At 40.6% G+C, this 72,089-nt stretch overlaps 3 protein-coding genes across 9 annotated transcripts in view; 1 reads left to right on the top strand and 2 right to left on the bottom strand.

The window, feature by feature from the left end:
* The window catches only part of lipg (lipase, endothelial), a 5,689-nt gene extending 3,352 nt beyond the window's left edge, over nt 1-2,337 (bottom strand). The window contains exons 1-3 of the mRNA XM_026187759.1: nt 1,698-2,337; nt 589-779; nt 197-376 (exon numbers count right to left, since the gene is read on the bottom strand). Coding sequence (XP_026043544.1) covers nt 197-376; nt 589-779; nt 1,698-1,788 — 462 coding nt within the window. The 5' untranslated portion in view covers nt 1,789-2,337. The remainder of the gene's footprint in view (nt 1-196; nt 377-588; nt 780-1,697) is intronic.
* Nucleotides 2,338-5,942: 3,605 nt separating this feature from the next.
* LOC113033508 (E3 ubiquitin-protein ligase KCMF1-like) lies at nt 5,943-17,801 on the top strand. Its single transcript, XM_026187363.1, has 7 exons — nt 5,943-6,088; nt 7,860-8,027; nt 10,555-10,694; nt 12,119-12,220; nt 13,923-14,103; nt 15,326-15,644; nt 16,049-17,801. The coding sequence occupies exons 1-7, from the start codon at nt 6,073-6,075 to the stop codon at nt 16,374-16,376; spliced, it is 1,254 nt and encodes a 417-aa protein (XP_026043148.1). The 5' UTR covers nt 5,943-6,072; the 3' UTR covers nt 16,377-17,801.
* Nucleotides 17,802-24,891: 7,090 nt separating this feature from the next.
* On the bottom strand, nt 24,892-66,136 carry slc20a2 (solute carrier family 20 member 2). Of its 7 annotated transcripts, none has more exons than XM_026187362.1 (11): nt 65,779-66,136; nt 40,102-40,684; nt 36,766-36,906; nt 36,124-36,209; nt 35,326-35,422; nt 35,028-35,147; nt 33,641-33,874; nt 32,847-33,465; nt 32,506-32,691; nt 28,009-28,093; nt 24,892-25,122 (listed from the first exon to the last, which is right to left on the bottom strand). In XM_026187362.1, the coding sequence occupies exons 2-11, from the start codon at nt 40,388-40,390 to the stop codon at nt 24,958-24,960; spliced, it is 2,022 nt and encodes a 673-aa protein (XP_026043147.1). In that variant the 5' UTR covers nt 40,391-40,684; nt 65,779-66,136; the 3' UTR covers nt 24,892-24,957. The 7 variants fall into 7 exon arrangements, with proteins under 7 accessions (XP_026043147.1, XP_026043141.1, XP_026043142.1 ...); XM_026187356.1 differs by lacking the exon at nt 28,009-28,093 and adding an exon at nt 29,408-29,492 and having other exon boundaries at nt 65,779-66,135; XM_026187357.1 differs by lacking the exons at nt 28,009-28,093; nt 65,779-66,136 and adding exons at nt 29,408-29,492; nt 65,634-65,770.
* Nucleotides 66,137-72,089: the final 5,953 nt, after the last annotated feature.

Raw genomic sequence — 72,089 nt, 5'->3', positions numbered from 1 at the left:
TGCCTTTGATAAAGTTATGCACGAGTGCACCTTGGTGTCCACTGGGATGTTACAATTTAGTTGCACATCAGTTTTCACTTTCTATAGTTTAAAAAAGAAAAGGCTGAATAGAAACCCACTGAAGCATTACTAATATTTGAATGTTTAGTTTTGGTACTCTGGGTGGGTGGGAGCTTCTTTAAATTACTGTACATACCTGAAGCCAGTTGAGCAGCGCTGCAATATCAAGGCCAACACCATAAGTGTGGTTGACTGCATCAGGGTATAGCTGCTGGGCCCTTGATATCCAATCAACAATCACCACGTTGGCTTCACTTTCACGTTGCATTAATGCAGAGACGAGCTTGTGCATCCAGTGTTCAAACATCCCGCTCATCTAAGAGGAAAGGACAGCAGAAGTCAGTCATTGGTCAGACTGTTAACTATGTAAGCATCTTTCTGCTACCCCCAACAATCAAAAATAAATAGTTAAAACATTTAAGCTTGATTCACTCTGAAGTCAAGAAAGTGACCTAGGAAGCCAAAGAAATAACCTAAACTACACAGATGCTTATTAACAGATAGATATAAATTATCATTCATATGTACCGTCCAGCCATGGATGATGAAGATAGTCTTGGCTGTAGCATTGAAGCCACATTTCTCTAGACAGTCATTCTTGCCAGTTTTCAGGTAGCAGCCCTCCTGCTCCAGATCTAAGCTCTTTCTCATGTTGTACTTGATGATGCCAGCAACAGAGTGGCTGTCTGTTGACAAGTCATTCTGCCCACTGTCTTCACCTGAGGAGAAAAATGCACAATAATAAATATAAAAATTGACTGTTTATATTGTCTTTATTTTCAGCCTTTAGGGGCTGAAAAACAAAATAAACCTGCTTTTGCTGCCAAGATTTGCTCTTGAACAACGGTTAGGTGCAAGCTGGACTCAAGAAGCAGTAAAGTCATCGCTATGCTTCTTCAGTTCATCTTTTTCACAAATCTGCAGCTACAGCTCATAATTATGCCACAACTTAGCATACCTGTCTCAAGCCTGAGATTAAAACGCCTGGTGAAAGAAGCCGACTGTTTCCAAGTTTAAAAATAATTGCAGCCGTGCTTGATTTTAAAGCTGTACAGTCCGAATTGGTTTTGAATAGGACTTTTAATTTAGTCTCATTGTGTTACGCTCTTAATGAACCGAATGAAGTCTGGTTTACCCTCGCAGCAAGTAAAGATCAGTTTTAGTTATAGCCAACATCGCACATTGTGTCAAGGAACTTCACAGTGTGCTCAACATGAACTCAACGCCCCAATGGGCCACACAGACCAAAATGATTTCAGCTGAGCTGGGTAATAAAAACGATCTCGTGAAGTCTGCAGTAAAACGCGGATTCAGCAGGACATCTTTCCAAGGGCAGCGCACAGACGTGGCGTTGTGTCCTGGCTCTACTTGAAGACTCCTTCCAAAAAGGACACGTCGCCCTCGTGTCCTTTAAATCCATTCCAGTTTTTCTGCTTTGCTCTGCCCGCCACACTTGTTCAAATGTGTAATTTAGTCTAAAAATGACGCGCATTAATCAAGCGAGACGTGGGAGAATTTTAGGATTTTCTCAGGCGTATGATATATACCCCGCTGTATGCTAGACGTGAGGTTTTCACCCTCTCCCTTTATTTTAGAGAGCAATTAGCGAATGAATAGACAAAAAAGCCATTTCTTACCTTTAAGAACGGCGTTTTCCTCAGTTGCTGATGAAAAAAGCGGATAAGCACATAGTAGGAAAATCCTGATTAAAACGCTTTTATGATTCATTTCTCAGCCACAGATGAGTGTGGACGAAATGAAAGCTTTCTTAGGATATAAAATGTTTTTTGGTAGTACTGCCGGCAACGAGGTGCGCTGGTGAGCGATTGAAATTCAGTGGTAACAAAAGAGCCGGTGATGCGTTTTCGTGTGCGCCTGTTAAGAACCGGCTCCAGAAATGTGTAAGCTGTGAATGAAGCGTGTCATTACAGTTTTAAATAGTTTCTCCTTTCGGTCATCTGATCATCGGCTGATCTATGGCGGATCTTATTGGTCAAGCCCCCATTTGTTTACGTTGAGGGCGTGGAAAGGTTGAATGAATCGTAGTAGCCTATCTCACTTTAACCCTTAAAGGGTGTATAGGCGTCAGACGCAATTAATTGTTTTGTATTGGTCTGAAGATCATACAATTCCCGTCTTTGTTTTCTTACCGGACAGATGAGGGTAAAAATAGGCAACATATGACAAAAGACGCGAAAGGAATATGCAGACAAAAATTCAAGAAAACTCCGAGACACCCAAAGAGAATGCGAAAATACGCTTTCTTTCTTTTTTAAATTATTTTTTATGTTTTGCTCATCCAGAGAGCACTTCAAATAGAAATGTTCCAGGAATCCAGGAGGCGCTCCTTCTCAAAAAAGAAACAAGCAAACAAAAACCAAAAAACAGTTGAACGCTGAAAGACGCACTGAAACGAGACGGCGTTTTTACAATACCAACATTAAAAAAAAATCCAGTCATACAAAGAATATCCAATGGGAGCTCATATAGGAATATTTAAAAGGCTGCTGGTTGTATGGAGAAGGAAGGGGTCTCTCTCCCCCTGCCTGGCATGCTGCCAAATCATCAGCTTAGCTCGCAAACCAGTTTCAGTTGATGAGACGAAGAATGGGTGCACTCACGCAAAGGTCCCTGTTAAAGTGACACCACTGTTTTTTGTGTGCACACATCACCAGCTGGAAGTGTCATCTGCTACCCCAACAGCGCCTGATACCTGACATCTAAAAAAGTTTTTACGCATCTCTGCAAATAGTTACAGCGCAATTTCTTATGTTTTATTTTGCTTTTTTCACTACCTTAAGGCACTATAACTACACAGATCCTATCTGTCTGTCTGTCTGTCTGTCTAAGATGTCACTGCGTGTGTAATCTATCACATCGTGCAATCAAATGAGGGTACACACAGTACAGCTTTACGTTAATGAAAAACTAACAATGAGCCATCAGTGCACTGAAACAAGCAGTGATGGAAATGCCAATAACCCATATCCTTCATAGTGCTTCACTGCACAAATTGACCAAGAAATTATGTCCTTTTTGAATTTTTTTTTTACAATTTTGAAAAAAATCAGAAGACATACTAAAATGTATTCTTGAATGGAGGAGCGTGACACTGTGTGACAAAGGGCAGTCCAAAGTAACTTTTCGTATTTTTAACACCCATTTATATAAAAATGTATAGGAAAGTATATGTTTTGATTTCAGTAGGGCACTAAAGTTCAAGTGATAAGATGAGACAATGCACCTGACTGACTCAATACTACATTACTTGATCCCCTGAGGGTTCCAGGTGCCTTTCAAAACATTCAAGGTTGCCTTATAACAAAAAAAATTCACTGTCTTTGTGAGTCGTAAATTGAGGAGTAAACCTGGAGGTGGCAAAGCTGAAGATGCTAAGATTTCACCTGAAAATGACCAGAATGTACAGGATCAGAAATGATTATATCAGAGGGCTATAGCTTAAGTTGAGCGCTTTGATGACAAAGTTAAAAAGACAAGGCCAAAATGGTCTGAAGTTTAGGAGCAGAATCTTGTATTGGACGGTTCGGGAATGGGGAGCCAGCAATGCTGGATGTGAATAGATATAATATGATTGGTGGACTTCAGGTGCATGTGATGAGTCTGGCTGGAATTATGTTGTTAAGTTGTTTGGTAAGACTGGAGACATAGATATGCAGATCTGCAAAGTATTTATTTACTTTCCAAGCCCATATACTGTGCTAATATAGGTATCACACTGTGCTGTGTGAGATCTATGTGGAAAAAAAGGCGTGGGTCAGATGATTACCTCTGTGACGTCTGTGCATGTTTGGAAACTTTCCAGTAGTAGAGCATTGCCCTGTGTTCTTTCACCTCTGGCAAATAAGTAAATATGAGATACAATTTCATGGGGTATTATAGAGTTCCCCAAGGTGTTTGAGGTCTAAAACTAAACATTTCTCTGTATGCTGTGGAAATAATAAAATTAGAAAGATTGTAGTTTAGAGGTCAACATATGTTTTACCAGATAAACTTATTTTTTTCTGCTTCTTATTAAAAATTAAAAAAAAAGAAAAGAAAAGCTTGTGGACTTCCCAGAATCAAGCTGATGTTGGACATTTGCGTCAAATTTAAAATAGCTTTGCATGCACAATTAAAGTTATTCTTTCCATCCACATACCTCAGCAAGCTGCCAAATGTGTGAGCCAGTTTGATTCTGCACTTTGCTGACCTGTCTTGATTTCGCTCTACAAGGTCTGCCTGGCAAGAAGCAACAATGAGGCACTGTGAAATACAAAAATAATCAGCAGTTCTCCAGTATAATTTAAACATCTTCATCTAGTGCAGCCGTTACTCCTTCCTTAAATTACTGTCAAAAACTTCAATTTTGAGCCATGAAGTTAGAACAAAGCTTGCAGTGTTGGCAGACCACTGAGATGACATCCTGGCAGCAGCAGCTTCTCAGCAGAACTCACACACAAAGCTTTTAGATGTCTCAGTCTTGGTGTGTTGAATAAAAATAAATGACTAAATAACAAACTTCCAAGATTAAATACCTTTTGACGTTATGTGTGGTCATCCTTGGTTTGGTCTGGGGAGTAGATCCCTTTAGAGTTGCATCAGGAACAACACCTGGTGCATAAACGTCTGCCAAATCATCATGCTGAGCAACCTGCTGTGGTGACCATTTGTGAATAAGGGAGCATCTGACAGTAGCTGACATGATCAAATCAAGCCTCCCAACTAATATTGTATGGGCACCCACCAAACAAGCTTTGGCACCAGGACAGGGATGTATGATCTCAATTCAATTCTTTATTTATTTGTCACATGTAGTTATAACTAGTACAACACACAGTGAAATGTTTTTTCCGGCTAAAAAGTACTCCCCCCCCCGACTGTGCATCTTACTAAACTTATAATAAAAAATATCTATATAAAAGTATAAAAATGTATAATATCGTGCAAAATATTACGCTGTAATAGTTAAGAGCTATAGTGTACGTATTTACATAAATACAGATGTATATGATAAAGTACAAATAAAAATAAGGATAAAACTCAAAGGAAAATTATATACTGTGTATGGAATTGTCCATCATGTTGTCCGATTTGTGTTTTGATTGAGGAGTCTCACTGTTTGTGGGTAAAAACTCCTCCTGAACCTTTCAGTTCTTGTTTTCAGGCTACAGAGGCGTTTCCCTGACCTCAGTGGCCTGAACAGTTTGTAAGCAGGATGGCTGGAGTCGTTAGTGATCCTGATGGCCCGGGATCTGGGGGCGTTGGAAGAGGATCCTTTGAGATTTGGATCTGGTTTGGTGGGAGCAGATTATTCCACCTGATATCCTGACCCAGCATAACATTTCATTGTAAGGCAATGATGAAAATTCACCTAATCTGTCAGTTATTCTAATGCTGTGGCTGTTTGATGATGCTAAAAATTAAATAAAGTGGGTAGAACTGGAATGAGCAATAATTAGAGGTCACGACACCTCATCTGCATCCATCTCAAACTATCCCTAACACCCAGTCATCTGTCACACCAACCCGCTCAATGTTGTCCTTTACTACATTCATGAACCTGCTCAACCGGAGCTCTTCCTCACTTTAATCCCGTCCTTCCTGGTCACACAATGAAAATCTCATTATCTTCAACTGTTCCAACTCCAGTTGCACCTCCTGTTTAATGATTTAAAAAACACTTGTGAGAATTTTCAATGCTGAAATTCACGGTAAATTAAAAAAGTGAGAACTAAGGTCACTATAGTTCATCCACAAGCGACCCAAAGCAGCATTTGTGGTAAAAAAAATAAAATGGAACAACAGCGCCACCGTGTGCATGGAGTGACAATGCACTGGACAGTGACACAGCAGGAGGCGGAGGGAGAAGGAGAGGGAGGGGGCAGCGAGCCAGACCGGATCCTTCATGAGGGAAGAGGCCAGGGAGAGCCAGCCAGCCCCGGCTTCTCTTCTCTTCACTCATATTATTTTGCATTGCAAGGCGAAGGAGCCCGAGCAAGGGGCTGCGCTAGGATGTCCCGTCATGAAGGTAAGAAGGTGCTTTAGCACGGAGGTGGAAGCAGAGACGGGATTTGCGATTAAAAACGATGACAGCTCACCGCTAGCTAATGTTAGCTAGCCGAGAATTCCTTAGTTTGCAGCTCATCCTAGCTAACGTAGGCTAGTGTTAGCAGCGAGGTTGCAGTGAAATTTCGTGGGGGCACATTATGGCTGCCGGGAGAATTGGTGTCTAATCATAACGGACTCTTGGAGTTGGTCTTCTCTCTTCAGAACATATGCACTACTCTGTTTTAACTGACCAAAACAACGCTGACATATAAGCGGAAGGAGCTCCGTATCTTTAGCTAAGTGTGCTAGCTAGCCTGGGAGATGGGTAATGTAGGTTAACCTTAACGAGCCGGGGAGCGAGGGGAGTGTCGAGAATAGGAAACAGAAGCGTGGAACGCGACCCAGATGGCGTTATGGGTTTGAAACTTGTATGTCGTAAACGTTAGCTAGTTTCAGCCTCCTTCCTGGTCATTGCTGGCCTGCTGAATCAAGTTTCGCAAGCTAACATTTAGCAAACTAACATTCACGTCGTCCTTGTGGCCAACCTTGTTAGTTATTAGTGTTGAGTAGATGTCTTGCAGTGTTGTTAGAAGACGTTTCTGATCACAAACCGGCAAAAAATTGACTTGGGTAAAGTCTACCATTGATGACTTGCCTGTGAGCTAAGAGTTAAGTTGTTAAATTGTTAGCCGGTTGCGAAGGTTAGGCCGGGCGGCCTTTACATGCCATGCCTGTGTTGTTGTTGTTGTTGTTTTTAACTTTGCTGTCAGTCAAGGTGTTTGTGCCTGAGTTATATCATGAAGGGGTTACCGTTATCACACTCGTTTATATACCTTTTTACAGCTTCATAGTTATGAATGGAGATATTAGGGGGGGTTACACAAACCAGTGTCATGCCATGCGTACACTGTGTCTGTACGACTGTCGTAGTCAATCAAAAAGTGCCCGGACTTGACCACAGTCTATCTCACATGGCGCATTACATGTATGTAGGTACTGAAATGAAGACAGTGGTAATTAGTAATTCACTGTTGTGAATGTAGTTTTTACTTAAACATTGATGGGACTTGGACTAAGTGTAACACAGTAACACTTTATTTATAAATTGTGCAATAAATAAACACTTGTAAGGAACATAGCCAAAAATCTACTCCAAGTCACCTATGCCCACCACAACACAAGCAAATATTGAACAAAACGCTTAGCCAACTACAACAAAACAAATGCACAAGAAAGTAATGCAATCCAGTATGTTACCACAAGAGTCGACTTCTCTCAAAGTCCCAGTTCAGACTAAACAGTGCTGTCTGTGCACTTAATATTTATTATAAATTATCTTAATGAACATTGAATTATCTCGATTGTGTTAGTTTTAATGTTGAGGCAGGAATTCTGCAGCGATCTGCGATATTCTGGCTCAGGACTGAAAAATCAACTGAATATCCATTACTTTAAAATCTTCCAACCAGACAATATGTAGTGGTAATGTTTCTGTAAATTTCCAATGTAGGTATGTTTTGAATATTATTCACTGCAGTTTAACTGAAGTGGACATACAAGGAAAAAAATATTAGTTGTAATCCAGTGAACCTAATGGTATCAGAGAAACTGTGATAAATTGTATCCAGTAATAAATCTGGCAATCCTCAAAAGATGAAGTTTTCAATTACTTGATTTTGAAAATTAATTAAAGTTGATTAACTGTCACATTTTCTAACTTTTGTCTCTTCTGTTCTCCTGTCTTCACTCAGGTGTGAGCTGTGATGCATGTTTAAAGGGTAACTTCAGAGGACGACGTTACAAATGTTTAATTTGCTACGACTATGATCTTTGCGCATCGTGCTACGAGAGCGGTGCAACTACAACCAGACACACGACAGAGCATCCCATGCAGTGTATATTAACCCGCGTTGACTTTGGTAAGTAAAGATGATATGCATGTCATCCATGTCAACAGACAGTCAGCTAAAAGGAATGAGAATGGAGTGTAGTTGAATTTATGAACATTTCTCCATTAGTTGAAATACTGAGCCTCAAATTACAGACACAGTGCCTGTAAGCCAGTTCTCATAGAGGGTAATTGCCTGTTGTATTTCACTGTCGAGTCAACTGAGGGACTGTAAACTGTCAAGCAATCAAACATGAATTTATCAGCTGTTAAAGAGGGATGATGTGTGCTCATATGGTGTGTTGAGTGATAGTCCAGGTATGGGCCAGGTGTATGAGGGAAGGGGAGAGGGGGGGTGACAAAAGATGGAGAAATTATGAGCTGTTTTCAAACTTGGTGCAGTGGTATTTTTTTTTTTTCCTTTAAAATGTGACAAATGCTAAAGAACTGAATTGTCTTGGGATGGTCACGACTGTCAGTTAGGGCAGAGCGGTAATACTGGCAGTGTTTTTTTGTTTTTTTTGTTTTGTTTTTTAATTTTATAAACCTCCCTTCACTAGATTTTATAAGATTGCAAAAGTGCAATGTCGTATGTTATCTTTTCCTGGCACTGGCTTTTGTTTTCAGATGGGAAGGCTGCTCCCAAATGGCTTAACAGTGATGGATTTGACTCAGCCTGAGGAGTTTTTGGGAGTGTGTTGTTGGCCTTCTGGGTTTGATTTATCACTGCATAACTGGAATATTTTATATTGGCAGCAGTAAGGATTAAACTTCTCCAAATCTTTTAATATTCTTAATTCTTTAATTAAGCATTCGGGTAAGCGTGGTACAATCCAAATTTCTTTCGATTAAATGGGCCATTTGTCTTCCTTTTGGACGACTGCTTCTGTTATTACTTCTTGTCTTGATGTTGTGAAATATGTTACCGTTCAGCTTTTCACACATTGAAGATGCTCTTTTTCAGCCTGGTGAAAAAACAAATACAAACAGCAACTGTTGCTGAAAACACAACAGAAGGTGCAAGCTTAATAAGAGGTTTTCTTTTTTTTTGGCAGTGATATTTTATTGACTTTTTGCAAGCATTTTCAGTGAGCCTGCTGGTTTTCCACCAACTGAGCTATGTCTAAAAAAAAATTCTTTTAGAATTAGAATTCTTTTGATTATTTGGGGAAATGAGACCCCTGCCATGAGTTGTTGTCATACATGTAGCTAGTAATAGGTGATTTCTTTCTCTTTAAAAAAAAAAAAGCGATGTGAAAGAAAAGGTGTGCTATAAATTGGTCTCTGTGAAATGACCCGTATCAGCAGCTTTTCTCAGCACCTCTATAGAACTATTCAGGGTATGTGAACATTAAAATTTTCTGGTATAGTTTTAGCGTTGTGCTCAGTTTCTTTTTTTCAGAGCTGAAACTTTCACACCAGGTCTAGAGTCAAATCAAGATGGTGTTTTTTTTGTTTTTTTGTTTTTTTCCCCCACAGATGTTTGTAAAGACCAAATTTAAAAAAGGAAAAAAAAAGCTTCCATAATCAAGAAAAAGCAATGACTTATTTGCATTCAAATAATAATTCAAATATTTGCATCATTGCCAGTCTAACACAGGGCTAACACAGAGACAGGCTACCACACGCACATTAACACCTTCAGCCAATTTGTTTAACGTGCTGCTGCCCAATTCAGCCCAGTGATGGTTTTTCTTCCACTCAGTTTTTGAGTTTACCTGCAAATCAAACTGCCTAAAGCAGCTCAGAAGTACCTTTTTTTTTATTATTATTATTTTATTATTTAACCTATGCTCACATTAAGGAAGAATTTGAAGTAGCAGTGGTGTTGCTGGACAACACAAGTGTTGATTTTTAAAAAGATGGTATTATGGACTGTAGAATGAATATAGATGAGCATGCATCTATAAATGCATGTTTTCATTGCTTTTCATTGATTATCCCTGAAGACTCGTGGCAAGGAACACATCTTTAAATTTTTTAATTCAATAAATATCGGATCTTTAAGTTTATGATTAGTTGTGTTAAACAGTTGACATTAACCAATATTAATCAAGGTTTATAGATTAATGAATATTAACTGTAATAAACACCATTTTGAGGGGGGAGGGGGTTTGTTATTTGCGAGTGTTAACTATGAAAGTAGGAAAAGTGAAATTTGCACTTATATTTAACTCAAACATAACCCCAAAGTTAATGCTAATGTTGTTGTATGTGTTTTTTCTGTTGTTGTTGGTGGGTTTTGTTGTTGTTTTGTTTTTTTAAACAACTAATGGAGTGCTGAGTAGATCTCTCATTAGGAGCTAAATGTTCTTCTTAAATGGACTGTTGTAGTTTGTAACTATGTCTGTAGATGGCCTACTTGCTGATGGTTTCATGTGCATGGGTTTATTTATGTTTCCTGGTATATGTAAAGGGTAAAAATACTGTAGTTAACAGAGTATCTTTAATTGTGTTTACATTTTATAGCATACTTGTAGCTTTAACTTAAACTCTTGCATTTAAATGTTGCTACATAACTGACACTACATGGAATGTGGGTGTTTATTCCCTCCCAGACTTGTACTATGGTGGTGAAGCCTTCTCGGTGGAGCAGCCCCAAGCCTTCACATGTCCCTACTGTGGCAGAATGGGCTACACAGAGATGTCCCTGCAGGAGCATGTGGCTGCAGAGCATACAGAGACCTCCACAGAAGTGGTAAGTTGGTGCTCCATGAAATTAAACTTGATGTTTGTGCAGATATTAACAGCTGCATTTCCTTCAATATTATCTTAACTAAGCAAACTGAATCAGTGTCTGAGTGGGCCTCACATTGCAGGATCTTGTTGGGTTTGTCAGCATGCATTTATGATATATTTATTGTCTTGGTTCACAGTATTATTGTTGAAAGTCCTTGAGTCAGTTTCTGAGTCTGAAATAAGAATCAAATTGCAAGTCATGGCAGACTTTGCAGCTCTATTTATAGCTTATTCTTTTTGTACAGTCAACAAAAACACCACCACCACTGGCTTATACAGCTGAGACTGCACGTGAGCTTTCCAAGCTGTTGACTTAAAATGATTTTTCAGTTATGGCTTTATATTTGTTTTCTCATTCTAATAAGGGGAGAACTAGTTTTCTATGTGTGCAATTTGTGAGAAAGGCGCACGAGCAGACAGGGAGACTGAGAAAGTACCGGGGAGGCACAATCTGTCCAGGAACACCAGATGAAAGTTAGTATATTAATTGTTAAAAGTCATACAGTCCCCTTAGATACCATATAAGGCCAAGAACATATGTAGCTAAAGGCGTTCTCAATAAGTTTTTATTCGAAAATGAATGAAATTTAACAGTATGTCTTCCCCACAGGTGCAGACAGCCATTGTGTAAAAACACTGTTAATGTCTCCTTATGTTTGCAAGTGACACAAAATCCTTGTTCTTTGAATATATGAGGAATTGCCTACCTGCTCTGGTTAAATCAACACTGCAGCTTAGCTTGGATAATTTGAATTTTCTTCCTTTTTAAATGTACAAACAAAAATTTATCACATTGTGGAAATTTCTAATGTGATTACATTAGAAAAAATTGTGAAAAACATTTCCCTGGGGAAAAAATGACAGCATTGAATAAACAGATTTTTATAGATAAATTTTAAAGATAAATATCACTTAACAAGTGAGGAAGATGGAACTGTGAACGATTAGCTGCCATTCTTTCTGTCATGAAACTCTCCCATAGATATCTCTCATTATAAAGTCTCAGGTGTCAGTTCCTGTCAGATGACGGCGTGAGAAAGCACAGCAGGTATCAGTCTGTCACTACTGCAGAAAATTGGCATTGAAATAGTAGTCAGAGTTTACAAGGTATTAAAATATTGATGTTTTTATTAATGTCATTGTTACAGCCAGTGCTGTGCAGCATTCTGATGTTTTGATGGCAGTCTGTGCCTTTTAAATTAATTTCTGTTGGATATATTCCTTTCACATGCAGGTTTCACTTTACTGATATTACATTTCTTCGTGTTTAAGCACAGTGTTTGTTTAAGAGGATTTAATACCTCGTGGTGAATGTTGAGTGTGAGGTGAAGTGTGTGTGTGTTGTGAAAACTAATGTGCACACTCTGTTTTTCTGTCATTTAGATCTGCCCCATATGTGCAGCACTTCCTGGTGGTGACCCAAATCATGTGACAGATGACTTTGCTGCTCATCTAACACTTGAACACAGAGCACCCAGAGACTTGATATCCTTTTCAAGTACTTTAAGTACCATCTCTGCAGATATGAAGTGACATTAGCTGCATTGTGAAAGAAATGCTGAGTTTCATGTCATTGAACTAGCCTTGTCTATTTAAAGATCATTGCAACAAGGAGGCATCTGTTCAGTGGAACTGACATTTGTTGATATTTTGCTTACAGTATTAAAGCCTACTCTGCATGACAAGCCATTTTAACATTAACATTTTATTTATGTTAATAAAATCTTTAGCAGTTTGCTGGTGATCTGGTGCATAGACAATGCACGACAGTGAAGGCACATGGACTAATTATCATGCCTCAAAAACAAAAATATGAACACATGATTAAGTGGTAAATTAATAGCATGAGGAAATGTGGCTAAAACAGATCAGTGGCACTTGTGTTTTCAGCTTTTTTCCCATCTTTTTTGTTATTTGGCTGTTTCAGGTTGTCATAGGGGTTTCCACTGATTTTGATGCCTAGTGGCATTGTCATTGATATTTGCTCAGGATTTATCAATACAATCTGGATCCTTATTGATACTGATATTGTAAATACTGTACTGTTTTCCTCTACTGGTTACTTTTATTATTTCTCATTATATATAAATCCATGGAGCCAAAAGCTGCAGTTTTTTTCTACTCTTGGCTCTGTAAGATGCCAGAAAAGAGATGAAGAAAAAAGTGCTGATGGACAGAAACATTACAGTAGACTTGTTTTATGAAAGAGGAAAAAAATGTATAATGGAAACACTGATTTGCATTGTTTTATCACCTGATTTAGATTTTTGTTGATGATATAACTGCAGAAGACAGTAACATGTTAGTGGTTCAGAAATCAGTGCAGGAAATAAGACCTGAGTATTTCATTCACTTAAGCATTATCTGGGAAATTTCTCTACTCAAAAAAAAATTAAGTAGTCTTAGGAGTGCTCTTATCTGATCCGTTACTTGATTGCTATTAAACTTTGCATAAACCCAAGGCTCTGTCAAGGCGTTTTAACTAATTAGATTCCAGACATGCATGCTTATCTCCTTCATTCCTTTGAGGATAAAAATGCAGACACATTGTAACTTAAATGAGTAAATGACCACTTGTGCAAAGGTTAAAGAAGCTTCACCTTCTCCCAAAAAAGGGACATTCATTAAATTGAGCTAATTGTCTAAATGGCTAAAATGTGATTGTCTACTTAGCCTGTCAGAAATCAGCTGAAAAGCACACTCGTGAATAGACTCGGACTGACAACAGCAGTCTGGCTGCCTATTTATAGCGTACTTTGAATGGGTGCAGTGAAGAAAACCACAAATGCAAAAATATAGTTGAATGAAACGTAGCTCAAACAAGTCCTTTGACAGCTTCACTGACAGAGCCATAACTTTTGATTGCGAGTCAGCAAAGTTCTTTGTCTTCTGTGTTTATGTTGACATGAGAGCTTTATGCAGGTATTGATTGCAGATGGCTCATTAAAAGTCCTGGGAAGCATTTAGAGGCGTGGCAGCGATAGTTTTGAGCTACATCTCGCTTATTAACTGTTCGTTTTTTAAAAAGCAATTTTATAAGCAAGAAATATCTGTTATTCACAATCAGGCACATTTTGAGGTTTATGGATTATTTTTAATTGTACTTTTTTTTTATTATTCATTAATTTTTGACTTTTAGTTGTATCAATATTATGCTCTTGTTTTGTTCCTTGACGGCAAGCATCACGATGAGTCCAGTGGCGTGCGGCATGTGAGGAGGATGTTTCACCCCGGGCGCGGGTTAGGGGGCCCGCGAGCCCGCAGGTCTAACATGCATTTCACCAGCAGCACCACAGGGGGGCTTTCCACCAGTCAGAGTTCATCACAGAGCTCCAACTACAGCAGAGAGGCCATGGACCCCATAGCAGGTTAGTCACACATACACTCAAAAAAACTTTTTTTTAAATTTTTTTTACTGGATTCAGGAAGTGCCTGATGATTTCTTCAGTATGAGTGTATGCAAGAACGGTTCAATAAAGTACCCAAGCCATTTCAGGGTAATTTTTAGTTCCTCTTCCATGATAGGTAATCTCCCAGCACGACAGTAAACGATGAGTGACGTATGTTGCGCTGACTTGAAATGTAAATGCCGCACCAGAAAGTGTTATTTAAAAAAAACAAAACAAAACAAAAAACGGGGAAAATATCCTGGTAGCTCTGTAAACGATGGGTTTTAACTTTACGAAAACCCTTGGAAATCCAGGCTTTATTGAGCTTAACTTTAGTACATTTGATGCAGTTTTTAAATAGTCTGAACCCACCAACCAGTAATGTCACCTCACCAAGGTTCAAATGCTGCTCCCCAGTGTGTAGTTTTCCCTTAGTCCCCAGTCCCAAAGCACCTGTTATTACAGGCTTCCTGTGGGGCACATAATTGTAGAGCAAGAAGCTGCAGAGCCAGGTGCAAGTCAGACAACAAATTATTACAGTAAGACACTAAAGGATTAATTTATCTTTATTGTTATATGCATTATCATATAGGTCTGACAGGGAAAGAAAAAGTGCGCTCAATACTAAATCAGGTGTAGCATGTTTATTAGGTTTTCTTTAGTATATTTTCCTCCTCACAAAAAAGGGTAAGCTAACTGCTGTAGCTTGGGTATTACAAACCATTGCTACTTGTGTCTGCATGTACTTAAGTGTTGTGTAGATGGTAAAGAAATGTGTGGGTAGAGTTGTTGCTGTAGCAATTCCTTGATTATCCTGTTCCCAATTTGAATCTGGTTCAGTGCTTGGCATTCGCCATGTCAGCTCCAGCTGTGCCATAATGAGGGACCCTGTTCAGTCTGCCTCACACACGGGTACCAGCCGCCTCTCTAATGACCCACTATACCTGCTGAGCCCTTGATCCAGCTCATCGAGTTTTAGCCCTGAAAATCACATTTGTCTTTTGATTTGGTGTGCTGGTGACAGTATAACTAATCAGTGCATATTTTGAGGGATAAAACGCTTGACCGACTTGATATATTATTTTGAAAATAATAAAATATTGCTATCTTTTAAAGAAATGTATTATTGAGCTATCATCTGTAGTTAGTATGATCAGCTTTAATGCTTTACACTGACCACTGTTGTTTTCTGTTCCTCCAGAGCTTCTGTCTCAGTTGTCGGGGGTACGGCGTTCAGCAGGAGGTCAGCTCAGCTCGGGCCCGTCTGCCTCCCAGCTCCAGCAGCTTCAGATGCAACTCCAGCTGGAACGCCAGCAGGCCCAGGCAGCACGTCAACAGCTGGAGACTGCCCGAAATGCCACCAGAGGTGGCGGCCGAGCCAATGCTATTCTAAATACCAATTCAGCCACTGCAAACCCCAACCCAAGCGCCAACCATAATACCAACCCAAGCCCTAACCCGGGCCCACCCGAGCCCAACACACAGCATACTGCACATAGCTCCCAGTTTCTACTCAGCAGGTGTGCCAGTTTTAAATGTTTTTATTTTCAAGTCTCTTTTGTTTTTCTTTTTTAAATGTATTTTACTTATTACCTGTGTTTAGAAATTCTTTCTGTGCAGAGAACGTGGAAATTGAGTGGAAAAATTAGCAACAACCACGTGCATGCTCGTTTGAGTATGTATGTGTGATCCACTCATTGGTTCACAGCTTAACATGTGATCAGAAACTCCTTTTAAATCTTAGTTTAAGGCAGTTATCTGCAAGCATTACGTTTGGCCCCTTTGTGGAAATTTAAAAACCTCTAAATCTTGTGTCCAGTAGTAGACGTTTTGGATTTTTCAGTGCGGAATAAGTAGTTACAGGATTTTTATGTTACAAATAAATTTCTTATTCTCATCACTCCTTCTGTCTCTCTCTGTGCAGGCTGAACGAACCACGGCTGTCTGAGGCAGAGCGCCAGGCGTGCGAGGCCCAGTGGGCCGACAGGAGCCTGTTCGTGACGGAGCTGCTGCTGTCCACACTGTTACCAGACGAGGACGCCTCAGCCTCCTCCTCCGAGGACGAGGATGACTGTCACGGTTCATTGCGGAATTTCGCTGACTTCGAGGCCATGGGTTGTGTTGAGGTCATGACCTTAGACGTGGCGCTGGAGAACCTCAACCTGAAGGAGATGACCCCAGCTACCAAGACGACGAAGACGACAACTAAAACGGCACCAACGAAGAAAGAGCCTCCTCCGCCGCCTCTTTGATGACATGGCCCTTCCCTCCCCTCAAAACCACCATTGTAACTGGCTGACTGCGGCGTCAGTCCAACTGCCAATGGATGACAAAAAGACTGCAGTTCTTCTTGGCTTTTTTTTTTTTTTTTTCCTCTCAGTGATCATCTGTCAATGATCATGTCATTTCAGCTCTGTTGCTCCCCACTCCACCCCATGTTTTATGTTGTCCATTGAATAAAAGTAGTGAGACGAGAGAATGTGAAAGCAAGAGTGGTGGCTGCGTGAGAGAAAGGAAAAATAACTATATAAATATATTATAGAAAAATCTATATGAAAGTTGATAATCAAATCCACATAACCCGTGTTTCCTTTAGCAGATGAGTAAAGCGTAGTTAGCCATTTTAAGAGAAACTTGTCACACACTCCACTCACCAAGGGAGAGGAGCAGACAGAAGCCTCTCTGGTAAAAACGCTGCTGTGTATTTATAGTTATAAATTAAAGAAGTGCTTGGATGGTTTACCACAACTTAAGCATGAGCTTAAATCACCATGTGCCCATTTTTAACTGCACAGTCACTAGACGGGGAGGTCTTTCTCTTTTTGTTCGTACACCTGAGTAACTGTACATTAATGGTGCTGAGTGCCGCATCGCCGGCACTTCACCGCACACACTAGACACACACACGAACACAGACTGATGACGGCGTTTGGTTACCTTCAAGTCCAATCTCACCCTCCTCCCTCCCCTTTGTGTGACATTACCTGTTTTGGGTCATGTGACCTTGCTTTCTATCAACTGTGGGCACTTTGGTTTTGAATTGCATATCCAGTGTCCATTTGTGTACACTACAGATGCTCTACATAAAAGCGATACACAACTTGGAGGCAACCAGAGATGAAACTATCTCAGCAGTGTGACCGTTTTCAGGCCTTTTCTAACATGGAAGAAACGCGACCCTGTTCTTCATGTGGTTGTTTTTTTTTTTTTTTTTTTTTTTCATCTTCTCCCTCCTTTCTCTCTTAATGAAGATCAGATGCTACTTTCTCAAGCTTCCAGTGATCTGAGATTAATCTTCTCTCCATTACTCATGAATGCAAAGATTACTCATCATGTGACTTGAAGGAGAGAATCCTGTATTGCTCTTTCCATTAATTTCTCTCACTCAAAACGATCTTTGTATGCCTCCACTGCTACCTGAGGAAATGCAATGTATGTTTTTTGGCTTATCAAAGAAGCCAAATCACAGGGTAAACCTTTCAGTTTGGAGGACAATAAAAAATGTTTTTGGATGGAAATGAACTAACTCAATCCTGCTCTCTGGTTTGTTTGTTTGGTTTTTTTACTTTCTTTTTTTTTTTTTTCCTCTCTCAGTTGCTAACTTCTTGGCGAGCATGTACAGAACATGGTTACAAGAAAAAGAATAAACGCCTATCTTACAGGTCAAGGCATTCTCAGTTGGTCTTCTCCTGTCCTCATTCACAGCAGCAGATTGACACACTGGACTAAACTGAGTGTGGGTTATTTTTTTAATAACAAAAAGATTTCACCTTGAGTTCTGACATTGTAACTCACAAAGAGTGAGGCACATCTGTCAGTGTGGAATGGCTTTTATTACTGAGCTCTCTCTGACAGAAATGAGAACAAGGGTATGAGTCTCTTCGGTTATCCTTGAGATTATAGTGGCGCTAATGAACTTTTGGTTTTATGCCCTGGTTTTTGACTTGCAGGCCAGCTCGGCTGTTCTTGTATTTTCACAGTTAAATTAAGTTTGGGAGAAATAAACAGCATGATAATCTCAAATTTACAAAAATCATCTTTGTAAAAGTTGATTTCCTTGACAACCACTGGACTAACTTGGGTCATTAAAATGTAGTGGAAACTTACCTGGGGAAAATTTCCACAGTTTTTCTGTGCACAGTTAGGAAAAAAAACAACACATTAACTATTAAAGGCACAAATACTCCAGTGTTTTTTTTTGCTCACATTATGGCAGCTGCACTTTCCTCCTCACATGAACACGCACAAATCCAGACGAATATCTGTTATGCTTCACTGTGAACTTATGCAAATCTGAACACGAACGGCACATGAATACCAATATAGAATAAAAATAGCCGTATCTCCGGCCTGTCTGCCATGTGTCATGTGAGCAGACCATCTAGGGCCAAAGAATCTCAAACATCAATGGAACAGTGGACAATATGTCTGGAATAACACACAAAATAAACACGTCTTGGTTTTTAAAGCACATAGGTGTCATTCTTAACCTTTGTTTCTAAATATAATGACGTCACTGCTGCAGAATGGAACAGTGGACAATTTTAGCATCTACAAATTCCAATCGATGGCAATGGCAGGACTGGGACTTTTTAAGAATCATGTAGTTGAAAATTAAGGCTAATTTTTTACAGCTTTACTGAAAAGACTGCAAGGTCTTTTGTGAAATACTTTCATCATCGTCATCTGGAGACATACCGCGTTTCAAGAACAACTTGAAAACAAGGTCTTTATAGAAAATTGATTCACAGAAAGACACATCTGCAACATACTACAAACAAATTAGACTTGGTGTTTGAAGTTAAGCATGCAAACCGGTGGTTGCAGACAAAGGAGGAGGTCAGGGGCTTAAAATGAAGTGAACCTCCACCCTGAACCCTGATGAGATTTTTACTGCAGTGCAGGAGCCACATTTCATCACAGCTGAAGGGTTGTCTGTTGTCAATTAAGATGAGGACGAGAACCACACATAAGTGGACAAATACCATTCACAAAGCACGCAGGCTGTGTGTTACTGAAACACTGCAGAGAGGTTATGGTTTCCATTTCTTGTTGGTTACTGATTTAACCGATGTGAAATGGAAACCATTATCCCTCTGAACGCAAATGGTGTCACTTGCTGTGTGCCAGCATCAAACCAGCATTTTTCACCGTTACTGTAGAGATGTATTAAATGAAACCCAGCTCAGACAGCAATGCTGCTGAGAACTTAAAGTGCAATCTGAGCCAAGTCAGTGAATTATTATTTCAGCTCAAAACCCTAAATAAGAGCAGCCTGAAAAGATCTGGCAGATTCATTTGGTCTTTAAAGAGGTCGGTTGCTGCAGGAAACCAAATGCATGCAAAGTGGGGGGAAATGAGAAGAGACGCAGCATGAGCAGAAGTTCATATTAGATGCAGTGGAAACTACACACTGTATAAAGCAAGTTGCCGTTGTTGGGTTCATAATACCAGAGATTCGACTGGATTAAAAAAAAACAAAAAAAACACTCGGACTGTATATCAAAAGTTGTTTTTTTTTTGTCTCTTTATTGACTTAAATAAGCTAAATAAGGGGTGGGGTGTTATTGTTTTTACCTTGTGAGTTTTATACTGCAACAGGAACTGCCACGGAGGTGTTTTTTGAATACTTTATCAGGTGTTTCTGTCTCTGTGGTTACATTTTATCAGCATGCCTCAATAACGCTGGACCTAAAACCAGTCAAAACTTTACAATGTTAACTACATTCCTGTAATCACGATCGAGAGGTTGGGTGTGGTCCAACACTACTAAATGGAAGTAGGGGCCCAAAGGTCCTGTGGCTCCTTTCCACTGTTGGATTTTTAATACATGCATAACTCCTAACATGAGACATCTTTATCTTGTATAAAAGGAAACAAAATGGTGTGGTTCAAGAACTCGCTAGCATCAGCGATGGTCTGATCCCATTGCCAGATGTTCTCTAGCTTACCCATAATGCAAAAAAAAATAAATAAACACTATGTGAAATAAACAATGTGGTAACTTGTCTTAAATATCCGTCTCTTGTGCCTACTATGCAATAAAGCCTCAGTGTTTAATTATACACTTTCCCAGCTTTCCTTATGCAGCATACAAACACATACCACACACCTTTACAAAAGTAAGACACAACTCAGTGGATTTTAGGTACTCTTTGTAATTTTAATTCCCATAATTTAGTTTAAATGCAGACATTTTCTCACTAAATCTTAAATAAAACATTACAGTACGATATATGCAAATCAGAAGAGCTTTAAGATTTTGTAGAAGCAGGCTACAGTTTCTTTAGATTTTTTTTATTTCTTTTTTAATTTATTCATTTGTATTCATATATATATGCATCTTATTTCTGAAGGACCGGACAGTTAAGTAGCAGTAAACAGTAAAGAGACATCACAGAGCTGTAAAACCTGCAGGCCAGCCAAGGAGCACATTCTATTACAAAACAGACCCGACAACTAGGAGACAGCACGCCACATCCAGATGAAAGTCTGAGCTGATGCTGCTCCGCCTTTGGGAGGCGGTGCTAGTCCCACACACACAGGAGAGGGCGCTATTACACCAGGGCAGGTGGAGCTACACACGACCACTAAAGTGACGGCAATGTAGTTGCACCTTCACGAGAAACGGCTTGTATTGCACATTCAGGGAGAAAGAAATGGCACATTCTGTTTTTTTTGTTTCGTTTTTTGTCTACAAAAAGGTTGATAAACAGTTGAAATGCGGCAGAAGCACAGCAGCTCCCTCAATGGCAATTCAACCAATCGTTGAAACAGTCCGTCTAAAATGCTGTCCCTCTCTACGGGGAGGGAACGTGTCAAACTGCGCCCTCTAGGGGCCGTGGTCATCCCTACGCCCAATCTTTTTTTGCGTTTGTGATCAAATTTTGAAAGTGTTCGGATTTTACAGGGAACCACGTTAGATGTATATATTTCCTGTTGCCGGCTCAGGATGTAGCCCTTTCTCTCAGATACTTAAAGCTGCCAGCAGAAGGCGATTTTCACTTTCCCTCCCCATCTTGAGCAGTGCATCCCTTTTGGCCTATCAGGACTGAGAATGCATGGAAAACAATATAGAAAATGACAGTGTGAGTTACAAAGGGGGGCTGCAGCAGAGGATGGTGACACTGCACAAATCAAACACGCGATGCATGCCGGCTGACCTCAGTCCATTCACAAACAAACCTCCTAATGCATGAAGGAAATAAAGTTTTTTCCGGCTCATTATATTGTTTAGTAAATCTTGCACCAGAGCAACAAACTTCCACAAGCCTCAGAGTAGAAAGCTGGCAAATGAAAGAGTCTTTCTTCAGCTTCTGACTTCATATTATGAATATAGATTTTTAAGGTTTAAACTGCTTTTATTTCAGCAGTTATAAATGCCATAGTATAAAATAGAATCCAAAGAAATAAAATAGCACAAAATGCTATCCTCACGACTGCATGAGAGATTTAAAAAATTTTGAGGCTACCGTCTGCTTTTACTAATTTTTGTCATTTTTGTGCCATTTGCTTGAGGCCAGAGCGCCTCAGCTGTTTAGCAATTAGAAGTTGGCCGTAACACTGGCTTGCTTTAAAGACAAAGGGGAAAAAAACATCCATGAAAGCTTCAGATCTCTGCTGCATATTTTCCTGGGTGGGGGGGGAGGCTAAATGTTTTGTGTCATCACAAAATTCCTTCTAAATATTCTTCCTCCGGGCATCACAGAACAAACACAAAAGGATTTGAACACACCGGCTCTGTGCAGCCCCATTGAACAACACACAGCCTGTGGAAAAGTAGAAGGCCATGAGCTTCAACAGCGCTAACCTGCCAAAAAACAAGGAAACAAATTTCCTCACAATCAAGTTTCCAGATACCACTCATTGCATTCATCTTCATCAGGTCAGTCCTACACAATGGTTTTCTGGCACGGTGCTGTGCTGCTCTTGAAGCTCGTGGCCAAAGCAGTAGGGAAACAAAATTACAAAGTGTTTTCATCAAAAATTCAAAAATAAAAATGGTAATTTAAAAATCTGATCTACTGGCAACCGACACATCAGTCTATATGTTAGAGGAACCCACCGGGCTGAGAGGAAGTGTGGCACATGGCACCCTGAAATAAGACCATTTCTCAGTATTGCTGCGATTACAGTCTTACAACAACTAATCCCAATTGGCCAGATTTTACCATCAGCCCCACAGAGTGTCCTCCAAAGTGTCCGGAAGCTCATCCCGGTTAAAACTCAGATATGGTAGAAAAATATAGTTCTGATGAAATTTCTCTAGTTATCCTCTTTATTACTGAATTGCACCCATACATGTAGTGTTAATGCATTGTAGTAGCAGTGTAAGGTGACGGGGGTCAGGATCAGCACTACCGCTACAAGAAACAAAATGAAAAACGAGTCACTGCGCACACACTTGCTCTCGCTCTCTTTCTCTCTAGACACTTCTGGTTATTTTTTAAAAAAATTTTTTTACTTGCACTTAAAAACTCACGGTTAATAGTTTGTCTTTCATTGGCATCATTAGGCAACAGTTGTTTTTTTGTGGGTTTTTTGTTTTTCAGATAACTCTACAATATGGTTACGATGTAAACACCACAGTACATAATTAGTTTACTTTTTCTGCACAAAGTAAAACACAAAGTTACAAGGCAAGTGGCTACGTAAGCATAGATTTGTTCATGAGAGAGAGAGAAAACAAACAAACAAACAAACAAACAAAACAAGAAATGAGGAAATACACCACAAGAACAAAAACAACTTGCGACACCTGGCATCGAGTTTGTTCAAATTAAAAGAAAAAAAAAAGACTTTGTTCATCTACAGGTCAGGTGACCGTTTTAAAAAGCTGGTGATGATCAGTTCTACCTCCGAATACAACCTTAAGTCCTAAGACAAAAGTCTTGTGATATTTTTGTGGCATGAGCAGCCTTGAAACCCTCACCGGGCTGTGATTCACACACCTCATGACATGGCGCTTAGACTGAATCAGATGTGATTGAGAGACTAAATGCTTCTCTGCTCCAAACAACACCTGCCCATTTTGAGGAGCTACTCGTGTGGCTTGGATTGAGTCCTCTTCCTTTCGACGTCTGCATAACGCTTTACAATTTAAGTATTCGATATGACAGATCACAAGGCCTTAGCTTTTTGCATGTCTCACTCTGTTAGATTTGAAACCTGGACTCGGATAATCTCGGATAACCGCGGTGCGAGATCTGAGATGATCTGAATATGAAAAAATGTAAAGGTTCATCAGTGGGCAGGGAGCCTTTGATATAAGGAAATGACTCCTGCTTTATCCAAAGTCAAAGGCATATGGATGATGATATGCAAACATTTTTACTAAACTTAATCAGTGCTTTATTTTTTGTACATCTGATCAGTTTTGGCATCTGCTGTACCTCATTTATCTGGCATACAGACATGGTGACAACAACTTACTTTGGCATGGTTCTGCTCTCTAAAGAGCAACCTCACTGTCCCTCGCTATCTGCGTATCTCCTCGAGGAGGGAGCCGTTAACAAAAGAACCTTCTGTCAATACTGTTCAATTCACCCAGGCAATAAAACAGTGAATGCAACTCTCACTTCCTCTGCTGTGGATGGGTTTGGTAAAGCAAAACACTTTGTTCTAATCAATATTCTTCTGCCAACTTCAGAAAAACCTGCCAAGTGTTCATCGGTGGGAGTTTCCCATGAGCCGCGGGGGTTGAAACTAACTGTGAATTCTGACATCATTATGAGGTGAAGAGGCCCCCCCCCCCCCCGCCCACCCACTTTTCTGAAACCATTCACACTCACACGCACGCACGCATCCCCAATCCCCCATCCCAGACCCCCACATCCAAACTCTTAAAGGACATTATTTACAGTACAAATTACAGTATAATACATCATTAAAAAATATGAGATCTCTAAAAACATACAGGAGCTCTTGACAAAAACAAAAAATCAACTCTTTAGTAAATTAGGTTCCTATGGTATCATGTGAAAAATAATAATAATAATAATAAAAAAACAAAAGCAGAGTGACAGTCTCACCGCTCCTCTCTGAGGCGTCCGTTCCGTTTGGCCCCAGTTGTACCGGCTAGCATGTTGAAAGTGAGATGACGGATGGGTTTGGTTGACCACGCGCACATCTTTTCTTTTGTTTGAAAGCAAGCCGCAATACAACGAATCACACTCGACCCAATATAACAATATGTACAGTTTTGTTTTGTTTTTTTGTTGTTTTTTTCACCCCTGGCATTTTGGAACAATGATAACGATAATAAAAAGTAAGCACTTGACCGATTGTGCTGCCTAGAATTTCAGGCAGAAGGATATGGATTTACTGCAGGCGAGTCTGCTGGCTTATGTTAGCAGAATAAACTGCTTTTTGATCATTTTTATTTCTGTATTTTTTATATTTACGTGGTTTTGTTTTTTAAGGAGACTGTCACGTGTTTTGTTAGAAGTTACCAGTAAGTCCCCTGTTATTGTCTTATGTACAGCAGATTGAATGGTACACTAGTTACACTTTTGTTTTTTAATCAATCCCACCAAAAAGAAAGAGAATAAATAAAAACCGATTGGGAACTTAAATGAGTCAAAAAGATCTCTGGACTACGGAGCCAGGCAGCATGTGAACCAAACCTCCTCACATCTACAGTACAACCAAGTCCACCTGTAAACCATTCTCCCTTCTTCCTCGTCACCCTTGTGCATCGACTCTCTTCCTTCTCTTCTATCAGCAACCCACACATTCGAGATATGACATCTACCCAAGTTTCCCCCTCTCTCTCTCTCTCTCTCTCTCCGACTCTCTTTTTCCTCCTCTGCTCTCCCTCCCGGCGCTGCGCCCTCAGACGTAGGGCAGGATGCCGTAGACAAACAGGGCCATGACGGCGGCGCTGAACAGGCCGGCCACAGGCACCGTGACAAACCACGCCAGGAAGATGTTCCTGAAGAGGCGCCAGTCCACTGCTTTCTGGGAGCGGATCCAACCCACAGCCACAACTGAGCCCACCTGGAGGCCGCAGCAAGGAGGGAAGAAAGAAAAATAATCAGCAGCAGCACAGAACAAAACGTTCAACGCAGCAAAGCCAAAGTCAGTATAAAGAGCTACAGGTTGTCCACGCTTTTCTCTTGATGGAAGTTTCTCCAAGATTGTTTTGCAGTCAGATTACGTCAGCTATTCTTAAGGCATGTTTTGCAATGCTTAACTCTTCTCTTGTGCAGTAAGTGGTTAATTGTCTAATTAACCCTATTGGACAGAAAAGATAACAGCAACAGCTGATTAATTAAATTGCAGATGGTGATTGGTGGAAATTATGTGTTAGTCTCCTCTAACAGTATCAGTCAGCACTTGAAGAAGTCCTCAAATTCTTCTGCAACAACAATAATAATAAGTTTAATATTAAATATTCTATTTAAGGGCTCCTTTTATGGTTTTCCTAATTTGCTCCCACATAAAACACTGCATGCTTATTTAGAACACGAGCAAAGTTTCAAAAAATGAGGACAGCGTATGTAAAAGTAATCTCTATGAGCTAAAGCTCAGGCTTCAGACTACGTTTTTTTTCTACTCGTCCCGAGATGACATCACCTCGGCATGGATGTCCTTACATGGTCATTTTAAGCACAAACAGAAGCACTAGGTTGAAAACATGGGGCTAAAAAGAATCAAATTCCTGTTTGTGGAAGTCAGGCAAGAAGAAGCCAGTTAGTAGAGTGTGGTCAGCAACTTTTTAGACAGGGGGTGAGCTAACATGCTTCACAGAGGGACAGTATAAGAAAAATATGTACATACATACTCAAGTCCATTTTCGTACTATATGGACTCTTACAAAAAAATACTTTGATACTTTGAATTTAATGTAATTGATATTGAAACTGGTAGTAATTGGTATATTAACTGTATCTAAAACTTGTACTGAGCAACAACAAAAAAAACTTCCACCAAAGAGTGCGGCCAGAAAGACACACGAACAAAAGGTGATAACATATCAACAGGTCAGCAGAAAGGCCACGTGCAACCTGCAGCTCTTCAAAATCAGATCAGTTTTCGGTGTCTGCGTTAGTGACTGCAAGCAGATTATAGAGGTTATCACAGCATAAATTAAATTTGGTATCCGTGGAAGCCTGAAATCAGCAGCTCCAGAGTAGCAACAGTCTATTATTTACTTAATATTAGGCTGTAAATATCAAAAAGCACTAAACTAGAGCTAGTTAGCTTTTGCAAATCTGTCTGCAAATTTCAGACTTCCACTTCTTTCTTTTGATAGAAATAACTTCAGAATACAAAAGAGATTGTTTTCTAATCCATGTTCAAAGACTCAAAGCGACACACCTGAGTGTTGGAGTAACGTGCAGTGAGTGGTTTCAGCTCTTAGTGACGCTACAGGTGGGCGGGAGTTAAACCGCGTTTCCCTGCTCTTATATGGCCGCAGCAACATGAGACACCGTCTGTCACACGCTGACTAAATGTGGAAGGTCGGGCCAACAGAGTCCAGCCTGTTCTTTTGGTTTATTAGTCAGTCTTAATAAGACTAAGCTCTACTAGACTCACAAAAATATCTCCCAGAAAAGACATTCAGGTCATGTAGCCTCTCTACTTAAATGCAAGATACTTTAATGTAGCATTTCTTGGATTCTCCTCTTTCCAAAGCACGGTGTGCATGTGTTGAACAATATTTAACTCAGTGGTCACATTGTTTGTTTGATGGTTTTAGTACCTCAAGCACGGAGCAACAAATTCTGAACTCGGTGTGACCTCAGTGTTCGTATTGCTTTTGAGTTTTTGAAACGAGTCACTGCACATTACCATACCACACCGACCCACACACCCATCCATTCGGTTTAACTTCCACACCCACACACACAAAAGACCTGAAAAGAAAAATTATCACTCATACACAACAGAACTTCACTGAAACCGAATGGATGCCAGTGACACAGATACAGACACACTCTCTCTCACACACGCACGCACACACGCACGCACGCACGCACGCACGCACACACACACTGAAGATGTTGAGAGATGTTGCTGGCTACTTTCTGAAAACCAAACAATTTAAAATGTCAAAGAGCTGCAAGTCTTGCTAGTGGTTTTTTTTTTAGTCCAGCATCATCTGTGGACCATCTCCACATTTAAAATAAACAAATAAATAAGAATCACTAAATCATTCAAATCACCACCACGATTATATACCTCTAACCATCAGTAGATTTAGCATTTTAGCAGAGCAGTTGATTATCCAAGGTTTTTAGGAAGGAAACGCGAAGGCATTTGGAGGTGAGAAATGAAGATAAGGTATGGATGGCGATGATATTGATGTTTAGACAAATAGATCACCAGTAACTTAAACCCAGTTTTGAGTCTTGTGCAGTTTCCCTTCAGTGGAGCTAACATTTTTGCATTCCTGTTTTCACTGATTATTGCACGTATGATCTTATATAAGCTAAAAACAAACATTTCGGGTGTTTCATCCAGCTTCAGCTTTACAAGTAGCTAAGAGGCTAACGGCAATAGCTTGATATTTAGTGATATCAATATTATCATCAAACTCTCTACTTGTGTATTTGTTTAGCAAATATTCCTAGTTTTTCATCTATTAAAAAAAACTTTTACTACTAATTTAATAAACAAAAAACAATAAATAAATAAAGATGATATCTATGTATTTGCTGTATGTCTAATAAACATGCACGTAACTGCCTGATAACATTCTTTAATCTTACAAAGCTACCTTTCAGTCAAACTTGGGGTTGTGTTGCTGAAGGAAAACTGCACGAGAAATCAAAACGTCAACTTCGGGAGTTGTGATTGGCTTTGGCGATTGACAGCTACAGGTGAAGCGATGAAGGCGAGCTCCCGGAGGGCTCTCTAGGATGACTTCACTACCAATACCTTGCAGTGGGTGGAGCTTATTGGGATGCCCACATTTGATGCAACAAGCACTGTTAGCGCACTCATTACTTCAATGCAAAATCCGCTGTGAAGATAGATGAGTAGAGAGACAGACAGAGAAAGATGGAGAGGTAAAAAAAAGTGGAAAACAAGTGTGACAGGTGGGTTTCGGGGGGGGGGGGGGGGGGGGGGTGATAGGTATTTGGGAGGTTGAGGTCTGCTTGCGGACAAGCACGGCAGGGTCGAAAACCCACACACCAAACCATGCCAGTGCTAAGAGGGCAAAATGGAAGAGACTTGGTGGAAATGAAACAGAGAATGAGACACCGTGTTGATGGGGGCGGGCAGGGGAGGACTGGGACTGGTGGGGTCCGTCTCGAATTCCAGCCTCGATCTGCTGTTCCTGAAAAGAACAGGGGAGAGGGGCTGCACACTGCTGCCTGGGGCTGGTTGTAGCGGGCTGGACATGGATTCGTTTTGATCTTCTCATGCACCTCAAAGATTGGTTAGGATTATCAGTTCCTGCGGAGGATAAGTCTCGTTTATGAGAAAATGAGTGGTATTTACATCGTTTTGACAACGATTTCTACTAACGATGCTGTTACTGTGATCACTGTGGGAAACACTTTACCAAACTGGAAATATTAGGGTTCATTTTTCATACTCATGAGGATGGAAATGATAGAAATGGCAAATCGGACCAAAAACAATTGAGCAGAGCTTCTTCTGCTATTTGAAAAGCCGCCTGGAGCGCCCTGTAATAATTAAAGGCAACTCAGACTTACGAGAATTTTTATCGCCTGGATTTCAGTAAATCAGCTAGAGGATAATGTTTAAAGAGATTTTAATGATAAAATTAAAATGTAACTGTAAAACTGGTATTAGGAAATTTAACCGAGTCAGGCTCCCTGCTGATTTCCACAGGAAAATACTTTCTTGCTTTTTTTTCCCCCCCCACAACACACCCGACAGTAGGGCCCGTGTTACTGACTTTGTTGGACTAATGATGTCGTGCTCACGGCTTTCGGCCTAGCTTGTACAAGTGATCACAACAGACAGAAAAGAAGGTCAAAACTAATAAATAAGACCCACGTTTTCATAAACTGCAATTATCCTTTTTTTTCTCTGCCACAATAATCTGAGCTTTGATTTCTGTGGAGAAATTTAACTAAGAAGCAGAGCACTTGTAGGGAGGTAGGCATAAAATTATAGTAAACTAAAACAGATTTTAGCTAATTATCTCACGACATGACTAAGCACTAATTATAGCTAAAGCGGTGTGTGTGCGCGATTCTAGCTCAGTCCAGCACGGCGGCCTGGGAGGCAGTGTGAGCTCCCTGTCCCCTGGAAATGCCTGAAAGGGAGTTGAGAGGCCAGCTGGAAGGCCACTCAGTCATACCTTGCAGTGTGTGGTACTGACAGGGATTCCGATATTGGAAGCGAACACGACTGTGACTGCAGAAGCCAGTTCAATAGTGAATCCACTGTGGAAGGAAGGGAAGGGAGAGGAAGGGAAGGGGGGAGGGAGCAAAGAGACATTCTTCATTGTGATGTCTTGGATGATGCTCATGATGGCACGATCTCACTGGCATCCACATATAAAACCATTGCAGAGCATTCAGCAGTTCTTTAAAGTATACCCAACACACATTTGAAAAACAGAAATAATATTAAATATCTGACACACACACACACACACACACACACACACACACACACACACACACACACACACACACACACACACACACACACACACACACACACACACACACACAATAAACACAGCATTTCTACCAGGTATTACACACTAGTGTGTTATTCATAATGGACACAGTTTCAGTATGTGATATACAAACAGGCCTTTGTGTTGGTGTGTTTCTGTGCTGCCTTGTGCTTACTAGAAGACAGTTTCTCTAAAGCCACCAGCTGCTTTCAGGACACACACAGAGAAGACATTAGACATTAGAATAAACTTCCAAATCATAAAAGAGGGGAAAAAAATTTAACTAAATGCATGAAAATGCAACTTAAAAGGAGAAAAATGTGGCTTTTTTCTTACTAGATGGCAGCCAATAACATTCGTCAGAAACACTGAGCTAAGGTTCCAGATGAAGATACGACTGAAATTTAAATGTCACTGCAGGCGGAGTGTGGAGTGGTCGAGCAGCAGGAGCCAATCTCTAAGACAGCAGAGCACCAGCGATGTCACCTGATTAATTTTGAACCCATTTGTAAATGGCCACTTGGCCCCAACTCATGGCCTACAGAAATTGATAGCCATTAGGCAAATGTTAACTGTATTACTTAGACCTGTGCTTTCCCCCAGCTCATGTCAGAATGTAGGAGTAGAGGGTCTTGCAAGAAAGCTACAGAAAAAACTCACACCATTCGCTCCACCTCTCAACAGCAACAATAAACTACCGGTATACACAACTGGACAAGTGTGCCATATCGACTCATCACAAAGAGATATGATTGTTTGTGTTTCTCTGAGTTCTGCTGGTTAAGCTTTGCAGAGCCTGGTAGATCTGCAGCAATCTGTCCCTGTGGTGCTTCAACAGCAGAGCTGGGCAGAAGGATGAAAATCCATACTTCAAGTTTCAAAAGTCTTTTTACTGCTGTGATACATTGCACTTTTTAGGTGTTCGCTGCGGCTGCTAAAATATATTCCCGGGCACATAGACCGCAGACACACATATAAACACTTCTGTGTCCTTGCCCCAAACAAACTTCTTTTCAGAGTGATGCATGGAAACAGACACTGGAGGAAATCAAGTCTTTAGAACGGTGAACCAGTGCAAATTTGTCTTTGGGTCCTGGCAAAAAGTCTAAGCTGGTGATGGAAGGAGGGAGATTAAGAGAGAAAGGAGACAGACAAAAAAGAGAGAGCCCAAACAAAAAGAGGAGAAATGAGGGAAGGGAAAATAATGAGATGGCGTGGGCGTGAGCGTGAGCGTGAGAAAGAGACTTTAGGGAAAAGGGGAGAGAGAGAGAGAAAGCTCTTTAGGTGAGACGTAAAAAAAAAAAAAAAAACCAAGATGTAAAGGAATGAAGAAAAAGAAAAAAGCAGGGCGCTGAGAAGAAGAAGAGGGTTAACCACAAAAATAGTGATTTACAGGAGTGGGTAGGAAGGAGAAAGGAGGACGGGGGGGGGGAAGAAAAGTGCAAGAGTCAGACTGGCGTCCCTCCCTGCGGTTGGAGAAGAGAGGCTACGGTTCCCACTGTGGCCCTCCCTCACCCCTCCTGCTCTACTTCTCTTCACCCAGAATGCCAAACAGCTTCCTGCAACCCTGTGTGATGTTCCTGCCAGGCAACAAAACACAGCCACTCAAACACACACATGCACGCACGCACACACGCAAACCTCAAAACGCCTTGCTGGAACAATTAGACCCTAATGTGCATGCATGCTCGGACACATACAGTACATTCAATGCACAGTGACTTGCAGAGTTCGGTTTCCTCAGCACACAAACAACTCGGTGGTATGCACAGACACACACACACACACACACACACACACACACACACACACACACACACACACACACACACACACACACACGCGCGCAAACTCTTCATCTTATGCGTGGGAAGAGAAGAGAGAGAGGAAGGAGGAGACTGAAGTCAAGGACAGAGCAACAGCACGGGTTTGTGGATGTGAGACGTCTACTGCTCAGGTTATCAGACAGCCAGTGTCCTCAGGCTTTGTTTGTTGTGGTCCGAAAGTCTACTTGTTTATTCAGAATTTTTTATGTAATAGGTCAAAAAAATCTGAGAAAAAAAAAAAAGCGCTACTATTTCACTCCCTAGGCACCACTAAGATACTATTATTAAAGCAGATTTCTGTAAAAAAGTAGTAAGAATTATTTCTAGCAAAGTCTGGGATGATTCCCAAAATCATAAATAGTGTGCTTAATGCTGAGATCAAGATTTATTTATCACCAAATTTTTATTTATACGTTTATAGCAGGAAAAAGTAATAAAAAAAAATCCATTCAGTCTTTGTATTTTACCTAATAAACTCAAATGTAATGGATTTGAACACACAGATCTTTTCACTTAAACGATCTGTCTGACCTCTGATGATAAACATGAGTGCACATCAACACTGTGTGTGCAGGTCACTCCCTGGCAGAGAGTGAGGGAAAATCAGAACATTCATTAGTTACACAACAGACAAACTGCTTTATGCATTTTGCTGTCTGCACATAGATTACTAAGTATCTTCTGATTGTTCATTTGCACTTTACTGCCCTTAAGACATTGTGCATAAGCATTCTAATACGGCTGTGGGAAAGTAAGTACTCACCATGGAGGCTGGGAGCCCTCTATGAACTTGTTTGTGTCAGCGTGTTGAGGCTCTATGGAGCGCGTAAAACCAAAGCATGGTGGATAGTTCACCTCTGCAGCACAACTCTCCTTCAAACGCACCCAACCGCATCCACAGACATGCACATGTGCACTCACTCTCCTGTGAGGCGACTTTCTCACCTTGAGGGGGTAATGGGAGTGAGGTCCTTCCCCATGGTCTGGATGACGCGGCGGCCCCATACCCACAGGCCGGCACAGATGCCTATACCACCGTAAAACAGCAGCCAGATAGGAGTGGCAGCATCCTGCATCACACCGCCCTGTTCATAGATCATCCACAGTGCCACCAAAGGCCCAATGGCATTACTACAAACAAGAAAGTAGATAAAAACCTTATTCAGGCATTATATACTCAAGTCCAAAGAGCAGCGTGAAGATGATTTTTTAGATTTAGTTGACAGAGAAATGTACTCTGGACCATAAAGGTCGCTATCTGTCATGCAACACGTAGGGGGCAGCACCTGACATCGTTGCCTCCGTGGGCGAAAGAACCGAAGCAGGCGGTGAGGATCTGCAAGAAGTGGAAAAGCAGAAACACCTCAGGTTTGTCCTTCTCCTCCTGATCCTCCAAGTCGTCCGGCCCTGGAGGTGCAGCCCCTTCTTCCTCCACCCCTTCCAGGTCTGTGGCAAGCTTCATCTCCACTCCGCCCTCCTCGGCCTCGATCTCAGCCTCGGCCACGGCGTTACAGTACGATGAGTAGCTGTCGTAGCGTATCCGCTTTTTGGAGTAAGACACGCTGTTGCTCCTGCCGCCTCCCTCACCAACCAGCTTTTCACTGTCCTCGCGTGATTCGGAGCGCATCGGCTGGACGGGCATGCCGCATATTGCCGCTGTGTAGCAGGTGTAGCTGTTGTTGCGGCGCAGCAGGCGGTAATTGTTGTCAGGCGGGCCGGCGTTGGAGCGCTCGTTGTCATCCATGCGGCCCAGGTGGATTTTGTGAAGCAGGTCTTTGTACAGACCCGAGTCTTTGTGCACCGTGTGGTACACCTGGCCATCGCTACGCATGTGGCCATCGAAGCTGAAGCTGCCGTTAGAGATGGGGGATTTGAGGCTGCCGTTCGTCATTGAGTGTGTCCGACCTGGAAGACAGACGATTAATGAAAAGTCTGCGTGGGAGCAGGATATTAATGATGATGACCGACGAGTTTGATCTCCATTAATGGCAAATTTATTTATGCTAATAAGTATTAACGCATAAATAAAGCTATAGTTACTCTCCTCTTATCAAATATTATTATAAATGTCCAGTTGTACCATACACCCTGCCGTTTGGCAGGATAGTGCCTCCATTCGCCAGGTTGGTGAGCTCGCTGCTGGATTCGCGGGTGCCCCGGTCACTGCTGCCGCCTGTGAGCGGCATCACAGCCTCATCTGTGCCCTTCGCCCCTGGTAACTCTTTGAAGACGGGGCTCTCCTCCTCCTCTTCAGGGATCTTATCCAGGCTCTCATCAGAAATCCTCGACAGAGCCTGCTCTTTCTTTAAACGACCTGGAGGAGATCAAGCAGCAGTTGAAAGAGCACCGAGTTAGGACATTTTTGCAGGTTGCTTTAAATCCATCATGAAAGGAAAGCCACAACTGTATTGTGGCAGCCTTTTATTATTAAAGGATTTCAAGGAAACCAATCTGGATGGCAGCCAGTTAAGAAAGCAAAACAATAGTTAGACAAAAAAAGGGAAAGAAAAAAAAAAGATTAGAATTTATTTGCAACTTTTCACGCTTAAAAAAAGCTGTTGCTTCTGCTTTCAGGTTCGGGAGACAAAACTTCTGACAAGAAACAGATTATCTAAATTATCCCAGTGCCTACCCGACTCTTTGAATACCCCAGTAGAGAAAAAAAACCCAATCAGAGTTATGACCTGTTTTATTTAAGTGGATGCAGTAATATCCAGATTAGCACCAATAATTTTACCTGTAATCCTCGCAGGCATTAGGGGGTTCATGACACGGTCACACAAACCACGAGTCAATGGAAAAAAACATTCATTTTTTTGGCCTAAACATAGATATTATTTTTCATGGCCTATAAATACCACTCAGCTTCTTATTAAATTTTATTTATATTTCTTTATAGTGCAAAGCATTTCTGGCATCGATCAGATTTTTTGGATCAAGTGTTTGAGCTCTTACACAAAGAACCTTTTATTTATCCAGCACAAAGTTAAAATAAACAGAGCTGTGCCTTGTCTTTATCCACCACTGTCTACTTTTTCCAATGTTTTAATTTTCTGTGTCATGAGTTTTACAGCACTGCCTGCTTTGCTGTGGGCTGGTTTTCCCATTAGGGAAACAATTCCCAGCCCTGATCCTGAAAGCTTTCTACACTGCAGGCCACGATCTTAGCCTCTTTCATCTGACCAAGTAGCTCTACGCCCAAAAATCTAAGTGGAGCACTGGAGAGTTCACAGGGATTTTTCTGGTGGCTTTAGTGCCTCTGGCAGAGGCCAACAAGAAAGCACATGCCCTGGCTTCCGTTGTTTGGTGTCAGAGCGTTTTCACATGGCGTGAGAGAGACAGACTGGACACACACACACACACACACACTTGTATGGATATCCTTGTGAGGACATTCGTTTACATAAAACCAAATACCTAAACACAACACTTACCCTAACCCTAAACCAAATTTAACAGATACTTACTTGCAATCTTTCTCCTCATCCAGGGACAGACCAATATCCAGACCAGAGCTGCGCAGACCAGCGAGCCAGCTAAAGTGATGAGAAAGATGGCCCACACCGGTAGCATCTCCAACCCGAGCACTGCAGTTAATGAACACACATTAAAAAAAATAAATAAATACAAAATCATGTACTGGCATCACACATTCAAGAGGAATTTTGAGCAAACTAACAAGCGCTTCCATCCCTGAGGTGATAATTTGATCATACACTGGTGTCAGGTTAAATAATCAGAGATATACTGGGAATAAGCACTTACATGGAGCTCCAGTATACATGATGGAGAATGTGTTGATACCAATGGTGGAGGCGTAGAAGAGGGGCAATGCTCGCAATCCGTTTGGAACAGAGTCATCCTGTGAAGTAAAAAAGGAAATGCAACAATAATGATAATAAATCATAAAACAAAACATGTACAACACAATAACATATTAGCTAAAATGAGAACATCTTCTGGCTAAAAGTTTAGCTCAGGTCAATTTAAAGGTGTGGAGTAATACAATTATTCCATCTTGCACAACCATGGCTTGCTTTTATCAGAAGGTTAATAATTAATATGACTAATGAGGCAGGTGAAATGTAAAATGACACTAAATGGGATGTGGATTTTACAGAAGTAACAAATCTCAACCCTGCAAACACAAAACAGAAAGATCGAATATTCTGATGCAAATAGCCCGCAGACGCAAAAATGAACTCATTCCTAATTTGACCCATCTATGCAGTAACACCGGCCCAAACGGCAAATCTTCCCGTGACTCACTCATATATAATCCTGCAGTCGTGACCCTCGGATGATCTGCAGCACTTCCTAGTCTGCCAGAGCTTTCCCATTACATAACAAATACGCGGGTGTTGCCATATCAAATGGGTTTTTATCTGTGCTCAAGTTCTTTCAGACAAGTTGGGCGTACACGTGCAAGTCTGTCTCCGATTTCTTATATTAAAATGACCAGATTGGCAGCTAAGTGTGAGTGCGGAGAGTGCAACGGCTGCAAATGCAAGGGCAGTGTCACAAAACTGAACACAGCATTAGTTGAAAGTGATGTGCGCCTACCTTGTTGAGGATGAAGTGTCTGATGAGCATAAAGAGAAGTCCAGACATGAGTCCAGAGAGCAAGGGGGAGATGAACCAAGACGCCACTGAAGAAGAATTGAAAAATGTTAATGAGGAAACGACAGGAGAGCCTTGCCAACTCTCTACAACTAGAAATTTTGTGTTTTAATAGTTTTTTGTGTTTTTAGCCATCAGTTCTCTTCCTAAAATGAATTCCAAGTCATTTCATTTATGCGTTATGTATTTAAGTATGAGAATAAATCCCAATAACCAGTTTTATGGTGACGTGAGAGTTTATTATTCTTTAAAGTATGCATTATTATTGGATGCTGTATGATGTATGACAGAGGCTCTTAACAAGGAAGAAATAGGTTTATCTGTCTAAACTAAACTCAATAAAGTACTGGGTATAAAGTGAGTCATGTACTTGGAAACACAATCTGAAGATTGTTGTTTACTAAAAACCTAGAAACCTTTCTAAAAATCAAACTCCACTGGGCATATCTCAGAGTGGTTTCTATTCCATCAGGTTTCACTGGAAAATGGGGCAGTTATTATAGGCACGCACGCACACACACACACACACACACACACACACACACACACACACACACACACTATGATACAATCTTCTGCCATTACCAATCTTGACAAGCTGCATCCACTGTACTCCCTTTGTGCCGATGGCTACCATAGAGAAGCCGATGGTGGCGCCAACGATGCAGTGAGTCCCAGAGATGGGGAGCTTGAGGAAGGAGGCGATTAGCTGCCAGACGGCTGACCCTGTGACCAAAACAGAGACAAAAATCTAACGTTTAGCTTGGTTTATTTATTTGTCCGCCTCCATGCACAAAAACAATCTCTTGGGAAAATTAGCAGTTAATTCCCATCTGCAGTTTGTGTGACATCATGTAACATCTTAAATGAGGGCCTGAGAGTGCCATTTGAAATTCCAAATGACTGCCTTAAGTTTGCAGTGTTTATAGAAGCTGAGACAAAAGTATAATCTGAAAACTACACTAGGCTTTGTTTATCCCTCCTTTAACAAAGACTGCTATTCAAAAATTGCTCAATGATGTGAGTAATTGCAGTGTTTTTGACATTGAAGATTATATATATTTAAAAAGAGGAATATTTTAAGATCCAGTCGTGAGAAAAAGTTTCGAAATAATCACTCAAATATGTCTTCTAAATCACTACATTCATTAGAGACAAATATTTTAACTAAACCAATAACACAGACAAAGTTCAACACAGAGAGTAGTTTCATGGCCCAAGCTGGAAAATCGAAAAGAACATCTGAGACTAAGACTTTAAAAAGCTCATTAAAATCAGGAAAAACTGGAAGTGTGGGTTTAGAGAGGTACCTCTCTCTATAAATAAAGTCATAAAATGTGTGTAGTGAAAGAGCACCCTGTCAAATCACTGAGGAAACAGTGAATTTGAAAATTACAAGATAACTTTAGGGGCAGCGGATCATGACCTGCAGCTCTGGAGATTTTGGGTGATGTAAGCAGACAATGACCCAAAGCGCACACAGTGAAACAATAACAACAGAGCTGCTGAAAAAAGAAAATTTGTTGCGGAGGCTAAGCCAGAGCCTTAACCTTAATCTAATTGAGATGCTGTGGCATGACCTGAAGGGGGCTGAGGACAGGAATTAAGAGGGGCCGAAACAGTTTTACAGCAGAGGTATTCTATGAGGGATGACACAACCTGCCTCCAAAGAGCCAATCAACAGCTGAACCAGGAAACTGCACTGACTCATGCACACAGCTGAGGTTCACAACAGTTTCAGCCGAGTGGCGCTAGGGAATGTGTATGTGTAGAAAAATGTGTACCATTTCTCTCGGCTTACATTTCCATAAATTGAGTTAGCATGGTGTCTGTTCAGTGCTCCGGTAAGTAGAGCTAGAAACACTCATCGAGTTAGCTGTTAAGTACTGTTTTGGGTGTACATAGTACACTTATAACCTGCAGGGGGGGGGAGGCAACCTTTTAAAAGCTTATTTTGGCTGGAGATTTTATACATGCGGTTGTTTTCATTATCCTAGAGAAGCAGATAATAGGACAAATCATTGTCAGCCCTAAATTAGACTTTAAACTCCAGCAAAACACCAAAGCCTCCAGTACACAAGAAGCACTGGAGGAAGTTTTAACAATAGGTTAAAACTTCTTTAATTATGCATGAACAATATGCCAGTTAAAACGTTTCTCCAACAGTGACCTGTGGCAGCCAGCCACACCTGAATTTTCATCTCCTTGGGAATCCCCTGTGCATAATGCTGCCCTTTTTAAATCAACGTTTGCCAGCAGTCTGTCATCAAAATGGTATTGTCCTAATGGGAGACCCATTGTTTTCTGCTTTTACTGAAATGGTGGTGTGCGAGTCTCCAGTTGATACTCAACAATTTCTCTTTATGTTTCACTTCAGGAGTTTCGTTTTCCTGCGGCTCTTAGGAAATACTTACAATGCTGCAAGGTTAGCTAACATTTGCAAAGCCCCAATAAAGTTTGATCTGAAAATACATAAAAAAAAAACAAAAAAAAAAAAAACACTTCGTGCAGTGCCTTTCATGTACAGTAAGAAAGTGAGTGAGGTGCACTGCTTAATAACAGTAATTATGATACATACATGAGGATTGGTGCATGTCACAAGTACCAGCTGAGCCCAGGATAATATATATAACATTATTGTTAAATTCAAATTCATTTCTAAGCCTTTTATAAAGGTCTATGTCTGCATTAAGCTATGGATTTAGCAGATTTCGGGAGGATTAGCAGGGCCTAATTTGTGACATGGTAAATATTGAACAATACATATCAAAGTAGTTTATATGAGGTAATAAATAAGACATTGTTGAAGTTTTAAAAAATTGTCTTTTGGGCTGTTGGAAAGTAATTTTTTAATTTTTCTCTTATTTTACAACTTTACAGGTGATGGGGACAAAAAAAAAACTGAAGCATTTCCTCTTTAATATATACCATATATTACTGCAATGTGCAAATCTTTTAGGCATGTGAGAAAGATTTCTAATGTAAAGAGTTTTTATTTATTATTTTACTAGGAAAAAGCATGTGTTGTTGTAATCCTAGACGGACAGGATGATGTTGACATCAGGAAAACTGCTGTAGGAATACTTGATCGTGTGGCCGAATGGCTGAAAATAGATCTTTGGCTCTGTGTGACCCTTTGCTGGATAAGGATCGAAACTTGTAGTAGTAACACTGGAGTGATGGGGGGAGGGGGGCACCTTTGGTAACACATTTTTCATCTATGGAGTGGAAGTCGCAGGAGTTTCTCTTGGCTGCAACTAGCATCACAACTAATATTAGCGAATGAATCAACTTTTAAAGAGTCAAAAAATTTCAGGAAAAAAAAAATCGCCGAGGCAACAAAGTCAAATGTCTCTCTTCCATCGCGGCTCATTCAAAAGCCTTTTAACAGTCTTAGAAGACAGAAAAGAAAAATACACTTAAGCATCTCTAATAAAAAGCATTTACAGACTGTTTTCAGAGCTACTGACAACTATTATTCTTATTTCCAGTCTCATGGTTGTTTCCTGTTTGTTAACAGTTGTTTAGCAGCTATAACATCAAAAAGTCAAGCATGTTCTCCACTAATCGTGTTTGTTACAAGTTTTGATGAAGTCTGATGTGATTTGTAAAGGATAAAATAAAATAATGAATCCTAAATTTCATCAACATCCAAGTTTTTTTTGCACATTCAAGTTACTTCAAACTTCATTCAGACATGCGACAGGTTGCAAATTTAAAAAAAAACAAAAAAAACAATCACTGGGTCTATTTAGTAGAAGTGCTGTTGTGGCTTTTACATCAAATTGACTCTGGTGCTTATTCCAGCATGGCCTAAAATTGTCCATCAGATAAACATAAGGATTTGCATGTCTAAAATGAGGCTTAAGACATTAGCGGCAACTGCGTCACTCAGTGGATGTAAGAGCAAATTCAACTTACCAACCATGGCGCTGACCTCGCCTGCCATGAGCACGGGCACCGTGTCATTGTAGAGGCTGACATCTATGATGCCCTTCCGAATCGTCTCTCCCACTTTGGCCCCGAGCAACATTGAACCCAGCGTCTCGAAGATGGATGCCAGGATGCAGGCCTGCTTCAGAGTGACCACGCCGGATCCCACTGCTGTGCCAAATGAATTGGCCACATCATTAGCTCCGACTGAAAATGCCAGGACGAAGGCAATGATGAAGCCAATAACCACCATCCACAGATACGACTCCAGATCCATCTTGATATGATTTCAGGTGAGAAAAATATGCAAAGAAACAAAAATCCTGCTTAAAATATCTACAAAAAAAGACGAAGAAGAAAAAAAAAGATGAAGTGCTCTGTGCGTTTTTAGCGGAGGACTTGGTAAGCCCACACCTTCTCTTCGTCCCCTGGTTATAAAGAGTCTGAGGGGAGAAGCACAGCCGCTAACTAAGCGTTTGGAGCTCAGTCCAAAGATTGGAGGTTAGTGATGGTGGGAGCAGAGAGCATTCCATAGCTTAGTGTGAGACAGTCGGTCTGCACGTTCTTTCACCTGCCGGAGAAAAGAGAGAGGAGAGACAGAAACAGATTAGTGTCATAAGCTATGATTACTCTTTTTCAACACCTCCTGACAACACCTCCCCGTGACTTCCTCAGAAAACCAAAAACAAAGAAGTCTGGGTGGGACTAGGAGAGAGGGGAGGGGAGACACACATAAATGAAAGATTCGGGATAGATGATGATGAAGCAGAACTGGCTTTGATGAAACAATGATAGCACTCCAGTGAGAAAAGCTGAGGACATCTCAGATATCTACAATAGGAAATCACAGTCTGCACTTCAAAGGAATCAAATCAGATCGTGCAGAGGGTTTGCTGTCAGCACTGACACTATAAAAAGATCACCGTTTCCAGAATGAGACATGAGCAATGCTCCGAACATTAGAAAGGCTAGTATCATTTTATCCCCGCGCACCAGGGCAGCTGACAACCTTTGCCACACATTCAGACAATCTCAGATAGGAGTTTATAATTTACTTAGTTTTAATGTTCAACCACACAAAAAAAGAAAAATCACACCATCTGTTATTATTTTAATCTGACCCAGTGATGCCAACAGTGATAACAGAGAATTTTTAAGTATTCTATGAAATGTTAAAACAGAAATGTTAGTCATAAAGTTGCTTCAGTGGCAGCCCCGTAGATGTTTTCTTGCCAGATTTACATTATAGCTGGTTTCCAATCTGTGCTCCTTTAGCCTCAGCGTCACTATAATTGTGCTTGCCGGGCGACACTGAAAGGTACACGAGTTTTGTAACCAGCTTTGGAGTACAAGTTCAAACAGAACCAAATGCTCTGGTGCAGTGCAAAAAAGAAAAACGTGGTGCGTTTAAGTTAAGACTGCAATGCAGCAACAGCATCTGCGCTGATGTTCTACTGCTGCTCGAGGTGGGATACATTTCTTGAGGGGACTTACAAGACTCTTCGTTTCTGATGTGAATAACTATAAAATAAAACTATTAAGCCCCTATTTCCTAATTTCTCTCTAAATTTAAAAAGTATTGTTCTGGGGGGGGGGGGGGGGGGGGGGTGTTTCACAGTTAACCTCAAACAGTCTGGAATGGTTTCATTTTTTCTCTCTTCTGTTTTTTTTTTTTTGCTGTATTTCAATAATTGGATTCGTTACACTACTAAAGTCATTTAAAAATAATTTTTGTTTGTGGATGATCAGGTGCTGAAGAAGGGGCGATCGTGGCTCAAGAGTTGGGAGTTCGCCTTGTAATCGGAAGGTTGCCGGTTCGAGCCCCGGCTTGCACAGTCTCGGTCATTGTGTCCTTAGGCAAGACACTTCACCTGTTGCCTACTGGTGGTGGTCAGAGGGCCCGGTGGCGCCAGTGTCCGGCAGCCTCGCCTCTGTCAGTGCGCCCCAGGGTGGCTGTGGCTACAATGTAGCTTGCCATCACCAGTGTGTGAATGGGTGGATGACAGGTTGTGTAAAGCGCTTTGGGGTCCTTAGGGACTAGAAAAGCGCTATACAAATACAGGCCATTTACCATGTTTACCTGTTTAAAAGCAGATCGCATCCACTAAAACCTCACCACTGTTCCCCAAGGCTTACACACAACACAACAACAACAGTGACATGCTTTAAAATCAGATGATGAGGCCACCTACTACGAAGCCTCCAGTGGTCTTTAAGAGGCATCTATGCCGCAAATGACTTTGCTTGGGTTTTTAAGTTTGTATCTTCATGGGGACCAATGACAGCCTACTTCCTTCTATGGTTAAACCAGTGGGAAGGGGGGTGGGGTTCTTTTATGGGGAAGCATTAAATGTAAACAGCTCTTGGCATAAACCGACTGCATTCTCCTCGCGTGGGGGGCAAGCAGCTCCTTTCTAAATAGCCTGTGGCCAGTTATGGCTCCCTCCTCCCAACCGAGAACTCCATCTGGAACAGTCGGTGTCACGCACTCTTAGCCTTTATCCTTTGCAGAACCACAACAAACACATAAAAACATGATAATTTGTCTTTTGATCAAGACCTCCTGGAATAGGGATCCATTAGTGACACTAAAAATGATTACGTTGCTGCTGATTTGAAAAATAAGTGGACGCATTTCTTGGTTTTCTCACAGTAAAATCACAGAAGTGAAGGTGAGGAGAGCTCAGACGCTGCCAAATCTCAAACAGAATGAGTAAACAATGACTTGATGATGTACTGACCCCCGAGGTGAAATCCTCTCCAGTGAGAGAAACACATCTGAGCACAAGTTCAGTGCCTCTTGGCCAAATTTTTATGTATTATTGTAGGATCTACCTTACAATATAAAGTGCCTTGAAGTGACTGTTGTTGTGATTTGGCGCTGTATAAATAAAACTGAATTGAATGAATTAAAAAGTTAAAGAAACCAAGCTCGTGAACTTGTGTCCATCGCCATAACGAATGAAAATTAATGATGAACGATAAAAAAGACAATATAAGGCGGGGCATGATTTTATCTCTGATTACTTAATTGCTTCCCGACTCATATCTGCTGCTTGTAATTATGTCAATTCATAATAAAAGGCAGTTTAATAAAGGCCGCACCAATATGAAAAGCTACCCTAAACTGATTTCTCACCGAATCTTTATTGAATAAGTTAAAGAATCCATGTGTGGCGGCTTGTTTCATGCCATTGAGTAGCGCTCTCTAAAAATGTTTTCTGCAGTCAATGTATTGACTCTGGCAAAGTCTGAAGGACTAACAAGAGACTGTGTAAATGTTTATTCCGGGGAGCACTGCTGCCACAAGACGACCACATCACACACCACAGTCAAACACGAGCGTCCAGCAACACACAGAACCAGGCAATGCTCAGAAGAGATGTGCAGCCAAACACATCTGCAGCAAAAGCAGACTGAACGTCCTGTGCCTTAGGGTGACATGGAAGAAAGATAAGAAAGTGATTTGAGCGCGGGTGTGATCTCTAGGTCAGCTGGTCATAATTTTATTGAGTACGTTCTAAAAAAAGAAACTCAACATGACCGACCCTTAGACTGAAGTTCACTCACAGCCACTCCTAGCTGTGTATATAAAATCTAAAAACAACGACACTTTGTGATGTCCGTGACAACGCCTGCTAAAAATGACCGCATTTCCAGAACAAACACCTGCCTGCTGCTCTCCATGTCTGATTTCTCACTGGTGACATCTGACGGCAGCGAAATCTGCACTGAACTTTGAGAACATCTGAGACGCGGGGCAGGAACGATCACGCTTTTTCACAGATGACCCCACGTCCTTGAACACAACTCAATAATCCTACCACGACCTGGAGTATGCACTGATTTGGATCCAGCCATTTAGCAAAGAGATTCAGTTTCATATTCATGTGTGTGATTCAAGCTAAATGGACTGTCTGGCTACATGACCTTCAGAATGAATCTTTACAGTTTTTGCCTGAAAGCAAAATAAGAACCGTTGCATGGTGTGTCATACAACCTATTATCTTTCCATTTTATTGCCATTTACCAAGAGCGGCCCTTCTGTAATTCACTTGTAACAATCAATGAATAATTCATGTAAAAGATGCGCTCAGTGTTAGCAGAATAAAATAGAAGCAAGGACGGAGCAGAACCACAATGCAAATTGATGCACTGCAAATGTAATTGCAATTGCTTTTTGCTACCTGGATAAGAATGAACTCCGTGATGTTTCTATTTTGCAGGTCGTTGGGATGCAGGGAAGTAATCAGGTGATGAAACAGTAGCATACAAAATTTAATTTGAAAATTGGCAGCAGAGAGAGGAAATCACATAACTGTTCAAACAACTTAGAAGAAATGTTTGAGATAAGGTGCACACAGGAAGGAGTCTGACCCGCTTTGTTAAGGAAACTAATGCATAGGTGCCATTTCGGTAAAAACACTGAGTCGGTTAAAAAAAAACAAAAAAACTTGGAAGTCCAGCTCATATTCATATGATGTGATTTTATCTGCCGAAATGAAGCATCCCGTTTCCAACACAGCTCAGGTGAATCATTTACAACCTTTAAAAACTGTGCCGCTGCCACTCTCCAAGGTGCTGATCCTGAGACCACCAGGGATGACTGAGGTGACTTTGATAGACTTTTTAAGAGCAAGAGCAATATTCAGGTCACGATTAATGTGCCTGAGAAATGCTGGAATTATAAGGGAAAATTCTGGATACAGTGGCCCTGAATAGTTTCAGATGAGTATGAAGAGTCGATTAACAGGCACCATTTCCACAAAGGATGTTGTATCATATTAGGGCTGTTCGATATAACGATATATATCCGATGACAATATAAAACAGTCTATCGTTTCATTTTACGCTATCGTTTGTTTCGTGGTGTCGCAAAATAAACTGTTTACGGCAATATTTTTTCATGGTTTTGATGGTCACTGTAGTGGCTATATTAATTTCTTAAAGTTCTCTCTTTCTCTTATATTTTATTTGACAAGCCCTGTTTTTATGGTTGTGATTAGCAACAACTACGGTAACAGCATCGCGTGTCTGCTTGTTTATGTTCCACATAAACCTTTCACAATAAAGCTCAAGATCCTGTTGAGACTTTTCAAAATAAACTGAATCACGTGAAAGAGCAGATTATTTAAGGATGAGAAGTAAAAAAGAGCCGCCAGGTGCTAAAAAAGAAACCTTAGACTCAAACGTTAGAACAGGCTTTTCCCCGCAGCACGCCGTGTAATAAATACGCAAAGAAAACGGCGGCCTTTACAACTTATGTCTAAAAGTGTATCGTTTCATGCATCGGTTAAAACACTCGACTGCAGCTACATGACGCGCAGCTGGAAACACTTCCCGCAAGTCGAGCTGCCCGAGATTCACAGAATTTACAGAAAATGTTACATTTTTGTGATTTATATCGTTATCGGACGATAGAATTCTTATATCGGGATATGAGATTTTGGTCATATCGCACAGCCCTATATCATATGTATAATACCTTCATTTTGTTTGTTTTGTCTGTTGAAATTTTATAATTTTTTGCATCAAAATGTTTCCAGTTGGTACATGGCCATACTTAAGCCTAGTTTATGGTCACCCACACTCACATTTACCTAAGGGCAATTTAGAATTACCAATTAACCTAACTCCACTAACTAAAGCCAGAGAACCCACACAAACACAGAAAAACTCCCCACACAAAGACCCTGCCCTGATGGTGGAAATGAACTGAACAGTTAGCTACAGTGCTAACCCCTGCAACACTTTCATACGCTTGAAGAATAAATGAAACTGAAATAACAAGGACATTGGTACATCTGGAGACACTGCCTTAATTTTCAAAAATACATCACAAACTAATAAGAGCTCAGATATTTTTCTGGATCCAGGGTCAGTCCAAGGAGATGAACCGGCAGTTCCTCCTGAACATGGAAAATTGGAAATTAATAGAATTTTTAAATATCAAGGTAAAATGTTCTTTAAAAAAATAAACCCCACACTCCACATCTTATTATAAACACCACCAGTTCTGCATTTCAATCGTCTGTTTAACCTTTATTTCCACAATCTGCTTGTAAATTGTGGGCCTTCCTTGTTTGTCCGCTAACAGTTTGAGGTTTTATCTTTGAGCGACTGTGTAATTGTTCCCAAAGAGCAAACCACGGCCTTGCACAGCAACGGTGCGCCAAGAGTACCTAAGAAAGCAACCCTAAATAAAAACACTGGAAAGTGACTCCGTAAAGCAACCTGCTCTTGAGGATTATTTCTGGCAGACTCATTTTCTTCCTGTGGATGTGGGTTGCCAAACAGTATCCATAATGAGAGCACTGACACAGACACACATGCACAAACTCAGAAATGACACAACATGGGCAAACAAGGCTAAAGTGGGTCTTCGTGTTGTCTGTGCAGAAGAAATTAAGCAAAGTAGAAACATTTAAACCTGAAAATGTTTTTTTCTGGAATGTTTTTTTTAAACCAGTCCAGCAATTACAGAGCAGCAGCATCATTCTTGGGGAGGCTAGATGCCAATTCACTCTCGCTTCGCTCCACTTCTTGGCCTCTATCAATTCTTGACACCTAATCTTACATTTGCAGGTGTACAGTGGGTTTCTATTCAATAGCTGCCATCTGTAGCCAAAACTGTACTCCTTCACACATCTGATACATTCTTATAAACATATGGATGATAGCTGTTTAATAAAATATTGATTTTTAGACTTTTTATTGACCCCAAAAAATGCAGAGACTGCCAGCTAACCTGTAACACTACTAGAGCGTTTCACCTGTTACAGCATCGGCCCCTAGCCGCACGTGTTGTGTGCCATGGACTGTAACACGAAGCCTCTGTGCAAACTACTTCCAGTGATTAGTTTAACTGTTTGTTATCACTGCTGAACAGTGATCATTAATCCGCCGGAGATGCCAATGCACCACAGCCACAGCTGGTGCAAAACACTGTGTCACGAGCTACAGTCTGCATTGACACGCGGCTCCTCTATCCTCACACTGATTCAGCCCCCTCCCCTTCCTCTCATCCTGTCTAGGCACATGCTGAAAGAAACAGAACTAGAACATACATCTAGTGTCAAGATGATGACTCACAGCAGCATCCTACTAGCCGGCTAATTGTTATACCTGAAGCATACGCAACTGCAGTGCCTTCAAGGACACCGGATGCTCGCATCTACCAGATGGCTCAGTAAGTTAAGAGACGGAGAGAGATTATATTTAATAACACAAAACTATGAGAAACAGGAAGCCAAGTACAGAAAGATCAAATCCTTTAAAACAGCACCACTCACCTTCATGACACTTCACATCAAGAGGAGATGGGACAGTGGTGGAAATGAATAAACGTCAAAGACGAAATGTATTTTTTGAGGGGAGGTAGAGGGGGACAGAGGGAAATGGCAGTATGGAAAAGAAAACAGACTGGGAAATAGAGTGGCGAGTGATTGATCAGAAATAAAATTACGCAGAGAGACGGGAAGAAAACTGATGATGAACGAGGAGAGGGGAAGAGAAGGAGCAGAAGAGGTTTACTGAGGAATCGGCAGGTTGTGGTGGTGTTGCAGGAGAGAGGACGGCGCGAGCTAACCACCAAGAGCGAGGGAGATAAAGAGAGAGAGAGAGCGAGCAGCACAGCCAGCTGAGTCTAGACTGCCTCTTAAAGGAATTTATCTGCATTCACAGCACACATCAACCAATGACAAATGTCGTAGAAGAAGAGGTGTACCACTGACTGGTTATCTGAGTGCAGAGAGGATGGACAGACAGGGGGGAGGCGGCCAATGTCTGTGGAGGAGGACAGCCAGCAATGGGGGGGGGGGGAGAAGAAGAGGAGCTGAACCTGCGTGGATGTGTTTTACAGCCAGGGAAAAGCATTCAGACAGATGAAGGGCATTCAGAGCACTTCCCTCTCCTTCATCACTCTGATCCCAACGCAAGTAGCAGACCGATTCATATAATAATAATAATAATAATAATAATATTATTATTATACACACATACTAGAAAACGATGCACAGATGAACGCACACTGTCATCTCTAGCGGTTGTTATTGCAGAATAATCAGTATAATGAAATGAACTAAGACAGGACTACTTTTCTTTGTAATACAGAAGCCTATCACACAAGAGCGCACAGCATTTCAGCACCATTATTTGGCTGGAGCCCACCCATCACTTTCTCTGCCTTTCTCTCTCTGCCACAATTGTTCCTTTCAAAGACACGCCGAACAGTGCGTCTTTATGTCACTTGACTTGTGCGGGCAGAGATAGGGGCTCTCGTCGACACAATGAAGAGCCCAGGCCAGAGCTGATGTAGGCGACTAAATGCAAAGCCGCAGAGTTCGCATCTCTTCAGCAGTTCCTCAACACGTCACTGATAATTAAACAAGAAGAATGGCAAGAAAAATCCTATACTTGAGATGATTTTACAGGGAAACAAACTCTAATTGGCTACGACCAGCAAGGTTTTTGTTCTAAACTTATTGGAGATTTGGCTCGACAATAAACTACCTGCTTCCTAAAAAGTTTCTCTTTTAACCTTCACAAAATCTTTTGTGTGGATTTTTTTCTTTGTTTTTTTAAATCATTACTCACATGCGCCATTGAAGCCAAGAATAAGTCAGATGCCTCCACAGCACACTCTGGGTCCTGTTCCCTTCCTCCTCACATACTGTCCAAGGGCTAAAAACACGGTGACCTCATCTATCCAGTTCTGTTCAAAGGTCTGATGTTGTATTTGTTTGAGCTTTCTCTTCTATCGCCTCTCAGCTCATTCTCTCCCTTTCTGTCCCCCAAACTGGCCCTGCCTGCTAAAAGCCAATCTGCGTCAGCTGCACCTGCTGCCTCTGACTCTGTACTTCGCAGCAGGGAGGCGCTGTCTCTTAGAACCCAAACACGCACACATACACACACACATGCTACAGTCCTATGATCAGTCAGCGTCGATGGGCAGGAGGGGGGTCGCTTAAGAATGACAACAACAGCGCATGTCGCTCTCAGCACCATCTTCAAAAGGTTCACCAGACACACACACACACACACACTTTCATAAATCCTCTCACTAAGTCTATTTATTTTCTCCCCGCATTGCAGCACTAAGTCCGGTTGTTAAGAAGTGAATAACTCTTCAGATTGCTTCTGATGGAAACACACAGGCAATCTGTCAAAAATTTATGCGAGCACACAGCTAAATAAATAGTCTCCAGTAGAGATTTTTGCTAGATTTACTTTTGTAGAGATTCTGCTATCTCTGCACAATGACTAAAGTCTCAAGATAGACTGCTTTGAAATAAAATCCCCTCTTAACTTTGTTTCTAAAAATATGTTCATTTTCTCTTTATTTCACTATTACATAAAACCTGACAGCATCGAGTTCCTATCATCGTTTCAAATATAAGTTAAAGATGCATTAATGCAGCTGCGTTGGTTAAAACTCGGTTACAGTAAAAGTATTTTGTTGAAAGGGGGACTGCTTTTATGGGGCATTCAACACACAGCAAAGATGACTCATGAATGGATTTTGTGACATTAACACAGCGTTGCCACGAACAACAAAAAGTCAATAGTAATAAATCCCTCAGAGTTAACCTTTAACCTCAATTGAATGTGGATATCCGCTGCAAAATGTACCACAAAAAGATTACTCCAACGATTTAGCACATAGAGCCATTTTAAATGCTGATAAGTCTTTTTTTTAAAGTGCCAAAATTCTTACAGCAGAACCAAAGATTCTCCACACATTTCTTCAATGTCAAACTTTGGTATTTAGGTTTCCCGCAATGCAACCAGGAACATTTTCTGAACATTGGGCGGCCTATCCTCTAGCTAATGGCTGTAGTCTCAACCCACAACCATCGAGCAGAGATGAGGTGCATGCTAAAGAGGTCTGACAGACCTCTTTTTGCACTTGGTTTTAAAATATGTACGGGGTGACTGGATCACAAGTGGACAGCAGAGGCACATCGTCATTTAAACCTGTGCCACTTGTGTTTGGATCTCATTAATGTCAAAGGGTCCAGTGCACCATTGTTACATGCATCTGTCACCAGTGAAGAAACAGATTATATTTTAGCGAGTGCTAGCACAATGTTTCAAGGACCAATATACATGTATGAGGAGAATGACAGGGCAAAGTCATTCACAGGTTGCAAAAAGGGTAGAGGACAAGATGAAGGACCACCATGTCCTTTCTCGGGACATCTTTTCTTCTTATGTCCATGTTGACGATGCATTTGTAGTTTATACACCAGGTAGTCATATGCGACAACTTCAGCAAGTGTTTGGACTTCATGCGCTGAAATGAGTCAGGGTGGTCATTTACACTTATTTAGCACTTTCCACTGTAATCTGATATCTCAAGGTGTATTTTAATACCAGGTGTAAATAGGAACATACAGTTCTGTGCAAAGGTCTTTAGTCCCCCTTCGTTCCTCTATATTTTGCCAGGAAAATTGGAAACAGGTGCAGTGAATTATTGAAACATGTCCAAACATACATAGAAATACAATAAATAAGACAAAAACAGAGTTTCTACAATTCTATCAACCTTGAAAGTTAATATTAAGTATGACTAACATTATCCCTTGACACTGTCTGAACTTTCCAAGGCAGGCTTTCTTAGCCCTTTAAGACCTACCATAGAACCAAGTCCGCCAGAGCTTATCTTTATATTTTTACATGCTGTAGTGCCATTTTTGGGAGCATTTCAAGTTGCTATACATCAATACAACCATTATAGCCCAAATTTTAATAATATGTATGCATTAAATCAATAGAAACTACATAAATTGCAAAAAAGTGCAATAAACTGCAAAAAAAAAAATTGAAAATCGTTTTTTTATATATATATATATATATATATATATATATATATATATATATATATATATATATATATATATATATATATATATATATATATATTTAGAGAAATTTAAGAGGTTTATTCCTAAAAACTGTAAATACAAAATTCATTTTTGAGAAACACCAATTTTTATATACTGCAGGAAAAACTAAAATAAATATTGTAATGCAAATTTGCAAAAAAAAACTGCATGTGCATCACAATAAACTATTTCCAGCAGTGCAATTTGAGTCCTAAGCATCCCAGAAACTATTCAGAAAAGTCAAACATGACTTTTAAAAACACCAGCAAAGGCTTATAAGGCCCGGAAGGCAAAAAACTACTTTTTCCACGAAGATGACGTCACTTCGGGCAGGTAATGGCGGACATACAGTAGTTCGCGCTGGTGTCTATTCCAACCTAGGAAGTGTTATGAACAGCTGATCGGATCGGCAAAGCGTGGAATATATTATGTTTTTGTTGCTGCCAGTGCTTTATATGCAATTTTTGCAAAGCTATATGTGGAAGGAAACCATGACTTAGGACAAGCTAATGGCATAACATGTAAGTACAACTCCTCCGGTTTCATATGCAAAAAAAAATATTGCGCTACCTTAAGTGGTTCCAGTTCTACAGAGATTTAAAAATAGTTACGCAAAACGGAGCGTGCCCGCTCGGACCGGTTTTAAAGGGTTAAACTAGTCTTCATTAATAGTTCTCCAGTCTTCTTGAAGGACTTTAAAAGATCCCACAGTGCTTCAAAAATGTAGAGGTTCAAGCTCTGGTGAGGCCAGTCCATGGCTAAAAGTGCACCATTGTGTGTTTTTCTATCCAGGTGTGCTTTACTGCAAAGGAAGGGTGTTTGGGATCATTGTCATGCTGGAAAATAAAGCTGCTGTCAATCAGATGCTTTTCACATGCTATTGCATGTTGGATCGAAATCTGACGGTACTTTCATGTGTACATAACATAAATTTTGACAAGATCTCCAACAACATTGTTTGAGAATGTTGTTGGAGCCGCATTGGAAAGACCTGTCACCACTGATTTTCAGTCTTGTTCTTGCATAATTTGGGATACCTCAACCTTTTCTCTCCCTTCTTTAGGGATGCCTTCTTGATAGCGACCCTTCCACCAAGACCATTTTCTGAAGAGGCTTCAGTGAACACCAGATGGAGCAACTGAAGAGTCAGATACACCTGCCAGGTCCTGTGTCAAGTCTTTGCTATCTTTTGCATTTTTCATAGATTCGTCTAAAGAAATTGGAACAAATTTTGTGTTTTTGTGACTGACTGGTAGTAACAGAGTACCTAAAGATACAATTTGCGTTCTTTGCCAAGTTGTCTGCTATGTATGGACACAACAAAAGCCTGGACAACTATTACTCAGTGTGGTAGTACTGAGACTCTCAGACCAATTACCCCAAAAGTATCGAATACATTTCCTGGACTATCAGAGGAGAAAGAAACAAAATTTTCATCACAGTCTCTAATAAGGCCCCTGTTACCGTTGGATTTGCATCTGTGCTATGAAAGCTTTTGCCGCTTAATTACCTCTGGCTAACCCTCAGACAGCAATTATCTTCGAAACAGTTTTAAAATGACATTCTAATGCACCTAACAAATATCCAAGCCTTTATCAATGCTAAACCGAGCTCTGGTGCAAGAGCAAACAATTGAGCCCCCCTGTGGCTTTCAATGTTGTGTAAGGCTTAGGTTTAAATACTCTTAAGGTCAGCTCTCTCTGGTTTCAGTGGAGACTATGCATGGGTTTGACACCCTTACTGAGAAATGGCAAACCAAGTAAAGCGACTCATCCCTATTTAAGCGTCTGTATGACTGTTTTAAATAACAGCCAGACACACTGCACAGAACCTAACACTGCTCGCCCTTGTTGAGGTTTCTAAGGCATCCAAATAAGGAAATTAACTTAGATCAATAAAATCAGTGTATTTAAAGGAAATACTGACTGAATGCATAAAAAAAACTAGAAAACGTCACAATAACTTCAATAATTATACTTTCTATACTTGAAGTTCATAAATTTGGGACTTTAAAGCCAAGGACACACACAATAACCCATGTACCCAATGCACAAAAACCACCAAGGCTAAAATAGCAGCTCACAAAGGATGGAGTGCTCAGAATAATGCTTTTAGGCAAGCAGAAACTATTAGTCACCTCTGAGAATAACCCATGCACACAAGTGGGATCTTAGTAGACCAATCAAACAGTGCCACAAAGAAGGAAAAAAAAGAGCCAACAATTTATTACTAACAATAAGAGGGCCAGTTATTCAGGCAAGCCCTCATATCATGTGACTGACACAATTAGGCTTGGTACCTACCAACTATTTGGGGCCTTTTTTGAGGCTGCAGTCTGGCTTTTTTCACTTTCTGCCATCTGTGTCCATGTTCCTCAGTGTAGGAGTCATCTTACCCCTGACCCTTTCTCCGGTTTCCCCTCCTTGCTCCCTCCCTTCCGTACTTAGTTTTGTCCGAACAGCTCCAGTTCTTTTCCACGAATCAGCATAGGTACCCAAAAGCAAAAAAACAAATCCCCTTCAGCCCTGTCCTTGCTTCCTTCTTCACTCCTGTGCCGACCCCCTGCCACCCTCTCCTCTTTTTAGATGTGGAAGCAGAACAATTTTGATCTGGCTCTGTACTCACATAGCACTGCCAGGACCTCCAGCCTACCTACTTTTTTCTTGACCGCTGAGACTGGTAATCTACTGCTGGCATGTTCTGTGGTATTAAACTGTGTTACTGGGACAAAGTGGGTGCCGGTATAAGTGAGTGCTGGAAATGTAGGGCAAAAATGGCGAAAGAGTCCAGTGAAAAATGAGACATACCAACATGATTAAATTATGTTTTGGTCCATGTTTACACCAGTGGGAATAAAGCATGTTGTCGCCTCAGTATTTTGTCTACACTAAAGCTGCCAAGTGACCCATGAAACTTCAAATGGTCTCCAAAGTGGAGATCTAAAACCTCTGGGATTGTTATGTAATGCGAAAAGACAAATATGAGGCCTTTTAAGCAAATGCTGACATAGGATTTCGTGGTCCTGAGTGCCACAGGATCCAGAACAATATTCACTATAAAGCTCTTTGCTTGGGAGGGGAGAATGATTTTTCCCTCCAATTTTGTTTACCGTTTATGTTTGAATTTCTCTTACTTTCTCTGTATCCTAATAAAAAGTATGAGAACATATGTGTAGAACACAAGAACAACAAAATGATTCACCTAACATGCTCCTATTTGTGATGTTTTTGGTAGTGCTAGCTGTTCGGGAACGTTCTATGTGGTGCTAGTGTCCCGCCAGTGGAACAGTGTGTGGTAGAAAGGTTAAAGGAGGACACTATTGGATACATAAACAGTACGTGTATGTGCAGATACTTTAAGCTGTGGGTACTTTTTTTTTTAGCAAAAGGATTATGAAAGCGCTTTGTTTTGTTTCACGTTAAATCTATAGTATTTGTAGTATAACACACTTCAGTGACCTTGGATGGCTGCAGCCACCGCATGTGAGGTTAAACGTAAGTATAAGACAAAGCCAGAGAGAGAGAGACAGAGCAAAAAGAGAATGAAAGAGAATGGCTCCTCCTAAGCTGCATCTAGTGGCCGTGCCCTCTTGCTCTTAATCCTGGCTTCCAGCACATGACACAGCTAACACTATTACAGAAGTGCTTTGATTAGGCCTGCTGCTGCGCGCACGTAGTGACAGACGTAGCGGTGGCAGGGGTACGTGGGGTCCTGTACTTTGGCACCACTTTACAGGAATGCCAGGCCTCTGCATAGATGCATGTACAGCCACACAGTGTAATTAACTACATGTCGACCCAAGCGTACACGGCTTACACACAATCGAAGAAAAGGCACGAGGCCTGACAGATTACATCTGCAAGTCAGTGAATTGGTGTATTACCCCATTGCTGTTATTCTGAAAACTGAGAGTAATGCTCAACAATGTGTAGTTAGCATTAGCCATGGGTAATGTCTTTGTCCTAAGAATGAGTTGCAGTAATGGTACTTAGACTGTTTACAACAGGGAGGGGATTTTCACATGACAACTTCAGCAGCAGGCTTTAATCGCATCAAGGGGTTTAAAAAAAAAAAAAAAACAACTGTATTTTTATAAACTAAGAGGAAAAAAGCTAACTGAGGACGTAACTTAAGTTTGCAGACAGGAAAACAAATGCTAAATTAGAGAAAAAAGGTCAGTCCATCATCAGTCGTGAATTTGCAGTCAGATTTATCAAAATCAGCTTTCTTTATTTATGTCTGAATTTTTCGTTTTCTGTTTTTAAAATACATAAATTAAGTGTATCCTCACTAAAACCATGGCGATATATTAGTGACTGCACTGAATCTCAATTGTCTTAGTTAAGGGGAGCTGAGGACACAGCAGCTCCAGACTCAGACGTTTCTGAACTACAAATACTCTGTTTATCTCCTGGAATGATTGATGACAACAGAGACGGAACAGTCCACAGGCAGGCCGCTGCCAGTGAACAAATGCGTGCATAAACAAAATCACAATCACGAATCCAGGACTGTCAACAGAGCACTGCATGGCAGGAGATGTTGGTCTACGTTGCTACGTCTGTGAAAGAACAAATGGCTTAATCTGAAAATTACACAGTAAACACAGTATGGCCAGTGTTATCACATATTCAAGCTGCACCGCACATTCATGGCACATGGCGTCCACACACAGACACAATGCACTTTTCAACTTTAAGGAGGTGTGTTCAATTTTGCATTTGTGGGGCAAGCTAAGGTCACACCCAGGTGCTCAATACAAGTGTCCTAGCGTTCGGACTAAATGAAGAACCTGCAATCAAAACTGATAACAATTCTCTACACAAATGTGCAAATTATTTATCTGTCCTGATATGCGCAGCCTTGTCAGAATATTTCACACAATATTTTGATACAGCTGCCGTGCACACTCCAGGAAGTGATATTTTTGGGGGCAGCATCCTTGGAGGCTGTGTGTGACATGCGCTACTTTCTCTGTGTGTGAATGCTGTTACAGCATGCCTGGTGCTGAAGGAAAGCCGTTGTGACAAGTGGTCTGCTGGTGTTTCGGTGATGGAGGGTAGGATGGGGAGGAGGGCAGCTCTGCCTGGGTCACCTCTAATCTTGTTGGTATAACTCATTTCTTCAAGACTTTTCCATCCATGGCTCCAGATCAGAACATCATCTTGCCCAACCAGTAGGGGGTGCAATGAAGCTGAAATCCCCAACCCCCCCCCCCCCCCCCCCCCCCCATCCCCCCTCTACTCTCAGTTTTCTTGAGTAGGAGAATTTTAAATACTTTGAGTAAGTTTTTCAACTACTAGCTTCAATGGCAACTTACCATGCTTCTGAATCAGGGATTTCAGTTAAACAAAAGTCCTCTTGACTATACACTTGACTGAACAAATATAATTAGGTTATAAAATTGTCCAAGTAAGAACGCCAAAGTGCTGATAAGTCCCATTTCCCATTAACTGTTTAAGCAAACATCTCCCAAAAGCCAGCAGGACTCAAAAAGAGGGCTTTAACGGAGCTGATCTCACAGCCATGCTTTGATGTGTTTGCAAGTTTAACTCTGACATTCAGACATTTGTATCAGTGGTCTATTCCTTAAAAAGTTGCCTACCAGCTTTTAGGAAAAAAAATATAACCCTGTCTTTTATCAAAATCAAATATTCTTAAGCTCAAAATGTACTTTAAAACTCCTGAACTTAAGCTCAATAAGACACGATTCTATTGCGCAAGATGTGAAAACTCTGTTTTACAGGTTTTACAGATTATACACGGCCCTAGACACCTAGTAAACATTTTCTAATATCATATACAGTATTCTGAAAGATGCCGTGTTTATGTGTAAAGATTATGTAGACAGGTTTGTTGACTACAGTTCAGACTGGAGCTGGGTAAGCCTTCTAAGTATTAGTAGGCTGCTGGCCATAACGGTTACTTGCTGTATACCGAGGGCAGGGCTGGAATGTGATAAACATTATGAAGATGTCATCACCTGTTCAGTATAGGGAACCCTCCGAGTTGTTCAATCACATTTAATCCTAACCTCCTGTAGTTTACTGCAGCGGTCCCCAACCCCCGGGCCTCGGACCAGTACCGGTCCTTGAGTCGTTTGGTACCGGGCCGCGAGAGTTGAGGCTCGGGTGTGAAATGTATGGTTTTCACGGTTTTTATCGGTTTTCAGCGTTATTTTGTTATCGTTTATTGTTAACTCGGTTTCTTCTTTTTTCTTTTTTTCGGTACCGGTACTAGTTTTATTTTGTTGTATTTATCCGCGACACCTTAAAGGCCGGTCCGTGAAAATATTGTCGGGCATAAACCGGTCCGTGGCGCAAAAAAGGTTGGAGACCGCTGGTTTACTGGACTGATATCAGGTTTACTTCACAATAGGAGTGTATTCTGTGCCCACACTCTGTTCCAAAATTATCTCTTGTTTCTGTCACACATCTAAAGAAGACCCAATTATACAACTAACCATTATTAAAAATAACAGACTTGTATTAGACCAACAATCATATCCTCCACTCCGTTTGAATACTCTGATTAATTCGTCCGTAAAGTGTACAAAATGCCACCTAACATTGTAATAGGTAGTCTCAGCTTGTGAGAGCTTAATGGTATGATTCAGTGAAATTATATGTGATCACAACAGTACTCCCTCGGTACTATTTTAGACTTAAAAATTATGCATATGGCAGTAAATTGGTGCTTACCGTGGAACAAATCATTGAGTAAAATGACTGGATAAAAATATGATTAAAATTTGGGATTTGTTGATAATTTTTGTCAATACTAGAGTTGCAACATGCAGCTTGAGATTCCAGTTAACTCACACAAATTCTCATTGTTTTCTATACTGTACCAGTTCTTGGCATGAGCAAACACAGGAAATTTTGCATTTACCATCACGTGAATTAAATGCAAAACATAAACGGGAATCACAAGATGACAGCAAATCTTAATGGTACAATGTGCAAAATATCATTAATAGATGTCAGTTGACTGATCGGAATCAACTGAGTTCTATTTTCTAACATCTTACAATTCAAGTGCATAATTAGAATAAACAACTCTGGCCACCATTCATCTCAGTGTGACCGTCAGTCTGCTGTTTACCTCAGCTGTAAATATGCTAGGCGTACAGGTCTATTTATGCTGGAGGAGGCTGCAAAACCTTATGAAAGGAGCCCAATACGAGTCAATGAAGTTTACTTCTGTCCGATGACAATGATACCAAGGTGAACTGTGGAAGTTATCCTGAACTTTTGTGTCCATAAGAGCTGCCTTTTTTTGCCCCTTTAAGCTACTGTTAGCTATTGTTAGCTACTGTTAGCTATTGTTAGCTACTGTTAGCTACTGTTAGCTGGCATTAGTGAAACTTTCTTTGAAGTTGATTCAACATCGTTTGATTTCATCTTCATTGGGAATCTAATCAAACTGTTTATCAGAGGGAAAGTGTGATTGTTAGGACACTTGACCCTAACCTTAGCTGGCATGATGTTAGTTTATAACCAGCTGTTTGTGTTTAGCTGGCTGTCAGCTATCGAGAGAGAGGAGGGTCACATCTTATCTGCTGACAATAAGTAATTACAAAAATATCGGGAATAAATAAGCATGTTTATGTATGTTTTCATGTATTAGAGCCTTGGCTTCAGTTCAGGAAATGAGGCTAGAGGTGAGAAAGAATAGAATGAAGTGGACATGAGGTAAAAGAGAGAGCAGTGGAGGAGGAGAATGACATAATGAGAAACACAAATCTTTTGTACAAATGTTACAGTCATATATAGTTTGAAAGATTGATTTTTGAGATTTAAATTTATAGTAACTCATAAGGTACTACTTATGTGGCCGGTCTCTAGCCACGTACATAAAGCCTCATTTGGCGCTTTACCATGGCTACTGTATTCAAGATAGCAACATGGTGGCTTCCAAACCAATGCCCCATGTATTGTTAATGGATTAGGTCTAAGCTTATGAGAATCCAGCTATTAAATGTAAATATTGAATCTAATATTGCTGTCTGTGAAAGACAGCAATGTTAGCACAGAAAGAAAGAAATGATGAAGCATCTATTAAGACATCACATTCAATACCACAACCTATCCAAGTGGCACTGAAGTTGAGAAATGACACTGAACAACAAACAGACTTAGATTCTGAAAGGTTTTTTAAGTAAGCAGCAGAACTGATCAATCATCTTATATCTTTACATCTTCCCAACAAGAACGTTAGATGTGTGTCAACCAACAATTCATGTGTTTATTTCCAGCGTGCCCAGTGACATGTGCAAACACTGTCTGACAAATTACAACTTTGTGGCAACAGTCTCAACCTGTTCCGACCACATACCTTTACTTCAGTCTTCTACTGAAGACATTCAATTGGCCATCAAGTCATGTCCTACCTAGCTTATCCCCATCCCACAAAGTGGCCTCTGGATAGATACCACTGGACTATGACGACTGCCCCCACCTTCTAACCTCACGGCTTCCTGAGGTGTCACGTATCCACCACTTGCTCTTGCACTTGCTGGAGGCAACAGGGAGAAGGAATGATTTGGCTAGAAATAGCCGTGTCACATGAGCGTATGCAGTAACCAGTCTGCCAGCTGCTCAACCTTACATGGAGCCCTGCCTCATTCGTACAGTCAAATACAAATAAGTGGCAACATTATAGACACAACAGCAATAACCAGGACATGTACACGTTTCTCATTCATATCTGAGACCTCTTACACATTTCGCCACACAGCAGAGTAAAATGGAGAAAACTGCGATACGCTACCATAAGAGGTGACCTGTTTAAATCAAATACAATCTGCAATAAAATATAAATTATTTAAAATAAAATTGTGCAACCAACATAAATCTGCCAATTCTCAATAATTTTACCCAATTTGTCACAGACACATTACCCCAAAATAACAAAAATAGATTTCCCTAAGCGCTGTGCCAACAAACATTTTCCAAAATTTCAAACTGGCCTCCGGGCTTAGTGGCGAAATGATTTCACATTAATGTCAAGCAAGCCCCACTGTGCTCCTGAGAAACATACATGAGCGAAAAGAAGAGAAAAATGCATACTTTCCATAAATAGAACCGCAAGGCCTCACAGTTTAGCAGTAAGCCTGTCATGCTATGCCATCAGCATAGTTAACACAAGGCCAACATCCGAACAAGAGAAGCTCTGTGTGACGCCGCTTTGATACAGACCCTGCCGCTTACAGAAGGCCACCAGAAAGACTACAAAACCGCTCTTATGGGCAGAGTGGAGTGCACAAACAGGGCCAAAAAAGCACACAACAGGACTGAGAAAATGATACAGCTATCGTAAAATACCAGAGTGTAATATATGGCTAATTGTTTTGTTGTTTGATGGAATGGCTTACATTTCTCATGGGAAGAATCTAAAGGTTCAGGAGGCAATAACTTCTTGTAAGCACCAGCCTTAACAATTTAAACAAGAGATTCCAGCTTTAAAGAAACCAAAACAGGAAAACTAACAGGAAACCTACGGCTGGCAGCACGATTAAAGAAGTGAGTCAGTAAATGCTGATATTTGTGAAGAAGACCGAGGAAACCTTCAAAAATACCACAATCGTCGTGTTACGAGTTCTCGGAAAAAAAATTTCAGCATTAAGAGCTATTAAGGTTAACTTATGGTTTCTAAGAATGAAGGTCTACATGACAGCAGTAAAGGCGGATAGATGAGCATTATGGCTCTAAACTTGGCAGGAGACAGAAGTTCCCTGAAACCAGCTGCATACATATACATGTGTACTAGCCACAAATATTTAAACGTATAATTGCAGCCTCAAGTATTTTGCGTCCTGATAGTTAAAATCTGGTTAAGTACTGAGGTAAAACCGAACTGATGGTTGTAAAATAGTCCAAGAGCTGAAATGGTTTGGGTTATTATCCCAAGCTTTAATGGCCCCCTGACCCTAAGGCACAGCTTAAATTAAACAATTAAAAAAAGGCAAATTTGAAGTTTGCTCGATCTGTTTTTGTCTTCTTTCTCTATCACTGATAGCTAGCAGATTCCCCTAAGTGTGTTTTGCTCTGTGTCCTCTTAAAACACTTGCATGCAAACCTTTCCGTCATCTTCTGTCCTATGCATGTTGTGACCTTAGCTAACAAAATAAGAAGACACGTGATTGATGATATGCTTAACCAGGTTTTCAGCAATAACATGGATTAAGCAATACTGGCATAAGCAGGCATGTAGCACACGCATACACACACACACACACACACACAGCATGAAGATTCTCGCTCTTTCAGTGGTATCATGTGATGTTGCCATGGCGAAGGAGGGTTCAGACATAACAGGGTGATTGTGCTCGGAGGGCGAGGTGGGCTGATCAGAAAGACAGACTGTTCTCTGACTGTGAAGCTGCCAGCCCCGGTGCCAACTGCCCTTCTTCCCACAGCGACGCAGACACACCCACTGGCAGAAGGGCCGGACTGCACGGTGGGCAGCCATAACTGAAAGGAGGCGAGCACCTTTTCCTATCATTGTCTTTTATTCCAGGTCATGTTGACAGACAAGGTCAAACTAATTTAGTCTTTTTATGTAAGAAAATCCAAATTAAATCTGAGATAATTCAGAATTCTGATAGCTGTGTGTAACTGCCATCAATGTATACAATATTAACACGGTACAGCTTTATTTTATTCTAGTAATAAGAAATTATAATTCCCAAAAATTGGGGTTAGATTATTTGTTTAAGAATTTTAATTTAAAGTTGTTTCCTTTGTCTTCTTTGACATCATCATAAAATAATAAAAACTGCTTGGTTTCAGGCTGCTATTAACAATGTGCCACTGGAGGCCCTGCAAAATTCTGATTCACTATCCTCTGCAATACATATGAGCAAAAACATTTCTTGGGAAAATAACCTGTAGATTAATTAATAATTCAAAAAAAATATTTTTGCTTTAGTTGTACTCCAGCTGTAATATTGCTAATCATAGGGTGAGGTTCTTGGAAACACTCCTTATGACATTTTGTCAACCAGAGGACACTGACGAGTCTTAAAATGTCCCAGTTAAGACATTTATTGTTATTTAGTAGATGTTTTTCCACAAAGTAATTGTTAATGACATGTAAAATATGAGGATTTTGCTATTCTGAACACTTAAAAGTAACTGTTGGAGCTGAAACAAGCTGTCAGCACAACAGTGACAACTCTGCAGCAATTTGTATATTAACCAAGATCATTGTGCATCTGAAAAGCAGTCACTATTTCAACAAGATAAGACTTCACCTAAAATTTTTTAAAAACCCCACTTGATTCAAATTTAGTGCTTATCCCCTTCAACAATGCCTCCTTGTGCAGCCCTGCATAACTACCAGAGCTGCCACGACACTTAAATCATTCCCTGTAGGGTCACTGTTGACCTCAAATATGTACATAAAACAAAATCTCAAATGTTGTGTCACTCTGACCCAAATTTAATATAAAATGTCATCATTAGTGACAAGAATTGGGTCACCAGTTGGTGGCCAAACATTAGTAGAAGGATACTCAAAGTATCCAAGGTAAAAGAACACACAAGTCTTTTTCTACTGCGAATGTATCCACCAGGGTTGGACTGTCAGTACCGATTAACCTGTGACGCACTGAGGCATCGGACAGAGAACATTCAGTCCAAACAGCCTTAACTTTATCACATACCATTAGGCTTTTTTTGGCACAATTCCTCTGCTTTGGCTTCCTTTGACGGCACCTAGCTTCCCCAATGAAATGAAATGATTAGAAATGTTGTTTTGACACAGTTTACTCACATCCTGTGAATATCCCTGCAAGTGGGCAGAGTGGGACTTCAAGTGAGCGATCCTAACAAAACAGGAGCAATCTGAACGTGCATTTCTACGACATGGAAGGAACCTTGAAGGGAAAACCAGCCAAATTTAAATCAGGTTTGGTTTTTACTTTAAAAAACAAAACAAAAAACAATCTAACAAAAAAATCTCAGAGTTTTATCACACCTTCAATCAAAACACATGAAGGTCTCCTCCATGAAGAGAGACTATAATATGAAGTGCTGTAGCCTGCCTGCTGACAGAAAATATTTTTGTGTAATCGCGAGAGGCCTCAGGGGAAAATAACATTGAACCGGAACTAAAAGCAAAGTCGCAGAGGGCAAAAAGTTCTTAGAAACGACAAACTGTACTTTAAAAGTACAGCCACGAAAACCAGTCTGCTCACTCAGTGTACTGTTGAACATGAAAACATTACGCAATGTACACATACCTCTTCCATGCATAAAAACTCGGCTCACCCCCCGCCCTCCTCCACTGATGGCTAATTTCCACACAAAAGTTCTACTAAACAAGGTTTAGCTGCAAAGCTTAAATATGAGGTGCTCGGTGTCTGTCATGGAGCATTTGGTTAACCATTAGAAGAGAGACTATTGAGCATGTGGTCTAGGCTGTGGTTGCACCCTGTCGCCACGGAACTGGCAATTTAGTGTGAATCATTTTGGTTTGATTGTTTTTTTTCTCTCAAAAAAGATTACACTCACAAAAGGCAGGTCAAAGTACAGTCAACCATAAACACAGTGGACCGTAATGTTTCCGTGAACGCACCTTAACTCGATTAGATAGTGGTGGAACTCTTTAATAAAAGCTTTGTCAAAAGAAGTCCAACCACACTAACATGTTTTCTTCTCTCCAAAGCTGTCAAGTAAATAAGTACAACAAAAAAAAGAAGCTGACACTCAAACACAGAAGTTGAACTGAAATGTTCCCTGTGTCAGTAAATCAGACTGCTTTAAAGCAGCAGATTACCCACAGCCGAAGGTGTAAGGACTTTACGTTTTAAAATCCCTGCATAACTGCGTGAAAGCCAGTGAGTCCAGCTTAGGTAGACTGGCTACTGTTCATGTTATTAAAAAAGTTAATCCAAGACACAAAAATGGCCGGATGGTGTAAAGAGAAGCAAACAAATTCTACTACCATTTCATTATTACCACATGGGTGCAAACGCCCTGAACAGCAAGTACCAAGCCAAACCGTTACCTAACACCCTTCCCTGCTCTGTACCATATTTGTTAGCATTCTCCACCCTGTAGTTAAGAAAAACATATAAATAAATAAATAAATAAATAAATAACTTTAGCTCACTCCAGGGACATTTAGGTTGGTTGTGCTTTTGTTTACAAACAGGATAAAAGTGTAGAAAGACAGGGAAGTCATTAATCTTCGTATCTTATCATTCTGCACTTCCATATCTGTCTTAATGCCGATAAAGCTAGAATAGACACAGCAATCAGAGCATTTTATTCTCCCAGGTTATAACCCCTGCTGTGCGAAGCACTGCTCTAATATTTTATTACCAAAACCATATAGGAGAAAAAGCAGAGAATGGAAAACACGTAAGGTAGTGACAGACCCTGATATTTTTGCCCCTTTCTCACCACTGCTTATCATAGCACGCAGACTAATGATTAACTAGAAAACTGCATCATGGGTCCATAAGTAATATGTGACTTCCACTTCCTATGCAAGCAGTAGTAACAGATATCATTAACGTAGTGAAATATTGTTAAAGAAGACAAGAGGACAACTGGATTTGCCTAGAATATGACAATCAGCACTTTTTATTAACTATGAAAATAGCTAAGTGCATACACTTTGGTGCCCAACTTAAGGTACTTGAAATTTACTTGTATTTGTTTTCACATACACTTAAAATAGTTCACGTAAAAAAATAAAAAATAAATAAAAAACGAGCCTAGCCAAAATATATTACCAGGGACTTTTTATTTGGCACTCCTACCTCTGAGTATTTGCATAATGTTTGCTTACTATCTTACTTTCACTTGCGTGACATTTCAGTAATTTTGTGATGGCGTATTTTTACACTGTGATATTTTTGTTCTGAGTAAGCAGTCTGTAGCGTTTTGCCCAGTTCATTCTGTTGTTCTTCCCACAGCCCTGTGATATTTCTCTTTGGAAAATAGTCATCATGGTGACAATGAGGCTTGCCTTGAGCTACAGAGCTTGCCATCACAGATTCATTTCTGCTCGTGAATAACAGGATCTGCTTTATTTGCTTGTGCTGCCCGACTCACTCGCCTGAAGTTCCACTCAATAATCGTTCTGTCAACAAACCGGAGAAGCGACCCGATGCACTTTTGAGAGGTGCAGGACAGACTACTACTACTCTCAACTGATTAATATTATAGGTCAAAGGGGGCGGTAGTGCGCATGCCCAGTGGAGACCACCGTTGTCCTCAGCGTTTGGTCTGCTCACGAAAAGCCCTGAGAGAAATGCGCGCGTGTGATTAACAACTAAATGATTTATTAGGCACTGAAAGCAGCTCTCAAATTCAAGCCATGGCCGGCTACGGTGGTTCAGAGCGGACAGTGAATAAGAGCTGGTGACTCTCAGATGTGGAGTCACACACACGTGTAGCTTCATTCACTGGTTTTGTCGCGTGCGATCAGCAGCAACAACAGGAACGAGCGCACAGAAATAAAACAAAAATGTTGCCACTCACGGTAAAATGTGACGTTCACGGCGCTGTCCGCCAACGTAACAGGAGTACAATTCGGAATCACCGTAGCGTGCCCGTGAGCTGCTGCAGCCCATTTTAATGTACACACATGCCTCTTTGCCGCTATATTGCTACTTACCAGGCCTCTTCTTCCTTAAACGCAGCCCGCGGGGACGCAGACCACAACAAACGCGCAGGGAAAGTGGCGAAACGAGACACGAGTCCCGTGGAAGAGGAAAAGGCACATGTGCAGCGGTTTTTTTTAATGGGCAAAATGTACTTACCAACGAAATAGGACACCGCAAGAGGAGGGGGGAACGCGCCGCTCCTCTTCGCCTCCACGCCTCTGTCTCTGTCTGAATTTTTCCCACAGCGATCTTCGTGGGTTGCGTCGAAAATTTTCAGATTCCTGCACTCGCTGTCGTCCCCCACTGGACTGGTTGCCTTCCAGTCGGTCGACTCATGCGACTGTGTTGCCCTGAATGTCGCCTGCCGCTCTCATCCGGGCGTTTAGGGATTGAGCCGTCGACTCAGTACCGCTCAGGATGACAGCTTTTAGATGAAGGAGGGGGAATAACGTGAGACAGGGAAGGAAAGGGAGAGAGAGAGAGTGGTGGTCAGTCTAGTGGTGGTACCATATGAGGGGTGAGAGGGGGAATTACAACAATACGATTAATATGCGCATAATTTGCATCTCTAAATGTGGTTTAATTTTTTTATTCAGAAGATATCCGAGTGATCATCCAATCGCATTCATTTTTTATTTTATTTTTTTAATTAACATTTTCAACGAGTGTATGAACTTTGCTTTAAATCAGTGTTTGCTCATTGCCCTCTTGAGATAAATGCCAGGAGGCCCATCGAATAATACCCGTTCAATGCATTTTTCCTGGTAAGGATGACACAACCAACAACCGGTCACGCTGAACTGAGTGTACCCTCAGATCGAGTTAAGAGCAAACACACTGTCCTGTTCAATCCCTGGATTCGTTTTTATGGTCGGGACTGAACGGATGAGTGCGAGCTCCTCGGTAGAAAATCGATTAATTGGCCACAGCGTTCATTGACCTCACTCTTATCCTGTGCCTTAGAGGTGAAATGCGGGCTGTTTGGTTTCAGGGGTGGATGGTAATGTTTAATCCGTCCACATATTGTCATTTATAATGACTGTAGCCACGTGCGCAAGGCATAAATGTGTTACATAACCGGCCGAGCCAGTCAACAACAGTGGGTGGAAGAGAGAGAGAGGGGGGGGGTGTCGTTTGGAGGGTAATTAAACCTCAATTCAGGGATTTCTTAGACACATGGATATATTGAATATTTAGAAAATTGAAAAAAGAAACTCCTCCCAATTTGATCTCTTGCACCACACCTTCCCAGTTTATACCTTTGAAGAGTGCCTTCAAGGTTTTATAAAATCACACTCTGAATTTCCAAAATCCCTGTAGCCATGATGTCTGAGTAGCGGTGTGCATAATCTGAGAAATAATTTCTCTTTTCATTTATACAAATGCTGGCTCTTGCTGAAACATGCTTCTGCTTCATTCAACCTCTGTTGGGAAGGGACAACTGACTCTACCTTCTCTTCATTTTCACCCACACCTTGTTATGTCAGCGTTATTATTCCACCCATCTCATCTTAACCCCATATTAACTATGACAACCTACACAACACCACAGCCTGACAGACAAAACCAAAGCTTACTGGCCAGATCCTCCCATAGATACTCCTAAGGACACACAAAATGGGCTTTTCCTGTTTTCATCCTTTGAATTATATAAGGTCTCAGGGCAGCTTCACGGAAATGATAACACTTTTTTTAATGCCTATTAAACATTAGCATACACCCATTTATTACTGCCAATATAGACTATAATACTCAACACAAGATAGAGATTAGATCAGATTAGACAGATTACAGTTGTCATAAATGAAACATTGTGGTCAATGTGATGAAAAGGTCATAGCACTGGATGGTGCTTTATAGGATAAAGCAAGTTATCTCATGTCTCACCAACATTTTACTGTAAAATTTTAAACATTTTTGTTATTATCCCTAGCATCCCTATTATATGGTGGTACTGTGGTTTGCAGTGTCACCTTACAGCAAAAAGCTCCTGTGTTTGACTCCAGACAGGGGCCTTTATGTATGGAGTCTGCATGCTCTCGTTGTGTCTGAGTGGGCTTCTTCTGGATACTCTAGCTACCTCCCACCATCCAAAGACACGTATGATTGGTTAGCTGACTATTCTAAATTGGTTGTAGGCATGAATGTCTGTCTCTCTCCATTACCCCTGCAACAGACTGGTGACCTGCTCAGGGTGTTCCCACCATGACCTTGAACAGAAGACAAAGAAATTAATGGATTAATTTATATATTATATTATATTATATATTTTTTTCTTTTAACATTCTATGACATTCTAGTTAGATTTTTTAAACTTGTGGAACACCATCTTTTTTCTTCTTAATAAGCCACTTTCTTTTACCATATTTTATTTTAGTGAGTTATTCTATTTTATTTTATCTAATCACAGCAATTTCCCAGTTTAGGGGCAATTAAAATATATTTTATCTTTTAAAATGGAGTTCGTACTTCTTTTATGCATTGGATTAAGTTGTGTTTAACATGAGTCATCCCAGTGAATGATACCCATGTCTTGAGCCTTTGAACAAAGCAACTTTAATGTTGGGGTTATTTTCTTCATTTGGGTTCACGTCACAACTTGTCATCCTAATAAAAAGCAGTCATCCTCTTGTGCGTCAGCTGTGCTGTCTATTTTTTTAACAGTTACATATCAAATATAATGTCTACATCAGAGTAATATGATAATTGAACCTTTTTGTTTAAGTTATATTTGGTTAACAACCAAACAGTCTCAGTTATTGCAGTAAAAAGAATATAATAGCAAACTTCAGGATTCGCAAACAGATCATGTACGTAAAAGCCAGCGATGAAACCACAGCTTAGCGTTTGTCACACTGGATATTGTGCACATTCTCACAAGTCTCATGTCCAGGCAGGCTTGGTTGGGTGTGGTGTTTACCACATTGTCTGAATTCATTCCCACCACTCGCATAAACCTTTATGCTAAAAATGCGTCATGCGTTGTGTAATATTCATGTTTTCTCCAAATAAACAACCTGTTTTCGTAATATTAACAGCCATACTGATCAGTGTGACTCAAGACTGCACGTCATACATACAGCTATCTTTTGTTATAAGCCAGGACTTCCCAAAGTGTGGGGCCCGCCCCCTGGGGGGGGCGCAGAACCATTGCGGGGGTGAAAAGGGAAAAAAAACAACGCTTGGACACTGCTAGCACGGGAAGGCCACACAAACGCAAAGCAGGAGATAAAGCATAGCTGAATATGTTTCCAAACCAACTTCATTCTAAGCCAAAGACTAGAAAATATGGTGAAGCATATCTTCCCTTTGGCTTCACCTGCACAAGTGCCAAGGTAGGTCTCCCCTGCATAATTGGTTTTCCCTTTGTTGGGAGCAGCGCTGGGCTCTTCAAGTCACGGACAAACAGTGTCCGACATTCTTGATTTTTAGTTCACAAACACTTGTTGTAATGACTAATTACTCCTGACATTTTGGAGATGTTAGCTCTTTATACAGTAAAGTTACAGTGGGATACAAATAATATCAGGCTCAGGGACGTGCAGAGGGGGGGGGGCTAGAGGGGCTTGAGTACCCGCCGCTTTCCTGATGAGTGTCCAAAGTGCCCTTTTGTTGAGGCAACTTTTAAATTTTTTTTATTTATTTATTTATTTATTTAATGTGTGTGTGCGTGCGGAGTCCTGTCTGTGCCCCTCAACAATAATATTTAACTATTAATCATAGTTTTGCTAAATAAAAGGATCTGGCTTGCATCAGTCACATGATCACATTTAACCAATGATCGCCCTCGACGGCAGAACGCGCTGGTTACGAGCCGGGAACGAGCTCACAAAGAGCACCCGCATTTTTTGCGGTCCGGAGCTGTAGGAGAAACACAAGTTAACTCAGAGACACAGACTGATGCGACAAAACCAGTAAGTAGGTGTACAGCGCACACTGTAGTGTGTAGCACACAGGAGTATTAGCTTATTACGTACACGTTGGTAAGCTGTCTTGTTGCAACTGACGAACTGAAACAAACGAGCGTGCTGTGTGTGCAACAGCGCGACAAACATTACCTGTCCTTTTATTAACTGCACAAGTAGTGCTGGTCATAGCTGCTGGCTACCTGTGTAAGGCTGTCATGGGTCTGTAGCTCTGTCACCGTTTCAGGGAACATATTTAGTTTTAAAGTAAGTTTCTGGGCATTTCCTGCCTTTCTGGAGGGATTATATTTCACTAAAAAACGATCTAATATGCATGTCCACATAATAATAATTATAATATATTAAAAAACACACGCTGTATTTTAAAGAACATACATTAAGAAGCAGATTATATTAGATTTATATTTTAAATAAGACAAAAGTTGGATTTTACAGCAGTAAGATTATTGTATCTCTACAGTTTAAAAATGTAATAAGCTTTGCCCCTGCACAGAGTGGATAGTGAAACAAATGGAATCATCATAAATACATTATTTCATATTTATTACTTCCCCCTCCTCATTGCTTTATTATTGTAGCTCTAGTAATAAATAATAATGTAAGGATGCCCATAGTATATACAGTATTCTGAAGAAGGTCTAAAATGTCACTGTGTGTGCATGTGTGTGTTTTATTTAGCTGGATTTAAAAAAATATTACTCATGATATAACATTGTGCAGACATGGCTGGTAAGGACATGAGGAGGAAACAGTAGGAGCTGTATGAGGCTACTAAAGGCAGTGCTATAACATTTTTCTGTCATCATTTTATTATAGATTAAGTGCAAGAGTTTTTAGGTGTGGATAATTAGATTATAGTTTATTGCAATAGCAAGTTGTGCCTTGTTCTCAGATAGACAGCAAGTGGAGAGTGATATATGAAATGATGGGAAGGAAGGAAGAAGAGAAGCAAAGAGTGATTCATAGGCAGAGCCGAGTTTATGTCACAGTTTTTCGTTGCCTTATGGTTCCAAGCGCTGTCACCAATCTTTGCATTTTGTTATTATCTCATGACACTTGTTTAATCAGCTACCATCTCTCCTGTGGACTTTTTAATGTCTACAGTCTCAGATCAACACAGCCCTGCCCTTCCCATATTAGATTCTTGATGAATGTGTGTTGTTGTTATTCAGCATGGTTCAATGTGCCCCTTTTTAACTTTGAGCACCCGCCCCTTTAAACCTCTCTGCACGTCCCTGATCAGGCTGATACTGCCACGATTTGTTCCCTCTGTCTAAATCACAGACAAACAGCATCCCACAGCTGTTTATGTTTTTAAACCCATTTTGCACAGAGAGGCATTTTTTGAATGAGCAATGTTGAATATTATTACACAGGGAAAAAAAACTACATGTAAAATAATCACACCGTGAGGCCTCTGCCTTTGTAAATAGAGGGACATTAACTGCGTGTGTATATGTAAGCATGTAAAACCTGAAGATAGTCAGATTAACAGTATTTTGTCTCTATCTGCCATTCTGCAATTCATCTCACGTAAACAATAACGTGGCGCACAGCTGACGTGAAAAAAGGCACATAAATTTGACTTTGCATGATTAACTCTGTATTCCTCGTCCACACATAAACCAAAAAAGGAGTTTTAAACAAATCTCCCTTTTCGGTGATTCGAAACGCCGTTTACGGGAGGACGAAACAGCTGCGTTTTCAAAAATACCCGTGTAGGTGTGGACATGGCGTAAAACAGTTATTTCTTACTACCTGTAATTTATTGCAGGTTACTTGTATTTGCGTAATTGTTTACTTAATGTTTGAGGTGTGAAATATACCGCAAAGTTTGGGAACCACTGTTATAAGCTATCTTTTGGTTACTTAAAAAAAAAAAAAAATGATAGTACCAACATGCTTGAATCCATTTGTAGTATGCGCACTAAAGTGAACTACATTTATTTGAATGGTTACCATAGTGTTGTCAGGTCACACACTGGAAAGATTATAATTTTTTTTTGTGTCTGAGTAACAACACAATAATAAAGTTACCTCTGACATGATACCAATATAAAGATGTTAAATAAGAGTAGCATCAAGACTATAGACTGGAAAATTGGTCACCTAATGTTGGTCTAAAGAGCACAGTTCTGAGTGAAAAATCACTGGAATATTATATGTTAAATATTTGCACACATCCATCATACATGTATGTAAATATTTATTCTTTGTGTTGTATTTTTGTATGCAGGAAGTTTTATGCATTTGTGGTCCTGGTAACGCTGAAGTGGTGTCTCAATCCTGCAGCAAGGAAGGTATATAATGTAGCTGCTCTTACTGTGGTGTGTTTGATGAGGATAACTGACATGAGACCACCACCATACTCCAATTTGGTCATTTAAGGTCAAAAGTTACACTGAATATATATTTTTATATGTAATTGTATTTGTAATTTTTCTTCCAGCAAGGCAAAATGTCATGGAAATTAGTACTGTCACATCACAGCAAGGAGGCCCTAGGTTTTAATCTACCTCTCTTGTTTACATTGTCCCTGTA

This window comes from Astatotilapia calliptera, chromosome 12, assembly GCF_900246225.1.
Source record: "Astatotilapia calliptera chromosome 12, fAstCal1.2, whole genome shotgun sequence".
NCBI classification, from domain to species: Eukaryota; Metazoa; Chordata; class Actinopteri; order Cichliformes; family Cichlidae; genus Astatotilapia; species Astatotilapia calliptera.
The sequence above is the reverse complement of the archived record's forward strand: the minus strand, read 5'-3'. Positions and strand labels throughout refer to the sequence as shown.

What these genes read in the sequence shown, in the direction of transcription:
- LOC113033508 (XM_026187363.1), top strand. An exon ending in GGCCATGGACCCCATAGCAG is followed by an intron (nt 14,104 to 15,325) that starts GTTAGTCACACA and finishes CTGTTCCTCCAG; the next exon opens with AGCTTCTGTCTCAGTTGTCG. An exon ending in TCCCAGTTTCTACTCAGCAG is followed by an intron (nt 15,645 to 16,048) that starts GTGTGCCAGTTT and finishes CTCTCTGTGCAG; the next exon opens with GCTGAACGAACCACGGCTGT.
- slc20a2 (XM_026187362.1), bottom strand. Translation starts at nt 40,390, where the DNA reads ATGGATCTGGAGTCGTATCTGTGGATGGTGGTTATTGGCTTCATCATT. An exon ending in GATGAGGAGAAAGATTGCAA is followed by an intron (nt 33,875 to 35,027) that starts GTAAGTATCTGT and finishes GATCTCCTCCAG; the next exon opens with GTCGTTTAAAGAAAGAGCAG. An exon ending in ACTCCCATTACCCCCTCAAG is followed by an intron (nt 28,094 to 32,505) that starts GTGAGAAAGTCG and finishes CTATCTTCACAG; the next exon opens with CGGATTTTGCATTGAAGTAA.